At 44.3% G+C, this 72,089-nt stretch overlaps 1 gene segment (V, D, J or C); it reads right to left on the reverse strand.

Annotated features, from left to right (window-relative positions):
* Window positions 1-42,914: 42,914 nt before the first annotated feature.
* Window positions 42,915-58,269, reverse strand: LOC309656273 (T cell receptor delta constant-like). The segment is given in 5 exons: window positions 56,544-58,269; window positions 50,095-50,373; window positions 49,421-49,492; window positions 48,943-49,056; window positions 42,915-47,995 (listed from the first exon to the last, which is right to left on the reverse strand).
* Between the last annotated feature and the right edge of the window lie 13,820 nt (window positions 58,270-72,089).

Below are 72,089 nucleotides of genomic sequence, written 5' to 3' on the forward strand. Positions count from 1 at the left end.
GACTCGACAAAATTTCACAAGTTTTTTACTCTCCATAGTGTATAAACAATGAAAGAGGTAATTGATATTTAAGCAGCAAAAACACTGGCAGCAACTTTCTGAGCTCTAGAGGGGAAAGAACTTGATATTTGGCTAAGCCGTGGAAGGACCAAGGACTGGCCTCTGTGAGAGCAGAAGGGCCCAGGACTTAGAGGCTACCCACGTGTTTAGAGCCTAAGAAACTTTTCCCACCCAACACCAAAACCACTTTCACTCAACGGGAGCCAATATCAGAAAATCACATGAACAGCACTTACTGGGGAGAACATGAAGTTGAGTCCCTCTTCCAAAGACAACTTTGTTAGAAGTTTGGTCACACTGTGATTGGGACCACAACAAAAACTCCTAGTGACTCTTCAGGAAAGCTACCCATCCCTCACTGGCTATCTCAGCTTCATAGGATATTTCCTTCCCTACTGTAATAAACAGGCCTCATTATCTCATCAGCCATCTCTCTCCGTGTCTCCTGGTTGTTTTGCTTGAATTTTTATGCTGCTTATTGCAAATGTGCAGAGAGGAAATTGGATGACCTCATTTGACACTGAGGGTGAATTATAAAAGCAACAATTCAACAAACTCCTGTGTGATAGCTAACACAATTCTGTCACAGCAGGCAAAAAGTGGCTGGGTGGACAGCCACAGAGCTAGAAATCTACTCTTCAGAGCCTAAAGAAAGATGGGGGCAGGAAGGGCCACGTAAGACACACATCTGAATTTCACCTGAGATAGAACTGCATCACAGAGGCTTCACCTCACCCTGGGCTCTGTTCTGGTGTGGCCGTATCACCAAACCCTGAAGATACCTTACTTTAGGCCAAGTACATGTTTGCTGCACTCATTACAGCCCTGCCCTACCTGGGGCTAGTAGGGGTCATACATTTCGGCCCAGAGGGATTCTAGGCTTGCAGGAAATGCTCTCCTTTCACAGTCCATGGATATGGTCTCTCACCACTAGGAGGTGGATACTGGATGGCATTACCACCAGTCCTGACTGGGTCCTTGTTTGACTCATAAAGAACTAAGCCCCACTGTTTCTTCCTCATTGTCTGCCTGACCCCCAAAATGTCTTTTTCACAGTCATTACAAAAGATTAGCATGGATTGGTCATATTTACAAGATCCAAAGCAAACTTATGGCATTCTCTAGCTTGTTTCCTTGTCTTTGGGCATTTCCCACAGCTAAACCATTCAAAAATAGGCTATTCTTTTTGAAAGCTCCTTGGTCAGTTGGTCAGTCCATAGTGTCAATCATAACCTAATGTAGGGTTTAATAACCTAGTCAGTCAACTTGACTGACAACTGAGGTCAGTCAACTGCCTCTTAATATTATTTTTTTGACTGACATTTGGATGGGTCCCTTTGTCCCCAAAATGCATTGTGGAGAAGCTGACATACTAGGTGTACCCCCAGGAATGCCAGGCTCTTGAATTCATTATTTCCCTCCTCCCCAATGAAGTATGTTCAAAAAGTTTTTACTCCCCATGGAGGAATTGATCATTAAACAAAAATTCTGTCATCATGCCTGCCATTTTATTTCACTCTGAATTCCATTTCGGGTGTTAATAAGCCATCTAGGATCATTAGTTAATCTCAATTTTTTTTTCTCCCATTGCATTTGAATAGTAAAGCTATGCTTTTAGTGAAATTTGACAGGTATCGGACTAGATGTGGACCTTTGTCAAAATGGGACAATGTTTGAGTTTTATATTGGGTCTTTTAGAATAAATACATATGCAGGCATGAGTGACAAAGAAGGTATCTTATGCACATGAACAGCATTTAAAATGAGATAGATTTTTAGTAGAATGGAAGACAAGTTCTGTGGGCAAAATCACAATAAACACAAATCATTGCAGAACATAGTTTAAGAGACACTGTGGCTGTAGATAACTCATGACTCCAGTATCTCTTCGGAAGAAGGGGAGCTGAGCTACCATATTAAAGGCAATTTGGGATGGTCTCATTCTGCGTCTGTTTATCATTATTGCTCTATTCTCAACAATCATGAATGTTTCATGCATTTACAAAAGTCATTTTTCAAAAGGTACATTTGTCTACATATTCAATTAAATCTCTACTAACTCCACAGGGTTTATTTGTTTGGTCAAATATAAATAGAACATGGCCACTTACTGGGCTTTACCAACACCTGGGTTCCAGTTCCAAAGATGATTCTGGCATTGTTATTCCCACAGCATTTCCTGCCTTTACTGAAACCCCTGGTAAAACCCCACTACACACATGGCATGGTGGTTGGTGGTGAGGGGGCAGTTGGACTCACCATGATTTTTTTTTTAATGTGTTTCTGGAAAATGGTCTTTTACGATAGGAAGAAGAACATTGGTTCTGCTACATAAAGCAAATCATTTTTATTTAGAAAGGCCAAACTTAGGAGCTTCTAAGACCCTTTTGCACTGTTAGGCTTAAATCTGCCAAGGCTGAATCAAATAATTTGTTAACAACTCTTGCTCTCATATGTGTGAGCTCAGCCCTAGACAGACGGGTCTGAAAGGATGATGCCTTCCTATATCCAAAGGGATGTTTTCCAGCTACAGAGCTGCCTGAACTCCTATCCAGGCTCCACCCAAATGCCTCGGTCCTGGCCCCTACTCACTGGCCAGGTTATTTCCAAGCTTTCTCACTGTGTAATAGTGTCTATGTGGTAGCCTAAGAAGATATTTCACCAGGGAAGAGAAACAAGAGGCAAATAGTCCTATCTTTTCCTAAAGAAGTGCCACCATGGACTCATATGGTGCTTCAGATGGACAGGAGCAGGGAGTTCTAATACACCATCTCCTACATTTGAAGAAAGTCCAGTCCTGAAATAAATGGAAGAAGTGAACATTTTCTTTAGAAGAAAGATTTTATCCTAAAGGCAAGGATGAGGGCCCACAAGAGCTCCTTTATCACAAAGCTGAGCATTGGCTGGGTTTTAATATACATTTTAACATACATTGAGAATCAAAGAAAAGAGAGAGGGGTGAGTATCCAAGACAGTGATACCAGGTCTTGGTTAAAAATAGAGCATAAGTGACAGGATTTTAAGCTTGGAGAGAGGAGAACTGATCTCATCCCCAACGTAACTGTGACCTGTTGCTTCTTCAGAGTTGAAGAGAGAGTTCAATGCTAGTTTTCTCTCCTCTTAGCCTGGGAGCAGTAAATGTCCAGAATAAACCAAAAGGATGTAGTACAGGGAAAACGAAAGGGAAAACGAATGGAGGACGTATAGGGAAGGTGTTATTGGATATATGGATCACCATATAAATATTGCTCTAACCCACCCTAAGCCTCGTCTTTGCCCTGCCCCAGCCCGGGTCAGTTTTGTCTGCCTTCTCAGCAATCTCCCCAACCATAGCTCTGAGGTCTCTTCTGGGAGAAAAATAAGGTGCTTGGACCAGCTGACACACAACTGTACAGACAGGTTAGCAGAGATTGTATCTACCTAGGTAAAGGTAGGACTGGAGCTGATAAATAGCCTGGGAATCAGGTTCACAGAGCAGAAAGCCTGTAACATTTAGATGGGAAGAATTTTTCTACAGTGGTTTTTCTTCCTGGGATTTACCTTAACACTAGCCCATTTCTCCTTCTCTGACTGTGCGGTGCCATCAGGAGAATGGGAAATTTGAGAGCCTGCCTAAATAAGGGATGACAGTGGGGTAAGAACTCTACCTTCATCCCTCCTTTTCACTGAAGAGTGGCTGTTACTTCCCACTTGCCAGGCACACAGAATCCCACTACTCACGTACTTGGCAGAAAGCAGTGGCCAGTCCCAAAGAGGAGCTCGCTGGCAGCACTCCCGTAATTCACAGAGCCCTTCAGAGCCTTACAATAACCCTTAGGAGGGGCATGGCAGGATGGGGAGTATGGGCTCAGTCTTCCCAGGCTAAGAGCGCCTTAGTCCCATTGCTGCGAAAGCAGACTTGCCAAGTATCCCTTTAGGCTCCATTCTTCCCTCACGTGCCCTGACACTGCCTTTTATTTTGTTAACATCTTTATTGGAGTATAATTACTTTACAATGGTGTGTTAGTTTCTGCTGTATAACAAAGTGAATCAGCTATACATATACATACATCCCCATATCTCTTCCCTCTTGCGTCTCCCTCCCACCCTCCCTATCCCACCCCTCTAGGTGGTCACAAAGCACTGAGCTGATCTCCCTGTGCTATGCGGCTGCTTCCCACTAGCTATCTGTTTTACGTTTGGTAGTGTATATATGTCCATGCCACTCTCTCACTTAGTCCCAGCTTACCCTTCCCCCTCCCCCTGTCCTCAAGTCCATTCTCTACATCTGTGGACACTGCCTTTTAAATTACCCCCTTGTGGGACTCATGCTGAAGCCCAGAACCCCAGGGTGTTCGCCAGCAAATGACCAGAAGCTTTGCAGGTATCTGCTCCCCACGCAGGACAGCGACCAGAGACGAGGATGTCGGGAAAACTGCCCGCACTGCTTTTCATCCCTTGGTCTTTGACTGTGGCCCTTTCTGTTTTCTCTGGATTTCTCTTTTGATGAAATGAGACTGGTTATATCCTTGGGAAAGAATTCCAACCATATTAGAGGGAATTAGATACTCCTTAACAACCCAGCTCTGCTCTCTTGGAGGACTAGTGAAGCATTATTCATTCTGGAAGCAACTAGATCAAACAAGAGAGTTGGTGGCTGCCATTGCTTCTCCCTGGGAATGAAAACCCTACTTGGGTCGAGTGCATTGTCTCCAGCAGGCTGGATTGTTCTTAAGAATATAATTTGCATGCTATGCCTCGTGTATTAACCTCTGTCTCCTCTCCCTTACGGTCGGTCACATCTCTGAGACTTACCTGGCTTTATAATTAGCTTGGTCCCAGAGCCCCAGATCAAATGATAGTTGCCATCCGCACAGAGACAAAAACCTTAACCAAAACCTTCACTGTCCTTCTGGGGAGCCTATTAGAGATAAATCCCAGATACAAAGTCCAGAGCCAAGCACATAAAACAACGTAGGACTATTGACTATTGAAGATTATTTGCTCATTTAATTACATTTGATTCCCTCTCCCATTATAGATTCCAGACACAGATGATGAAATCGAATGACTAAACATCCAAAGTCAATCTCGGTCTCTCTGCATATAAGGGAAGCAAAATTCATAAACAGTTTTCAAATGGGAGAAGCTGAACTTGCTTCACCTTCCCTGATGTTTTAAATAAAAATGCAAAAGAGAGAAACAGGGACTTCCCTGGTGGTGCAGTGGTTAAGAATCTGCCTGCCATTGTAGGGGTTCGAGCCCTGGCCCGGGACGAAGAGTAGCCCCCACTCAACACAACTAGAGAATGCCCGCGCGCAGCAACGAAGACCCAATGCAGCCAAAAATAAATAAATAAATAAATAAATAAATAAATAAATAAACTTAACAAAAGAGAGAAACAGATCATTTTTTTGGAGTTATAATGCATCTGATTTTCTAGTGTCTTGTTTTCACTGCAGATAAGATTCTAGTCAGAACCATGGCGTTCATATATAGATTATACTGATTTGGTTTATAGAATGTTCTCTCTGTGGGAAATGGCATCCTGAGGGAATAAGGACCAGGCAGCCAGAGGTGGGGAAGGCCCCCTACAGAGTGCAGTGCTGGGAAGGGTGGCCCAAAGTACCATGAGGATGAACCAAAGCGAGTTGGCTGTTTATACAAAACACTTTTGCAAAATCACTCCTTGGTTTCTAGGACTTACTTGGAAAGACTTGTAATCTGCTTCCAGCCCCAAAGATCAGTTTGTCTGTGTTGGAGAACACAGTGATACTGAGGCCTACAAAAACCCCCTGAGCCCAGCAGGGCGCTCTGCCTTCACATCTGGCCCCTCTGCTCTTTCCCTATCTCTGGCACCAAATAACTACCAATGGCAAAGCAGATTTGGGCAGACAGATTTGTAAGGCTCTGAAGGGCTCTGTGAATTACGGGAGTGCTGCCAGCGAGCTCCTCTTTGGGACTGGCCACTGCTTTCTGCCAAGTACGTGAGTAGTGGGATTCTGTGTGCCTGGCAAGTGGGAAGTAACAGCCACTCTTCAGTGAAAAGGAGGGATGAAGGTAGAGTTCTTACCCCACCGTCATCCCTTATTTAGGCAGACAGTTTTTGTTTTGGTTAAGTTCCATCCCCAGTGAATTCCTATGGCCTGTGCTTATTATGTTTTCAATTCACAAAGGTGACAGCTCGAGATAATTCACCATAAGAAAATGGGGAATCTCAAGCTCTAATCCCAGTTCTGATTTTGGGGGTTTGACTTCAATTATTTAACTTGTCTGTGCTTCAGCTTTTCTGTCTGTGAAATTGTGTGTGATGATGTGTGACCCTGTTTACCTTCTTAGAGAATGTTGTGAAGACAAAAGGGCTGGCGGTAGAGCAGTGGGTTACACACAGCAATGCATTTTGAATAATGTGGAGAAAATTGCTTGTTTAAGCCAAGATATTTTTAACACGAATAGAAGGGAATAAGTTAGCTAAAGTGTACTGTCAAAATAACTAACCAAAAGCTTTCTTAGGAAAAGCTGAAGGAGAATATATCTGTCTTGTGTGTTTTCCTTCAAGAAAGTTAGTGGACACAACCATTTAATCTGCCAGAGGAGACAGGCCTGGAAAAGGTCAGCTGAACTCTGAAGTTTAACTGCGGGGGGATAAGAAGAAATGACTGTCCTCCCATAGCAGCGAACGAGCATAGATTAGGTTCCCACAACGTGCTAACTTCCCTTTGCTGTTAGCAGTATTAATTGAAATCAGTCAAAGTTATATCTGAAAATGAATCTGATCGTCTTAATGGTCAAACCGGCAGGGCAGCTGGATCCAGAAATCGTATCCCATCAGTGACTAGCTGGGAAACGGGGGTGGGGGGAGAACTCCTCTATATGATTGACAGACATTCCCACCCACAGAAATGAGAAAAGATGCACTTACGTGGTGTAACAATCACTTGAGTGCCGGAGCCAGAACGCTGTACGCCCCCGAAGCCTGACTGTCCACAACAGCTGATTCCACTACAGAAACCCGCCCCCTCTTCAGAACCACACAGGTCGAGTCAAGGTGGAAGCTACAGTTTCCCAAGTAGGAGGGGACTCACACACATGCATCATGAAGGCCGTAGTGGTCCTCATTCTGGGGCGACCTTCCTCCAGAAGCTCCTCCTCATCCCGGGCCCACCTCCACCTCTTGCAGGGGGTGGGGGGCCCTGCCCTTAGGGAGGATTCTCTCAGGTACCTGAGCCTTTGGAGGATCACTCAAGGGGGCTAAGAAACTCCTCAGAAATACAACTGATGGCCCAAAAGGCAGGCGGCCTCTTTAGTGTGTGGTAGGGTTGGTGCTGGGTATGGGCATGAGGGTCAGGGGTCACAGGAGACAGAAAGGAGTTAGAGGAGTGGGAGATGGAAGGAACAGCCCTAGAGCAGAAGGGTCTGAAAACAGAAGCAAGAAGGGTGGACACATAAGAGCTGCTGTGCTCTGCTTTGTGAGACCCCAGGAGCTCTGGGGAAAGACATGTTCCCGCCTCTGTCAGTTGCCCTGACCCATTTAGCACTGTTTTACCCCGTGTAACAATCTCTCACATGCAGCTGAGAAGGCCCACACTACAAACGGAGAGCCCCTCCCTGTCTCATTTCTGTCTTGCAGAACCATCTGAACAAATGTTCTACACGAGGGGGCCGGGACAGGAGCCACAAAAAAGATACTCCGACTCGGTTTCTCTCTTTCTAATTAGGCTGTCAATCTGTTTAGCTAGTAAGTCCTATGAAGTGTCTTAATCTCTTCCAAGGAAAGGAGTCATATAAATGCAAAGTAGCAGCAGCAGTAAGTCAGATGGCTTGCTGGGTCTCTTTTCTTTGTGCGCAGAGATGTTGTTGAATAGAGGGAAAACTTGCTGTGTGGAGAGAAGACAGACGGGGGGAAAAACACAACAGCATCTGTTTTTATCAGGCTGAGTCTCTACAGCACAAAGTAAAACACATCTGGCAGTTATTTAGGTAATGTGACAGTCAATTCAGGTCATTTTGAGTGCAAAAAAGGCTTCTCAAGGAAGTGCCTAAATATGTGGATCAGCTACTGACATTAACCAAATTAACTAGACAATTGTGCTGTGTAGACACAAGCTAATAAATGTGCCCTGAGATGGTTCTTCTGAAAGGGTCACATTTTATGAACTTAACATTAAAACTGGTCCAATATTTATACACACTCTCTTCATTTTGGCACCGCAATTGACTTTTCCCATTTTTTCTTACAACAGGCCTTACATTTAGAGCTGCAAAGGTAAGGGTGACCTTCTCCCTGGAGTGTCTTATCAGGTTAATACACGGAAGCTCATTTAGAAATTCAATAGGTGTCTGAGATGTGAGAGCTGGTCATTATAGATTAAGGGCTTTTTCTCAAGTGGCAAAAGACTTACAGGGAATGACAGTGAGTCTTGTTCCCATCCCAAAGACAAGCTGGTTTGCCCCAGAATCTGACACAGTGTTTCTGCCCAGTACAAAACCCCTTTACTCTGGGACATTTTCTTCCTCTTCTTCCTCCGTGAAGCTCACCCAGGGGATACCATACATGTTTTGACCCTTTTGACTCCTACTTGGTGATAGCCTTTTACCAACCATCCTGTGGAAAAATGCTGTTTTCCATGTTTCTTAACAAAAAAAAATCCAAGTCACCAACAGTCTCCCGTCTTTCCTCCCCATTTTTTTTCAAACAAAACCTTGTCATTTCTGTGTTACCCATTTTCCCCTTGAAAGACAGTTCTTAGAGAATTCTAGCCGCTACCAGGGTGATTCTCACTGTAGTATGCCATTATGTAAAATCACCATTTTTTTTTTTCTTTGGTGCATCTCTCACACTAGAGGTTTTTATGTCTCCCATAAAATTATATTCTCTCAGTCTTAGCCTAGAAATTCCAGACCTAACTCACCTCAAATCCTGCCCCCTTTTTTTGCCACTAGCTGAAACCAAATGGGTTAGAAAAGAACGTAGCCAGGCTTTTCCCACTTTCTCCTTACTACTGTAAAAGAAAAATAAAACCTAAAAATAAGAGTCTTTGGTTAGAAGTTGAAAAGGCAGAGATGATTAACCAAAGAATGAATTTAGTGGGTAACTCTGGCTCGTTCGAGAACATTCAGACCTACCTGGTTTTACTTGTAACATTGTCCCCTGCCCAAAGATGAGTCTTCCTGTGTTGCCAGAGCCACACTGTAATACTCCACTTTACAAAAACTTTAAAAGGAGATAGTTTTTTTCCTTCCTTCCCTCCAGCAACCTGAGCTAGTAATAATAACTAATATTTATTGAAGACTTACTAGGTATCGCCACTATGCAAGGTCCTTGATAGGTATTAACTCTTTTAATCTCATAACAATGCAGTGAGCTAGGTACTGCTATTATTCCCATTTAACAGATGAGAAAAATGAGGCATGAAGAGATTAGGTAACCTGCCCGAGGTCACACATCTGGTAAGTAGCAGAGTTAGGGTTTGCCCAGGCAGTTTGATTCCAAAATTCACCTATAGTGGCTATACCTTTCATTAGCCTTAAAAACATTCTGGGTTCCCCTTTAAAGTGTGCATCCCAGTAACACTGATAAAATAGTTAGCTCATCCATCCTAATAAATGTGCCTTGAGCCAGTTCTTCTGAAAGGCTTACATTTCATAACCTTAACATTAAAACTGGTTCAATATTTATACCCAGTCTCTTTATTTTGGCACTGCAGTTGACATTTCCCATTTTTTCTTGCAACACATGACTTCCATTTAGAGCTGCAAAGGGAAGCGTGACTTTCTCCCTGGAGAGTCTTTATCGGGTTAACACACAGAAGCTCATTTAGAAATTCATTAACACCTATATCAAAGATGTCTTTCCCAAAGCCCCTGGACTCCATTGTATAACACCCCTTCCTCTCCCCACAGCTCCAGCCTGGAGCTCCAGAACTTCCCTGGGAGCTAGCCCCTGCCAAAGCCACAGCAAACACTGCTAGGAACAAGTCTGGTTGTACAAAGCACAATTCTGAACAGGGTAGGTGGTCCCTAAGATGCTCCTGAAGAGTCTTGGAGAGAAGAACTTTTCAGGAGAGGCCAGAATTAGGATGAAACCAACTCCTTCCCTGTTACTTCTAGCAAATCCACCATAAGGCTGTAGGCCAAAGAGAACTGAGAGATGCAGAAATTATATGGTAAGTTTGAGTCATTCTGGATAATCCATGGTGAGGAGATGTCCTCCAGGGAGGTCACTGGGAGGGCCCTAAGTCCCAGGAGTTCCCAGCAGCACTTGAGTTATCTTTGGCTGGGAGGAAACAGGATTCACCAATGGCCCATAGTGAGGTCAGTACAGTATGGACTAAGTAGGTCTAACTTTCAGTGCTCTCTGATGGCTCTTTTTGGAAAGGGCCACCTGTTTGCTCTGTAAGAAAACAGTCTAACAGTGCAACTGCCTTCTTACCAGGCACATCTGGACCCCTCTCTCTAGTTATCTTGGTTGAGAGGTGGGCAAGGGCTCAGCTTGGGTGGACAGGAGAAAAACACTATTCATTACTGCACATTTAAAACATGAGGGCTAAAGAAGGAGACAGTTTCTGAGATACTTCCAGCTGCATAGACAGGTTTGAGAGAGTTAATTTGAAGACTCACTTGGATTTACTGCCACACTTGTCCCCAATCCCCAAATCAGCTTACGGTTGTTGCCAATATTACACAGTCATAGAAAGCTTTACAGAAACCGACCAGGCCAATGTGTACCAGGAAATCCCTTTCAATCCCCAAATCCAGCCGGCGTGCTTCTCCAGCTGGGACCCTGGCCAAAGAATCAACGGGGAAGACTGTTTATTATTGTGGTCAATTCACAGCATGGTTAGGACACAAAGGCTTTTCTGAGGTTAAATAGTTCATCCCCCAACCTCGAGACCGAGCTGTCCCCTCATCAGGCCAGCAGGGCATGGCAGAATCCTGACAAAGTCGCTGGAGAAGGTTCTCTCACTCCAGTGCTCAGCCATCCCCGTGTTCAACACAGAATTTCAGACCCAAATTGTTAAGACAAAAAGGACAAGGAATCTGTTATTCTCCAGCTTATTTGTTCCTGTGCCAGATGATTACATACGTGCCCGTTTTCACATGTACATATGGTATATATATACACTGTATAATCATTAGGATTAATGATTAGAATTAACTTAAAAAAAATTGGGTGGAAAAAACAGCCCCCAGGTGAAGTTCAGTGCTATGGCTTCCTTTAGAAATCAGAGCAATCATTACGGATTCAGCAGAGATACTCACGGGGTTTGACCATTAACCTTGTTCCCCCTCCAAATTGTGACCGTGTTGCCTGCATTATTAGTCACACAGTGATCTTCAGCTCAGTGAAAACCTCCTAGAAACCGAACGAAGTTTTCCCTAAAGATCTTCTGGAAGAAGCGATACCGTGAGCACAGAGAATATTAAGTAATTGTCAGAGTAATAACCTGGCACAGAATCCTAGCTCCAGCCTGGATTTCAGGACTGTTTCCACATTGGATGAATGGAGGATATTCTTTCTAAATATTCTAAAGAAGGAGTTTTCCCGCATAAGCCCAGCATACTGACTGCCAAAAATCCTAGCTATCCTCTGGTGTTTTACACAATAATTCTCCAGGGGTTCTGAAGATCATGTACCTCATTTGGACAAAGTAGGAACAGTTTTTGTCCACGGCATCAAAGCCAAAGGAGTCAGAGATATTGTCATCGCAATGGGAGAGACTGAGGGCAGCTGCAGCTGCCTACCTGGCAGGAGGGGTCAGCATACTGGTCCACCCTTTCAGGGCGCTGGAGCCAGACACCTCTGACCGAGGTCCAGGTTGTGGAGCATCTAAGGGGATTTCCACTTTTTCTCATCCCACAGAACCAGAGACAGTCACAGGCGCTGGTCAGCCCTGGAGTTCACCCTTGACTCCAGCTCCAGATCTTTTCATCCCCAACTTAGACGGTCACCAGGAAAAGGGCTTTCACTACTTTCTATCTGTGTCCTAGTGGGGACTTTTCCATTCTCACTGCCCCTTTCCCGGGAGACAGCACAACTCAAGGACTAACCTGAAATCATTCTCTTACAGGTAGCTTCTCCCATCCTGTCAAGGTGATCCTTTTGAACCACTCTTAATTTTTTTTTTTTTTTTGGCTTAAAACAATAAGCATTTATTAGACCATGAGCCTGCAGTTCAGTGATTTAAGCTGGGCTTAGCTGGGCAGTTCTGTTCATTTTGGCTGGACTTATTCTCGGGTCTGGGAATCAACCAGCTATAAACTGATGTAGGCTGGCTATGGGAAAACTGGTGCAACTGACTCTGCTCCAGTGCCCTTAAATGTCTGGGTTGAGCATTTTCTCTTAGTGAGGACAGAGATGCAAGGGCACGGTTGAAAGCTTGCAAGTACTTCTCAGGCCTCTGTGAACCTCTCTTAATTTTGAGGTAGCTTGAGGAAAATCTGAGAAGGAAACTCCATAGGCACCACTGCTGAGTGTACAGCATGGTCTCCTCCCTCTTCCCCACCCTCTGGCCATCTGGGGGACCAGGGGCTTAACAACCAATACTTCGGAACGGACCACTCCGGAAGGAAAACAAGAAATGTACAGGGAATTTGGCAGCCCATAAATTTCCTACTTGGATTTAGTCAGTGTTGTTCTCCTCCAAGAATGTCTTCCCTCCTTCCCACACCCATTACAGAAGCATCTCCTTCCTTCCTACTTTGCTATTTGCCTGCTGGATCTCTTACCCAAGCCTCCTTCATTTTTAAGAAGAGATATAGTTTCTCAAGTTGTCCCTATGAAATTAAGTCTGGTGACACTTGTGCTGGCTAAGAAACAATTTGTTTCATGTATGCCAGTCTATTTTCAGTGGTGGGTCTATGGTGTCTGATTTATGGACACCAGGTATAGGTGTGGGCATGTGTAAGCATTCAGGGGAAGTAGGGGTCCAGTTTGCCTGGAGCAGAGCATTTGAGAAAGGGAATAGCTGGAAACAGATTTGGAGAACAGAAAGGACCAAGGTTTTAGAGAGCCTTAAGTGACAGGCTAAGAAGTGGATAGGATGCTTTCTCAAAACATGAATGCCCAGGTGAAGCGTTGACTTGGATGAGGGAGCAAGGCATAAAGAGGGGTAGGAAAAAGCGAGTGAAAAATGTGGAATGAGGGTACAGTTTTAAAAGAATTCCCGTGTTGGGCTTCCCTGGTGGCGCAGTGGTTGAGAGTCTGCCTGCCAATGCAGGGGACACGGGTTCGAGCCCTGGTCTGGGAAGATCCCACATGCCGCTGAGCAACTGGGCCCGTGAGCCACAATTACTGCGCCTGCGCGTCTGGAGCCTGTGCTCCACAACAAGAGAGGCTGCGATAGTGAGAGGCCCGCGCACCGCGATGAAGAGTGGCCCCCCCCCCCCGCCGCAACTAGAGAAAGCCCTCGCACAGAAACGAAGACCCAACACAGCCAAAAATAAATAAATAAATAAATAAATAATTAAAAAAAAAAAAGAATTCCCGTGTTTAGAGGAGTCTCTCAAAGTCTTTAGCTAATAAATATTTTCTAATAATTAATATAATTCTTATGAAATTGGTGGTAAGTTCATCCCAGCGAGCCTCCAAGCTCTCCTTTGTCCTGCCTGTCCAGAGTAGATGGACCCAGAATGGCCACTTCAGACAGCCATAATTTTTGCTTCCATAGCCAGTATTTCCCTTATTTTACCTTCCTTTGTGTCTCAGACACAAAAAACATGTAAAATGTCTGTCTTGCCTGTAATACTCACTTGCTAAAACCTGCAGGCTAGTGCCTGCTCCAAAGACGTATCTGTAGTTCCCTGAGTCACAGTGCTATGTGGCTCTACGTAAACCAACATAGGGTTACCATGTCTTGGTGTAGCTTTGCTGTCAATTAGCAGGATATCGTAGGCACTTTCTCCATGGGAAGGTTTTGACCTCGTGTTTTTCTGAAAGGGGTTTACTTGGGATAATATCTCAGTTCGTACTGAAAGTCTTTTTGCTTTGATTAGGTCTGGGCTTGCAAAACTTCCTCAATCTCATGCTATGTTTATCTTAAGTGTGTTTATTAAGTAAAGAGGTTGTTTTAACAAACACGTCAGGATTTAAACATCTAAATGATGGTTGAACCCTTCAAAGTACTCCCTTTAGGACTCTCTCTGAGAGTCAGTTTATCGGCCACACATACACAATAAGGACATTATTTTATAGTCATGCCTCAATTTTGGAACCAAAATAGTACCAGTAATTAATTTGAGTCCCTCCTTTATTTATAACTCATGGCTCTGAAAGCCTTTTGATTCTTAATAAAAGTGAAATCCACCTTCAGAAGATAAAGCCATCATGGCTGCTACAAAAAAGAATGTTCTGGGCCCTTTGAGGGCAGATTCAAAAGAGGAGGTGAGCAATGGACAGCGGGGGGTGCGGTGAGGGGACTAAAGCGTGTGTTACTTCAGGCTGAGTGGTTTGACTGGGCCACTCATTTAAATGTATAAACTCTGTTTGTTAACAAATCAGCCCCATTACCTATTGTCACACCCGGTTCAGGCACAGAGGGTGGTGGACAAAATACGACTGAAATGTCAGATGGCAGGCATTTCTGCAAATAGTGTGCCTGCATGGGAAGCACCCCAGTTTCTGTCATTCTAACAGAAAAAACCAAAACCAAAACCCCCAAACACTGAACTCTGCAAGGGTGGAGATAGCTTGTAAATTTTCAGTATTTCTTTCTGTAATCCATCTCTCTTCCCCTCTCCCTGAGAGCTTCACAACTCAGATAAACATTCTGCTTTATCACAGGAAATCCAGTGGCAGTGGGGAGGCTTCCAAGGTACGGGGCTTCTCTGTCCCTCCCACAGGGTTGACTCGGCCAGCCTGGGTGAAGGGGAGAAGTCCATGCAGGGAACCACTTTGTCCTACTTTGGGTGAAGAGGGGGGCTTCCACTGATATGACCCATGGAGGGCTGTCCTCTCTCCAGAGAAAGTTTGATTGTTCAACTATTCTCCCAGCAGAGGAAAGCCACGCGGAGCTTGTGGCTCCTGCTGCCCACCCCTCACCCAAGCCCTCGGTCCACCTGCCAGATTTTCCAGTTCTACCAGGTGACACGGCATAAGCACAACTGGGTCCTCAGCACTTATCTGTTAAGGACACGCTTCCGTGGCTGCGTGCTGCTGCTTTGGTAGCCTCCCTTTTCATTGGTTTGTTTCTCTCTCTATCACCAAGCTTTTCTGCCTCTCATCTCTGCCTCTTTCCCAAAGCCTCAACGTGCTTTGTGGACCTTCAAGAAACACTGCCTACAGTATTAATACAGTGTATCAAACTGCCCATGGAACTGATAACCAAATCCAGCCACCAGGGAAACATGTATTCATATCTTGCTCACACATCTGACAGAGTTAACAACTGCGTGCTAAACGAAGCAATTAAATTCAGCCGTGTTTCAACACGTCCCTTTGGGTTTCTCTCCAGAAAGGATAATGAGTTAACCACAAGGACTCATGGGTATGGCCAGCAGCGAGGTGAGTTTGCCAGAGGTGAATGCATACCCAGCGTTCTACAGTGCATTTTCCCCAAACAAAAAACCCCTCTCAGTAGCCACTCTGCCTCTCTTCCTCACGGGCTCCTCCATTAAATCTAATGTCTAAACACCTATCACCCAGCAGTCACACGGACCGTGGGTCACCCAGGGCCCTGTTCCGTGAGACCGTTGCTGAGAAGGTCACCCACTCACCACAGTGAGGTAGGTGATCACTCCTGAGAAGTGCCATCCTGGGGAGGGGGCCCTGTTACATGTTACGGAGCCCAGAGTCTCCCTATGTCCAGCAGAGGCCAGTGCCCATCTGGCTGAGGACAGCCAAGGGCCTAGATCAGGGCAACTCTGGAGGCTCATGGGTGAAGGGTGGGTAGACTCCACAGAGAAATGGGGTTGGTCAATTTCTTCTCATTCACTCTGGGTTGTGCTTTAGCTGCACTCACTGATTAACCTCTGAAATCCGCCAGTACTTACTTGGTTTAACAGGGAGTGTAGTGCCTTTTCCAAAGGTGAGCTTTCCTTGGCTGCCTCCATAATTCACAGTCATATGGGGCCTTACAGTAATCAGTGGGTGGGAAGGATTGAGGCGGAGAAAGAACGAGTGAGACCACTTTTTCCTCTAGTGGAAGTCTCACCACTTTGCAGCCTCAGCTCCCAGCTCCTTGGCAGGGGGAAGGACATTTGTCTAAAAATAGCAGCTGGCTGTGCAGATAGATCTGAGCTTGATCTTAAACCACCAGTTTTGCTCCCAGAATACTGGGTTCTGATGGCCGACTCATGCCTGAGACACATGGGACAATTGCAAGGTCAGGCAGAGACGTGCCATCTAGCACAGGTGGTCAACAGGGGGTCAGAGAGTGGCTATTCTGGGGACTAGGGGCCACGCCACTTTCATAGTTCTTACAAAGAATAACAACAATAAAACCCAATGAAAACCCCAGCAAAGGAGCTGATTGTGCCCCTCTTGGAGAGGAGGGGGTCTTCTTGAGGAAAACCTGATTTCTGAGTTGTTAGATCTTTTTACTTGGTCTTATCACAGAATATGGGTTTTGCATATTATCATTAGCGTTTTTATATATCTGGAGCCAATGAGGGTTGACAGTGAAAATTTCTACTTCTTCATGACCTAATTCTTAGGATGGCCAGAATTCATCAACGAACACACTTCCAACCGGCTCAGGTACAAAGAAACTAGGTGCATCTACCCTCTTGGGAGAGGCAGTATCTTAATCCCACTAAACTGCACAGAACAGCACTTCCACTCAGGTCAGCCTTGGCGATTGACCCGCTCCCATCACTTACTTGGTTTTACTGTCAGTCTGGTCCCTGCACCAAAGTGTAGGTCATTGTCATTATTACCACAGCAGTACACCCTCTAACAAAAACCTCCTGGGGAAAGCTTGCAGCCAGGCTCCCAGAGTGGCAGGCGGAAGGGGGAGAGCCACCAACAGAGACCACAACACAACCGTCCCATTCTCCTCTCCTACAGGAGTGGGGCCATTTGTCATGCTTCTAGGCTGTACAAGTGGGCACTTTTCAGTGCACTGAGCGCAGCTAATCCAGATTCCAAATTGGCACTCTGAGACATAGAATCAGCTTGCAAACAGGTTCGCAAATTATGTGTAAACCCATGCCACAAACAAATCATGCCCAAACACACGGTTTGTCTTCAGGGACCACTGTTTATAAGGTACTGCCTGGTGGCATGCTCCAGATTGTCGATAATTTGCATCTTAGTTATGGGTTCAAAATACTCAAACTACTCATCTATGTAATTTCACGTTAATTATCATGTAGTTATTTTGTAATTGGTAAATAATGAAACATGGCAGTGCGTTGGGGCAGAGGGTTGACATCTCATTATGTTTTCAGAGGATCGAGTATTTGTTTTACTCCACCCAACGATTCCTCTCAGAAGTTGAGTGTGTAGAATGTTAAGCAACTTTCCTTATAGTTACTCAAAAACAGTCATTAGAAGGTCACTCTAGCCCATTTCCTCCCATTTGTACACATCACCCCTGAAAATTTATCAGGAAAAGCAGGGCTCTCTACTCTGTATTTGAGAACGCTTTTCATTCTATTGCCCAGAGTGACAAAATCCTGATGATAAATTCCCAAACTTGCTGCTCCAAAGAAAACAGAGTAATGAAGACTGAAGAAGCTTGAAGCAGGGAGAATTTTGTTTTCACAGGTGGAAAGGAAAGCCTCAGTAGTAGAAATAAAAATAACACAGATACTGATTGAATGCAGGTACCCTCAGTGCGACCCCCTCCCACTGGAATGAAGGCAGGACTACTTCCAGCTAGGATGTCCCCCCCAAGAGCACTCCTGTTTTAAAGGACACACAGTTGTTACCCCATGGTTCCTGTTACCTACCAAGGGTGACCTGAAGCCTCGTTCCAGTCCCGAAGATGAGTTTCCTGCCACTGCCCGTGGATACACTGTGAGACGCTCCATGACAGAAACCTGCCACTAGAGTTCCTATCTGCTCTCCACCCTGCACTCCCTTACTCAGAGTTTCCCCGTGGATGGGCAGCCTGGGGAAGCCCTCAGGGATCCATTCCCATCTCCTAAACTCTGCAGCATTAACCCCTATGAGGGCAGCAGGGCTCTGGCCAGATAATACCCGCCTGTGGCCCTCTTTGACCTCACCTGATCATGGGGTGCTGGCTAGTTGATGAAGGCTGAGGGGTTGTCAAGTTCAACTCTCCAGACATTGGGAATTGAGCTCTTTGTTCTTTCCCTTTCTGGGTTTTATGTTAATGAATCTCTCTTGTCAGAACTTGATGAGTGATTGGGACTCAGAAAATCAAATGATTAATAACTGTTCTAACTTAAGATCCCTAAGTCAGGCAGAGAAGAGGACATGAAGACGGAAAAGGAGAAACAATCAAACCTCTATCCACACAGCCATGTCCACAACACCCATGAAAGTCATTTTCATCGCAAAGGTGCTAACAAAACGGTCCCTATATGTTCATGCCTCAGTCCTAAGCGGTATCCTTTGTCTGCCAGAGCCCAGAATCTCCAGTAATGGCCTTGGAGTCAAATACACTCACAAAAGCACCCAGGAGACCTCCAGAATATCATCTCCCGCACGTACATGGCTCAAAACCTTCTGGGTGCTTAGGACCGTGCTGGTACGGCAGTGGTACCAGAGGCCATCAGCAGGGTTTGGAAATGTCCCCATGGAGTCTGCATTTAGATCCCCATCTCCCGGGTGGAAGCACTTACAGGGCTGGATGATGAGCTCGGTCCCTTTTCCAAAAGTGAGTCTGTTAATACCTCCTCCCGTATTCACACCTTGAGTCAACCCTTTACAGAAATCCCTCTGCCGGAGAGCCATGCCCTGAACCTCCAGAACCTCTATCTACAGCTACTCTGAAGCCACGGACAGCTTGTAGCCCTGGCTGGACCTGCTGGTCATTTCCTCCTCTCCCTTGTTGCTGTTGTAAAAGCTCAAAACACACATAACTGAGGTCAGGGCCCCGGCGATGAGGGCAGGGAATGCCAGCACATGGTTATCAACTGCATCACTGCTGACTCCTTCATGAGAGCCGGCAAGGTCACAAATGCTCCCCTGTCACGTAGAAGATGGGGAGGATGGAGGCCCTTAGTCACACACATTTAAAGGGGCTATGGTTTGTATATCTGGCATCTAAAACGGGACAATTCAAACGTTAGGCTGGAACAAGTAATAGGCAGAGACATAAATGTTTCACTTTCCTCTCAGACTTACTGGGCCTCACTGCTAAATGCGTCCCAGTCCCAAAAGTCAGCTTGTCTCCGCTGCCACTCTTCTCACTGTTGTCAACAGCTTTACAGAAACAGCGCAGACATCTGTCACGAGTGTCACCTCACCAACCTGTCTGCCTGGCTTTCTCCTTCCTAACACTGATCCCGAAATGCTCTACAAACCAAGCAGCGTGCGTCTTCCCTCACACCTCTCCAAGTCACAGGCTCAGGATAAATCCCTCAGCTCAAAGCTACAGGCTAAGGTTTCCATTTTGCAAGTCTAGACACCCAAACAGCAAGCAGTGTGGTCCCACAGAGACGCTGACATTTAAAAAAAAAATTTAAGTTCGATTTTAAAGCTGTAGGTCACACCAGTTAATTGGTGTGTTTCACTCTCTCAAAGGCAATGCGTGGGAACTCTTAAGTGAATCACATTAATAAAGTGTTTGTGTTGCTCCTGAAATTTCAGTTTTTATCTCTTTAGAATCAAATCCTTCTAAGCTAGAGTCTATTTGATTTGCCATGAAACACAGGTTGGGATTCGGGTAGGCCAAAGTGTGTTCTATACTCACGAGGCTTGACTGTCAAAGTGGTTCCTGAGCCAAAGATCTGTGTGTTTCCAGAATTCACACAGCATCAAACTCCTCTACAAAAAGAGCTTGTGGGCGTGGTTGTGTGGTGGCATGGGGGTGAGTGACTCGGTCCTGGAAACAGAGGACTGTTCCTCTTTGCATGTAGGACTTGCTGGTATTTGGCCAAGAAACCAGAGACATTGGAATTATCACAGAAACTTCCCAGTGTGAAAAGGTCGATTGTGTATGGAATTTGGCTTGTGTTTGCTCTTTGCTTCTTGGACTAGAATAAATGCTACAACTCTTCTCTAGAAGGAACACTCCAAAGGTTCAGTGTATCTTTTCTTTCAGTGCTTTTCTAGCCCCCTAGCCAGAATTTTCTTTCATCCCATTAATCCCAATCAGACTCACCTGCTCCAAACATATCTACCCTGCTGTGATGTCCTTCAATTTCAAAACTCATAGCAATCACCAACCAGTAGAAATTTCTGGAAGCATTGCTTGGAGATGAACTCTTTACAGCTGGCTTCCACATACAGTTTTTGAGTATTTGGGGCTCTGAGCTGGTTTAGAGCCACTCTGACTGTCCCCTGCTGGGTAAAGCATTCTTTTACTGAGTTGCTCTTGGTGGCACAGAGGAGACTGGCATTTTCACTGGGTGTGTTATGTTTTCACCTGGGGACAGTCCCCTGAACACTTCTGGCTACTATGGAGTCTGTGGCAGGGAGCAGACTGACCATTACTAGGCCCCCACAGCTCAGCTCTGTCACTGTCTTGCTTTGTAACTCTATGACGCCCTCAGAGCTCCCTGTCCCTAGACAGAGTGGGGAGAGTACCATTTCCTTATCTTCTCCAGACAGAGAAGAAAAAGGCTTTGATGCCTAAAGGTGCTTTATCCAGCCTAGCTGGGAGGTGCTTTATAATGTAATTTTTACTACAAGAGTCTGAGCCATCCAAGCCCTCAATACTCATGCCTTTAATTTCTAACGCAGAAAGGAGAGAAAAAGATTCCTCTAGGTAACTGAATGGTTAAGACAGTGGAGAAATCCAGACTTGGAAAAGTTCCATCTGTCCAGTTCTTGCTCTTCCAGTGTTAGTGAGGTTGTCTTTTGTTACAAAGTGAACATGTTCAGATTTTCCACAGCTTATAATGTCAGATGCAAGAAATTTATTTGCCCCATGCTTTTCATGTTACTCTACTCTGTGTATATATACCCAACATCTATCTCATTCTTTCTTTCTTTCTGTCTGCCTCTCTCTTATCTATCTATCTATCATCTATCTATCTATCATCTATCTATCTATCTATCTATCTATCTATCTATCTATCTATCATCATCTATCTATCATCTCAGACATAGCTTTTTTTTTTAGCAGTTAATTCTGTGCCTTATCCACACTGTAATTTACTAAATGCAGATGTGCTGTCACACTGATAAATTCCACTGGGGAACGCCCCCCCCACCCCGAGTTTTCCAAGTTTAAGCCTTCCCCTTGGGATCAGGGCTCAGCGTCCCATTGCTCTGCCCCACCCAGAGCATCAGCTCTTAGCACCTTTCAAAATACCTTTGCCATCTGCAATGAGAGACACACACTGGACTAACTTTGTAAAACTATACTCTCTGGCATTCTGTCTGCCTGCCTCTCTGGGTCTTGTGGTTTTCTTGTCTTTTTGATAGCCGGCGTTTCAACCATTTCTTCCAAATGCTTGCAGTACTCAAAGTTCAAATTATCATACAAGATAAAAGTGAAGATGCAGTTTTTCTATCTAAATCCTCTTCACATGTCATATTAGCACATCATGGCAGCGGCAAAAACAGAATTGTGAACATATTTTCCAGTTTTGAATTAAATATTCAAGACTGGAGTTTCCCCAGAAAACTCAAATATTTGGCTGACACCCATCTCTACCAGTTATGAAAAAGGACAGATGGAAATTCTCCTAAGCCTGCACAGTCTAGTATGACCTCCAGAATCTTACATAGGCCATCTGGAAATTAAAGAATAACTGATTTGCTGACCAAGGATGAGGTACTTACTTGGTGTAATGGTGAGTCTAGTTCCTTTCCCGAAGGTTAATTTGTTTCCGTAGTTAGACACACAGCGTTCTAAGTCATTACAAAAACCATGGCTCCAATCCCTCCAAGCCCTACTGTGCCCTCCCCCCCCCCCCATTTCTTGTGAAGCCCCTCCTCCTAATGCTTCACCATCAAAGCCACCAGTGATCCCTTCATACCATTTCCTGCTGGACCCACTGAGAGAAAGTGGGAAAAAAGCTATAATTAGGAGAGGCTTGACATGTGAGATCTGCTTTGATTTTTCTGTCAAATTTTTCTTCAGAGAGAGGACTAGACATCCTCTTTCTCTCTGCAGGTGCTGTCAGTGAATCCCTTGGGTCTAAACACAGGATGAGTCTGGACAGCCCTGCCATCTTTCTCATCCTCTTATATACCACTCCATAGTTCAGCTTCCTCTGAAGTTGCCTCTTTTCCCTTCTCTAGCCTTCTGGCCCATTCTCTCTCAGTTGAGGCTTGCCCCTCATTCTCTGCTCCTGTGGCCTGTGCCACAAAGGGCCACGCCTCTCTGGTCAGTGCCGGTGTGAGGGGCGAGCTGGAGGGGATGGCATGGCTGCAGATGGCACTGCTTGACCCCCTCCTCTCAGGGGTTTCCAGGCAGGGAAGTAAAGACCTGTCATGGCATAAATCATTCTCGGGGTGGAGGGGAGAGGCTCTTTGCTCGATTCCAGATAAAATTCTACCTATTTTAGAGAAACAGAGTAGCAGACTTTTGACGATTTCTTTCTGGAATTTAAAGAGTTTGCTCAACACAAAGGTGATGGAGAATTTTCTTTGACTTACTGTCAAAGAAATGACTGTCAAACTTGTCCCTCTCCCAAAATAGAAGTTCTGGTTGCCGGTGTTCCACTGTGATAGGAAGCTCAGCAACAAGCAGGCAGAAGACAGAGCCGCTGCTGACACCTGGGGCCCCACCTGAGGGACAGACAGACAGACAGACTGTCTCCTTCCCTGTGCAGGTGCAGGGGCAAGGGCATTAGTGGAAAGGAGCTTTAGGGCTTAGAGCAGCTGTGACCACGAGCGGCTGGAGGGACCGAGTCCCCCTGAGAGGGGACCAAGGGGAAGGCTAACATGCATTGTGTGCGGCTCGCTGTCTAATTAAAGGTGTGGGCCCATTTGTTTTATGCATGGACATTTAAAAAAATTCTTTTCCTCTGAAGATTTAATTTCTCTCCTGATGATCACATGATTCTGAAATGCATTTTCACTAGGTCTCTTCATTACATCTTTTAACTCTGGGAAGGCTTTTCTTTCTTTGTGAAATTTCTGGAACAATTCCTTTTCTTGGGATTAACCCAGTATGAGGCTTGCTCCTTTCCCACCTGCCTCATTTCCCTAACACCCCGTTAGGCAGTGTCCATTGTTCACCCCCCCACCCCAACCTTGTCCCCCATGAGCAGTGAGTGGGTGGGAGGGAGAACACAGGTTGGCGACTTGTTTTTCAAATTGCCATGTTCAGACCCCAAGCTCTCTATGCTACCTTTTAAGCACTAAACCTACATTTACCATTCTTTGGCCTTCTTTTCTGATCACAATGAATACATCTTGATTCCCTCAGCTTTGTGTCTTCAACTGCCACGCCACCTGCACAGCCATTTGAGCCCCATGCCTGTGACAGTGAGCCCTGCCACACGCCACAGGCAGAGTCACGGGCGGACTTACTTGGAACGACTGATAAGCTTGTCCCCTGCCCAAATGTCAGCTTGTTGTAGTTGTCACACAGCCACCCGGCCCTTTGCTATAACTGACAGGGGACTCTTAGCGATCTCAGACCCCAGTCTTTTTTGATGCCACTTCAAAAGGCATCTCAGGTACATGTGGGACAGGATCTGAGAGTGTTGGGCCACAGTTAGGTCGGAGTGATGTCACCCTTCTCTAGGTCAGGGGTCCCCAACCCCCGGTACTGGGCCATGGCCTCTTAGGAACCTGGCCGCACAGCAGGAGGTGAGCGGCGGGCGAGCGAAGCTTCATCTGCAGCTCCCCATTGCTCCCCATCGCTCTCATTACCTCCTGAACCATCGCCCCTCCCCAACACCCCCACCGAGGTCCATGGAAAAATTGTCTTCCACGAGACTGGTCCCTGGTGCCAGAAAGGTTGGGGACCGCTGCTCTAGGGGATGGTAGGAAACTTGCTAGGAACACGTGCTTCTCCACCTTGGGGTCACTGCAACTTCTGACATGCTGAGGGTTTTAAAAGCATCATTGAGTTCCCTTGCCTCCTTCTCCCTTCTCTGCTATCCCCCCATCCATACAATGTCCCCATCTGCATCTCATTTCCATCATCTCCAGGCCCCAGTTTGGTGACATCAGGTCCTCAGGCACCATTGATCCGCCTTCTCTGAGACAGCATATGTTCGCCGGCTGCCGTGATTAAAGGGCTGGAAATGCCAGCATCTCAGAGGCTGAGATCTGGGCTCCCTACTCTTTATCACCGGTCAATATGTTATCCTCATTTGTCTGGCTAATGAAGAGCTGACTTTTCTAAGTGGATGCTGTTTTGCTGAAATGGCAACTGCCAAAGAGCTAACAATAAAAGCAGAGCTCTGCAGGTGGTGTTGGCCTTTCAGACCCCTTTGGCATATTTCAGTCAAAGGGTTCCCAGGCTCAAATGTCCACATCTCAGCTTTGGCTCCCACAGTATTGGGCTTGGAGAAATTCAACAAAAACTGGGCAATATTGGTCCAACCTACCCCTTGTTCATTAGACCCAGGCTATTCTTGGAAGCATCTTGCACATTCAAGATGATCATAACAAGCCAACATTCAGCTTTATAGCAGTACTTCTAGCTCCACACCCACCTGATACGAATTGACGCTGTTCTTCAGTGGAGCAGACAGAGGCCACGATATCAGAAGACTGCCCGCCAGCCCCCTCCTCACACGCAAAGTAGGGACTATGCTGTCTGCCTGATCTACGCAAGGACAGACCTGGACTCTCATCCCTTTGGCATGGGAGGACTCTGCCATCAATTGAGAGCCTAGGAAAACAGTGCCTGCAATACAATCGGAGTGATGTCACCCTTCTCTTTGACACCTTCCTCACCATCTCAGTCTTATCACGCTGCTGTTAAAGACATATTCCTACATTTTAATATTTTAATGTTTCCCCCTCCTTGTCTGTCATTCCTTCCATTTATGTTTCTGAGCACTCACGGGGCTCCAGCCTCCTTGATCCATTTCCATTTGACTCCATTTGCATCCTTGCAAGAAAAGGACAAAAGTCCTAAAATGCAAGAATACCTGGGGGACACTGTGAGTTTGGGTCTTTCCAGCTTCTTGGCTTCACGGTTAGGCAAGTCCCCTTTCTAACTATCAGCTTCTCAGAGCTGCCTCGCTTCTCCCTGCAGCGGGGAGTTTTACAACGACTGACAGAAGGAACTTTAAGAATCTTAGAAAAACAGTCAGTTTCCCTCTCTTCCGGGTGGGGTGCAGCAGCAAACACACCAAAGCCAAATCTTTCTATCTGCTCTAATTATCAGCAAGGATACAAGTCACCATGAGGAGAAAGGTATTAAGCCTTGTATCTGAAACTCTTTGGAATTAATTGTAATCCCTTGGCTGGTGGTTTCAGTGATAGGAATGGACACAGTGGATGTGTATTTTTTTCCATCCCTTTTTTTGGGTCTCCTCTCTTTTTGTAGTTTTTGCATCTAGAGAAGCCATAGGAAACATGCAGGGAACATAGAGGGATTTGAAATAAGACCTCAGATTCCCTCTCAGTTTTCATTTTTTCCCTCTCCGCTTTCATTTGAAACCCATTCTGAACTGAACGCCACGGACTTATTCAACCTCTGCTCTCAATTATCCCTCTCCACTCTGGATGATACCAGTGGAAACGGCCTCAGCTGCACCAAGAAGAATTTAAGGTTGATGTAAGGAAGAACTTTCTGACTGGGAATGGTATAGAATGGGTTACGCAGGGGAGTGTGTTGGAAAGGGTGGCACCCTCCCCTGCCACCAGAGTTGGGCATTATCTCCAGAGGCGTTTCTGAAAACTGCAAAGATTCTTTCCTATCTTTCCAGGGACAAGGTTGGCTTTACTCAACAGCAGGGGGATAGACCCAATGGCTCAAGGTCCAAAAAGGAATCTATGAATATTGAGATTAAAGAAGAGACAGGACCCTGGAGGCTACTGGTTAACTTCAAGCCAGATCTGGTTCCAAGGCAACACACATTTCTCTCAAAACTAACACCAGGGGTGAAATCCCAGAATTTCCAGTATGCTGCTGTGTCCTGTTACACTTACTTGGATGGACAGTCAAAGTGGTTCCTTGTCCAAATGTCAGCTTTCCATAGCCAGCACCACCACCAGTGGTAACACTGCAATGGAAGCCTTTGCAAGAACCCCGGGGGGCACCCCCGAGGCTCACAGACAACTTCCTCTTTAATTCTGGGGAGAAGAGACTCACCCAAAGGGGTCTGAATGTGGGAGAGCTTCTTCCCACCGTAGGTCAGAGAACCATTTCCACGTCTGGTCCTGGGACATTGACCTCCTGCATCCCCCCCAAGGGCCTGTTTCCCATCTCTTTCCATTTCCTCCGGTTTTCATCCTGAGGCTGACTGATTTCTCATGTTCAGCATTTCTCTTTCTAAAGGTCTCATTTCCATTCTACAGCATCATTTTCAGGACAATTTCTCTGATCAGTTTGCAAGACATGTCCTCCCCTTCCTTCGAGGTGTCACGCATTTCTGATGACAATGAATTGATTACAAGGAGACGTGAGGAGAGTATTCAGCTTTCGGGAGGCTGACTAGAATTTGATGAGGTTTAGGTTCCAGCCCCAGGAAACACCAACTCCTGAGTTTCCCTTCATGTCCCAGCATAAGGAATGAAAACGATGGGCACATTTGACTGAGCTTTCTGGTCAGCCTTGAACATGAATGACTCACTACTGTGAGTAGTATCTCACAGAAAGTTTACATTCGAGCTTTGTTACAGTGATTACCTATCCTGGGGGCTGTTTTGAGTTTAGCAAAGAAAGGCCGTTATTCTGGGAGGCCCTTCAAGCATAGGCAAATTGGGTCAGCTGGTCAACCTAGAGTCTCACCCAAGGTGTCCTGACCTCACAGAGCTGCCCAGCGGCCATAGTGGTGGTTAGTTGAAGCCTCTGTTAGAGGCAAGCTCTGGCATGTTTACTTGGAGTTGCTGTAAATTTCATCCTTTGACCAAACACAGCTTCCATTGCTGACCGTCACACCCATAGGAAGCCCAGGGGTCTCCCTGGCTGTGTCTGGTGGCTGCCACAGATGTTGCGAGAAGCCAAATACAGGCAGTCTCATTATTTGACACCACTGTGATCAAACCCTATCTCCAAAGAAGATAAAAAACCAAATATTTTAGCTCCTTACCTTCACTCAACTTTTAAACTCTTCAACTGGTTTGACTGAATTTGTGCTACTCTCACTAGTCAAGCAACCACTTATTAACAGTGTCAACATGAAACATGAAAAGGTGAGGAAACTAGGCTATTATTTAGTAAAGAAGAAGTGACGTCTGCTTTAAGGACAGTGGTCAGAGATTCAAACGACACTTCCCATCTCTTCCCTTCCCAACATCACAGTATACAGAGCTCCCCACACCCTACTTCAGCCACTGAAACATCAGGATGTAAGCAAAATTAGATGCCTGCCATCAGCTAAAGCTCTCAAACAGACGGCACCAAAGTGTTGCTGTGGCAATAACCTCTGTGCTCTGCTGATTGAAAGAGAACACAATTTAATCATCGGTCCCTTGGACTCCAGCCTTGCCTTGGTAGACCTTGCAGAAGAAGAGTCCATTGTATGGAAAATCTGGCCTACAGTTACTGTCAGGAGCTCACCCTGGAAAGATGCTCGCCCTGCACAGATATTTTCTTTGCATGGTCAGGCTGGCCTCTTCTACATTTTACTGTGTAGGGGCTACAGCTCTCAGTCCCCTAAGAGGCCCACCAAGTGCTGAGAGGGGCTCCCGGCTTCTCCAGCATTCTGGAAAACCCACCACAGAGTTCTCCCTAGTGTGTTTCCAGCGAGACAATGAAGATAACACCTCCTGTCTGGTCCCCTGTCTCAGCTGCCCACTCCCAAAAAGGTGATGTCCTTGAGTCTCCCAGGAGGTTCATACGAATCCCCTTGAAGTTTTAATTAGCTAGGACCTCAGAGACTACTGAATGCATGGGATTCCACAATATCAAGCATTATTCACTATTTCTGTTGTTGCAGACATGTGCTGGTTTTGTCCCTGCTGAACAAGACACTTCTGCATGTGACAACTTCCCGGCTAACCACACTGCACGTTCTTTAGGCAGGACCTAGCCCAGAGCATTCCAAGCCAGCTGCTACCAGGGCTGCAATAACTCCTTCAACACTGCATGCACTGCATCACTTAGTCATTTACACCCTCGTGATTCAGCTTTTCAAGAGCTTCGACTGGGCTGTATTTTTCAGCATGCCTCTCCCAGTGCTGCGTCCTCTGCTAATCACAGAAAGTAGATCTGAATAAATGAAACTCAGCAACCAGGGTGCTTAGCTTATGTCAAAAGGAGACTGGGGGGCTTTCAACAGGTTTTTCCCATTTACCCAAATTTTATAACAAGTCCGTCTTCCCGGGGTTAGTTTATAAGCACCACCTTCAGAAGCCCACCAGAAACACAGAATCTCAAGAAATGACAATAGAAACTGCAGTTCCTTACTGTTATATATAGCACTTAAAACTTTTCCAAGTACTTAAGACACATTATTACCCTTATGAAAGGGTGGATATATATGTGAAGGAGAGAATAAAATGCAGTATTTTCACGATTCAGAGGACAAATGAATTTTTTCCCCTTTCTTTGGATGAGCTAAGTAAAATGGCGACTCAATCAATGATTTTGGTAATGGAGGGAACAGTGGGGTTAAACGCTCTGAGTTAACTGGACAGTTCCGCCCGTGGAGACCTCAGTTACTGGACTGGGGATGGAGAATAGAACCTTTAAGAGAGACAAAGTGAGGGTAAAAGAAGAAAAGAAATCTGTCTGCAGAATTTCCAGCATTCATTAATGAAATCTCAGGGTCCCACTATTTCAGGAGATAAATTTAGGGGAGTTTTAGTATCTACATCAGGAAGATTTATATTTGGTCTACTGAATTTGCATAGTCAAAATATGCCAATTTCCTCTCTATCTTTTTGGCAAACATTTCCTGGCTTTAGCTGAATCCCTCAGCCTCCTGTATTCAATTTTTCTCTCTGTACCAATAATCTCATTTAAGATGGATGATAGGAACGTTTATGGCTGAAGGTAATTTAGCCTTTGTACAACGGAGTTCTAATCTCTCTGATGGGGATCATATCCTCCCAATGCAAGCATTAGATTTGGAAACTAACCTGGGATGTTTTGGGGACACAAGTAATTTAAATCAGAAGAAAGAAATGTTTTGAATCCCTCCCACTCCCCACCAGGCCCTTCAGACTTACTTGGATTCACAATTAAGAGAGTTCCTTTTCCAAATGTCAGTTTATAGCTGCTACTTCCACTAGTCTCACAGTCAGGGGAGGCTTTACAAAAACGTGAACAGGAGCTGCTCTTGGCAGAAGGGCCCTGGGGGTCAATATGGTCTCCATCCCACAACCCTGCACTAAACTACAGGTTATTTGACAACATGCCCAGAAGGCAGCTGCTGCAGGTGGGAGCTGGGCTTCCAGAGGACAATGGAGCCCTGATAAATATATACTTCATTTATTACAAATTTTAAAATTGCTTTTCTTTTTCTTAGTTGCCACCTTAGTTTGGGTAAACTATCTCTTTTTCTTTTTCCCTCGTTGTCTACCCCTGGTTGGCACTCACACAGTTTCCATTTTACTGTACTTCAGGGCTAACTGTTTCTCTGTTTTTTCATAAAATTGCTCGCATCAACACATTAGATTCTGGTTTACTGGAAACCGATTGCAGAAGGGGGAGTGAGGGAGTTTTACAGGGCCATATTCAAGGTAGGAGTTTGAGGGCTTTTTGGTCTTTCCCAATCTTCTTCCCTATGATGGACCAGGCAAAACAAGTATGTGCCCGTCCAGGAGAGGCTTTGGGACGTGGTCTAGAAAGGATAAAGCTGTTGGGAGCCCCATGTGGCTTCATTCTTTCATACTCACTGGGGTTGATGGTCAGGCTGGTTCCTTGCCCGAATACCAGCTTCTGGCTGGCACTCCCCAGAGGTGCACCTCAGCAAAGAGCTTTACACAAACTGCACACACGGAAGGCCCCTCTCTCCCACTTGAACAGGAACCTGATCTACTCTCAGCGCCCGAGCCTGCTGGGGGCAATGGCCCGAATCTCACAAATCAGGGAGGTTTAGGACAGTGTCTATTTGGGGCTGCCTTCTTCCTCCTTGACAAAGTCCCCTTTAGCAGTTACAGGCATGTACCATATTTTTATTCTCTTCGTCAGTCAAATATTTAACACCTTTATTTCCACTTCACAGAATTTTAACTTTTTTTTTTTTTTAAATATCCTTCAGCTTTTACAGAGCTCTCCCTAAAAACAGCTGGATTAAAAGAATCTTTCAAATCAGAATACACAAGGTCCCCTGAGTGAAGTTAAGCTGGCTTCCTCCTTGAAATTGGTGGTTTGAATCCTAGGGTCTGGGACCCTAGTCATCTGGGACTTAATCCATTGGCTAAGACAGGAAAGGTTAGAAGTCAAGGCAGAAAATCCAGGGGAAATCCTGTCCTGTGACCCCTTCTTCTCTGCACACTTATTTGGACTTATTTTTGGACTTATTCCACCCCCCTCCCCCAAGACATTGCCAGCACTTGTCTCCCACAGGGAGCCCTCCTCAGAATCAGTTCTAGAGGACACCCCCCCATGCACCCTGAAGTCTGAAAGCAGACATGGTTTCTTTCTTCTGCTCAGGGAAATTTGATTGAAAAATAATTTCCAATTTTGCAAAGAGGAAAGGATTAGGAGAAAATCTGTTTGCTTCTGTTCTCCTCCTCCTCCCCCCTCCTCTTCAATAGTTTTAAACTATTCATAGAAACAGCCCCTTTAGGGTTAGAGAAATGTGGTAAGTTTCTAATCTCTTCATCTTTTTTTCTTGCTGTCTATTTACTGCAGTCCTATATTTACAATCTAAATTTACATTTCATTTCCATTTGCTGAAGCTTCTAATGCACTTTTTCTATGACTTCCAGAACACCATGTGTAATGATAAACTCTATTGAAATGAACCAATTCAGAAGGAGTTTTTAGGGCTGGAGGCTGACATTTCTCTCTTCCCAAGACAGGTCTGGGGGTGAGCAAGTCATTATTACTCTTCCAGGCAAGCCCAAGATAAGGGCAGTGCAGCCAACTGAGCAACTAGGCTTGCGGGGTTGACGTGCTTATGTCTAAATAACTATCTGCTGAGCGTTGCTCCTTGGGATTAATTTGAGTTTTCTTTTAAATCTAGTTCCCAAATGTCAGCTTCCCATCTTTGTAGCTCTTAGAATCTCTCTGACAGGCAAAGCTTAAGGTAAATCTCATAGATGTTTTTTGAATCTCAACCAATATTTCATCTCTGTACACATCACAAATAAAGGCACCAAAAGAAGGATGAATATAACACCTCTGGGAGAAAATTTATAACAGTTTTCTGGGAGAGATGAGAATTATAAATAAAAATGGAATAGCATGTGCCTTTTCTGATCATCATTGCTAGTGTCTGGAGGACTGTAAATATCCAACCCAGTTTGGAAACACGGTAGCTGACTGGCTTGCTCTTTGAACTCTAGTTAGCAACTGGACACACAGGTCAGCGTGGAAACATTTTTTTTTTTTTAATCTCATGCTATTTTAGGCATAAGGGACTTCAGGAAGGTCATCTGGAGCTAACATAATACTCACTAGGACATCCTGATTCTAGCCTTTCTAATGTGGATACTAATTTGGCCATGAAAGTAGAAGTTTTACTTTGAGGTATCCATTGGGTAGTTGGTATCTCTTATGAATTGTAAACAAAAGTTAAACCCCAGACAGCTGTCTGGAGTGAGCTTCTGTTGTAGTAAATAGAGACTCCCTCATGGAGCAACATTTCAGCTACATTCAAGTGAATTAATCGATTTGTTTTGAGAGTGGTAGGTAGCACTGAAAATCTCCCTCTGGTTATTGCAAGCCGGAGAGAAGGGTTGCTATTATATAAGATTAGGGAATCCTTCCCTGACACTTCCCAGTGTAGTTGCCCCTTTTCACTGAGGGGCACAGAAACGAGTGGGTATCCAAAGGGGCTTCTCTGATGAGCTCAGCCAAGGCAAGGCTGAAAAAGTCCCAGTTAGAAGCGTAGTGATTAACAGCATCCTGGGGCCTGTTTTCAGCAGTTCATGATCTTTCTGACTATTTTGAATATTTGCTTTCAATCTTACCCTTTCCCTAAATATCAGCTTGTGATCAGCGTCAGGACCAGAAAATCTTACATGGCTTTACTCAACTTGGTGTGGCTCCAAGAATTTGAGAATTATGGGGATTAGACAATTTTCCCCCCTAATTGCACCAACATGGAGGCCTTGGGAAGACAAGTAGCTCACCCGAGAGTGGTCATCCAGTCGTTTATATCAATAAGCTGTATCTCACTGTCTTCCTTTGGGTCTGGTTGCTATGTTGCTATGTACTTTAGTCTAATAGATCCTTTCTTCCTAACTGCTTTCTGCCCCGACACATTAAAACTTTAGTTCAGATTCCATTTGTCAGACACACATCTCCAACAACAACAAAAACCAGCTTTTAACATTTCCAAGGGCTTAAAGGTGTTGAAGAAACAGCCCTGAAGGGGCTCCATCAGAGGCTGCCCTCATTATCATGTTCGCCAGAGAGACCTGTGGCCCCAAGTCCCCAAAGATACTAATCACTGGATGAGTAATTCAGTGACCTTTCACTGAATTGTTAAGAGTGGTGGCTTATGTTTAGAAACAAGCCGTCTTCTTTAAAACATACCTGGTCTAACACTCAGGTCGTTCCTCTTCCGAATGTCAGCTTATTAGTGGCTGTGGTACCACACGAAGACACGAGACTCTGAAAATACTTAGCTGCCCAAGCTCCCCTTACTACCTACTTAAATGTTTATCTATCATCCAAGAATCCCCTTGATAAAAGCGCTTTTTATAATGAGGGTCTGGTGGTAAAGTTTATGGACCTTCTGCGGCCCTCCGTCTTCCTTGCACTATTGTCACTTAGTTGGAAATGTACCAACATTCCCTCACAGCATGCCTGCTCTGGTAAAACAGGAGTAGGAACTGCCTCCCTCATTTAACAGAGGGAGACACGAGAGGCTCAGAGAGTTCATTGATTTTCTCTTAGTCCCATGGAAAATTCTACCAGTTCTAATACGAAATTAAACTTTCTATCAGTCTGACTCCTTAGTTTAAGGCTGCAGTAGCACTGTCACTGTGGTTTATTAGATAAAATAGCACGTGAGGGTAAACAGCAGAGTCCCACGGGAGGTAGGTACCCATCAACGGCTGTTTCAATTGGAATCCACCAATGGGGCTGCCACGGTTTGGACTTGTGTTATAAAAGAAAATGGAAAATTTAGGAATCAGGGTTCCAGAGAGAAATTTGGAAGCATTAGTTATTCAGACTTACATGGGCTTACTGTCAATTTCATTCCCTTTCCAAAGAAGAGTCTTTCAGATCCGCCCAGAGTTACACCCCTCACAGACTGCTTTGCAAATACTGCCAAGGCCCTTCCACCAGGTGCTGGGAACCCCGGCTCCTCCCGCTCTCCCAGAGGAAGCACAAAGGCAGAAACACAATGTTGTGCAATTACACAGTTGTACGGTCATTCCTGTAAAGGGGGTGGGGAGGACCATGGAAACAGTTTAATCCATCTTTACCTAACATTAGATTAACTTCATTAATTGACTGATTAGCTTAGTTGGTAGGCAGTTGCAGTTAATTGAAATAGCTCAGGCTTTGGGGTCAGACAGACTTGGGTTTGAAACCCAGGGCGAGTTCCTTAACTTGCTGCCCCTCACTTCCCCATCTGTAAAGTGGGGAGAACGACGCCGCGTTGTGATGCTGTTATACAGACTAGGATGTGTAGGTAGGTTGCAGTGGTCCTGCCGCTCAATCTCTGGCTTGCTTAGCTGAGAGCACACCTCTCTAGGGATCATTTTAGCAACTCTAGAGACCAAAGTGTCAGTGATTTCCCGCCCAAACATAATCCCCCCAACTGGTAAACATTTCGCTCTGGAAGCTGAGTCTCAAGAATTAAATTCCAGGCCCTCTGTCTCACTGAGTCAATCTGAAGAAGTTACTCAACCTCTCTCTGTGCTTCTATAAAAATATAAAATATAAAAATTAAAAAAGTTCTCTTCTATAAAATGAGGATAATAATAGCACTTAACCCACATAGCTGGTATAAGGATTGACTGTAGTACTGGATCGAAAGCATGCAGCACATTGCCTAGCACATAGTAAGCAATTAATAAATCATCAATATTTTCCTCCCCAGAAGCCAAACACATTGACGATGTTCCTCTTTTCACAATGACCTAAAGATCCTAAAGCCCGTGGGCACTTCTCTTCCTCTAACTGGTAAACCAGCAGAGCTGTGAGGGCAACAGAAGAACCACCAAGCAGTTTGATGAGGAGGGTAAGTGATTTTGTGAGAATTTAGCAAAAGCTGTATCCAGCCGCAACTTCATGGTTGGACCATTTTGGGAGATGTGGAGAGGGTATCTTTTAGCCAGGCAGCATTTAAATATGAGCGGAGATGGGCCAGGAAGCCACATCCCCATCAGTCACTGTAAAAAGGATCTCATATCATTTTCAAGAAGAGGGTTCAGTGCTGTCCTCCACTTACCAAGATACACTGTGAGCTGAGTCCCTTTCCCAAATGTCATCTTAGAGCCACTGGTTTGCTGAACACAATGCTGAGGGGCTTTGCAAAAACCTATGGGGTTAATTTAAGGAACCCAGCTTTGCAGAGCTTCCCAAGAACTAAAAATTTCCTTCAGCCTCCAAGCTTTCAAGACAGGATAAGTGATGGTGTCTCTCTTTGTGGTAGCCCAGAGCTTCAGTGCTGAGAGGTATGTCCAGAGATGATTGCCACTTTAAGACACAAGAAGGCTCAGCAAGCCGATTCTGTATACACATTCTGTGGTCCAAAGTAATTGCATAGCTGATGCAATCTATCATAGAATATAAAATCCCACTGGGAGAGAAATTAGCTCTGCGGAATTTATAGGTAGTGTTTGATGGTCACAGTCAATTGTCTGAAGACAAGACCAGCATTTTCATTTTGGCTTTTTGCATCTCTGCCTCAGTCTGCAGATGGCTGCACCTTTCCCCTCATATCGAGCTTAGCTATTCTGACTTTAGCCACCTTTCCCCCCCAAACAGGCATGCGATGATGTTATCTCCCTTTAGAACTCGGTGGTTCTGTTTTGAGCTCGCTAAGTCTTGGATAAAGAATGTTTGGGGTTCAAATGAAGTTGCTTAGTCAAGAACCATGATGTTTTCTTTCCCTTGGGTCTGGCCTGGCCCAGAGCTATGAGCGGTCTTGGCTTTGCCCTGGACCAGGCTCAGCTGTGAGACCATGAGCAAGTTCACAAACCTCTCTGAGTTTCACTGTCCTCATTTGCAAAATTAAAGAAGTGAGTTTGGTGGTCTTTAAGGACTTTCTGAGCTGTTAGTCTTTGATTTGATTCTCTGGACCTAATCTATCCAAAAATGCTGAGCAAATGGACTTTTTTCCCTCAGGGTGTCTAGTCTTCCTCCCCATTTCCTAAACAAAATAAAACAAATAAGCAGAGAATAGAAAAGTAGGTCTCTACTTATTATACAGGGAAATAAAGTTTTCCAAACCTGGTATCTGCCTTAACATTAGATCTTTTTAGATGTTTGAAGTCAAAATTTTGGAACCAAATCCTCAGGGGGAAGTGTTCTTTCTTTGGAGCTTCCAGATAATTCAAAAACCAAACCAAATAAACTGACACCTTTGGTTTAAAGCTAGTACTTACTAAGTTTCACTCTCACTTGAGTCCCGGTTCCGAACGTAAATTTCCTGTTTCCTTCTTTCCCACAGGAGCTGAAGCCTTTACATAAACTACAGGCTCTTGCTTACCCACAGGAAAAGTGATCTGATATTTACAGTCTTTTCCCAACGGATAAGGGAATTCATCATCTAGCCAAGGGTGTCAGCTCTCTGGTTGCTAGATGTTAGATGCCGAGGGGGTTTTGTTAACACTACGTCTGAAATGGAGGTACTCACCCAGGCTTACAATTAACTGAGTCCCCTTCCCAAAAGTGGGTTTCTCAGCGCTCTTCACACAGTGCCTGGGCCCTTTACCAAAAGTCCCTCTTAGTGCTGGGCTGTGACTTCCCCTTCTCAGATGCAGTCTGTCTCTAGTGTGATTAGGGGCACAGTAGGGGGCCAGCTTCATGAGCAAGGTCACTTCGGGTTGCCCTTCTCTTACGAATGCAGCCCAGGACTCAGGCCGTGAGCAGAGCAGGACCAACCATGTTGGGGGGGGGTGGTGTCCAAAGTTCTTTTCTGGCTTCCTGGGCAGCTGAGACCCCTGTATCCTGAATATCTCGCAGGCAATTTCTTACTGCCCACCCTGTTGTACAGATCTATAAAAACCATAACTGGCTGGTGGTTCATCGTTAGTTTTGACCTACAAAAGGAAAGGAGACCCCCGTGGGCATCAAGTATAGGAGGGATGCCAGGCCCCCTTTTTCATTACGGGAAAGACAAAAAGTACCACTTCTTCCTGTGTTGACGGCAAGCCTAATTTCAGAAATGTGTGATTGATTCTTGAAAAGCTTTCCCCCCACAGACTTAATAGATCAAGAAAACTTACAGTTGAGAAGAGAAACCTGCCCTACAAAATAATGAAATATGTGCTAAAGCCAATCATAAAATAACGTTTTTGATTATCTTGTGTATTAGATTATCCATGCTGTTGTGTACATTTCTTTCTCCCCTGAAGCTAAGCTACTTACTCAGGGCCACAGTTAACTGTGTCTGGGTCTCAAAGGTAAATCTGCTGTCGTTGTTCATCCGTTGACAAAACCCCTCCTGCCTTAGGGCAATGATACCATCTCCTCAGAAGCTGGCCCAGATGATCCCTGGGAAAAACTGTGGGCACTTAATAAATATTTGTTAAATTGAATTGAATTGTAGTAAACATTAATCTTTTGTTCCTATTCCTTAAAGAACCCTTGAATATCTCTCTGACAATTTTCAGATGAAAAAAAATTAATTCTGCCAGATATTACTTACTGAGTTTCAAGATTCCTGTAGTCTTGGCTCCAAATGTCAGTTTCCTATTAACCCAATTCCCACAGGAGTGAACACTTTTACAAAAAACAGAAGCGTCAGCATGGTTGAAAGGGATGGGGCATCAACTTCGTTCTCCTTCCTCACTAGTCGGAGGCAGCTCTCTGCCTGCCACAGGTGCCCTATCTTTCCTGGGAAAGGTCTGCCCTCCTTCCCTCTGTCAGGGCAGAGGTAGGAGGGGGCAGAGTAGATTTCAGGGAGGAAGATGATAAATAAGATATCGAAATGTTATCACACTCTGCACACTCTGCAGAGACTTCTTCTTTTTTTTTTTTGCCAAATTAATGTTTTTTTTTGTTTTGTTCTGTTTTGTTTTTCTCCCCAAAGGCTGTTTTCAGCACTTTCTCTCTCCCAGATGCAATAATAACTGGATTCCAAGTTGGCATCTGGGCACGAACCTCCAGGCTCTGATGAGTCACACATATTTCATCAAGAAATGATGCTACGTCCCAGTGAAGAAGTGTGCTTTGCTTTTCCCCCTTGCTGGGCAATGAGGAGTTCAAGCAACATGCAGAGGGGAATATAAACCCATAACTCTCTCAGGATAGATCTGCAGCTTCATACATTAGCATCCTAGAATGCAAGACCTGGAAGGGAACTTAGCAGCTGCCGGAGCCAATGTCCTCAGTTTAAGGATGAAGAAGCCCAGGCCCTGAGGGGTAACGTTGCTCAAGCCCATGCCAGTAGATAGAGGCAGAGCGGAGGCTAGAACTCAGAACACCTGAGTCCCAATCCTGCCTTCTTCCTTCCTGTGTCTCAGGAGAACAGGGGTCTTCCCTGGGTAGCCTCCATCCGTAGTGCCTCTCCTGGCCAGCCCAGGTATGATGATCTCTGTTAAACAGTGAATAAGCCACACAAGGGAGATACTTGGTTTCGGCGCAGGGTGTAAAATTTTAAAGAGCAGTATGGAACATCTTAATTCATTTAAAAAATTTTATTTCTTAGGCTGCAGGCCACAGCAATTGATAGTGGGGCAAATGGCCCGTGAGGTCTCAGGGAAGCCAAGGGAAAGATAGAGATTTAGAAATTTGTCCTTTACCAAAAGGATAACCCAACAGAGAGTTGGCTCTGATTAGTCTTTCTCTGCGGGACTCATTACAGGACTGACCTCTAGAGCAGGGGTCTTGGCACACACAGAGTGGTGTGGTGTTACCTCCTGCTCCTGCTTCTGGGGCAGATATTGCTAATAGACACATCACTCCTCTCCTCTGAGTCTGGATGTGGCCTCAGTTCTTTTTCTTAATTGAAGTATAGTTGATTTACAATATTATGTTAGTTTCAGGTGTACAGCAAAGTGATTCAGTTCTATATATAAATATATTTCTGATTTTTTCATTATAGGTTATTACAAGATTTTGAATATATTTCCCTCTGCTATACAGTAAATCCTTGTTGTTCATCTATTTTACATATAGTTCACAATCCTTCTTAAAACTGTGCTCCAGATAGCTACTACCAACTGCTAGCCCTTGGTAATTGAGATATAACCTGTTTGCCCTCGTGCCTGGGGAATAATTGGAGAGAAGATCCTGCCGATGGCTTGAGAAATCTGGTTGGCAAGGGTCAGGCCAGGTCCCACACAGCCCCATCATGAAAGGTATCACTGACCTGGCTGGACCAAGACTGTTCCTTCCATAGGCTGCTCCAGAGGTGGCAACAGTAAAACCATGGAGTATCTCTTTGTCCTCACAGCTTGCTTTCAAACGCAGGCTTTGGGAAACAAACCGAGGTAGCGTTCTTCATGCTTACTCTTGCCTAAAGAGCCTTCAGCAAGATTTTTCCCCCAAACAGAGGTCCTGGGGGTGGAAGACATCTACTGGACCTTGGTCCCTCCCTGGCATGCTTCTTCTTACCCATCGACCCAGGTCTGTCCCGGGGCTCCTGGAACGGAATGTGGCACAGGAAGAAAGTGATGCAGAAACCCTTTCTCTAGACGACTCACTCCCGTTGTCACACATTCAGATGTTTCTAAGCTTCTCCTTTTAATCACATTTCTGTTCTTTCATAAAAAAGAGATATGTTTGTCCATATCCATCCAAAGATATTTCCCTGTGTCCTTCACTGTTGCAGTAGGCTTTTGCTTGACAGGGAAATGCCCATCAACCCTTGTGGGGTGCTATCTCATGTCCTCGAAGACAGTGCTCTGAGTGACTGGGGAGGATGGGTCCTTTGGGCCAACAGAGCAACACCTGCCAGTGTCAGGCTTGAAAGGGGATCGGGGGACAGAAGCAGCAACTTTGACTTAAGTTCTGAACAAAGAATATTTTCCTCCCCTGACCTATTTTCTGCCAACCTCTAGTATGACCCATTTATGGAGATGGGCTAATTAGAACAGCAGAGGGCGCTGTAAGGTCAGAAACAAAGCTGCCCACCTCAGAAGAAACTGGGAGAAAAGTCCGTTTTTTTAAAAAAATTATTTATTTATTTATTTTTGGCTGCGTTGGGTCTTCGTTGCCACACGCGGGCTTTCTCTAGTTGCGTCGAGCGGGGGCTACTCTTTGTTGCGGTGCGCGGGCTTCTCATTGCAGTGGCTTCTCTTGTTGCAGAGCACAGGGTCTAGGCACGTGGGCTTCAGTAGTTGTGGCACACGGGCTCAGTAGTTGTGGTGCACGGGCTTAATTGCTCCACGGCATGTGGGATCTTTCCGGACCAGGGCTCGAACCCATGTGCCCTGCATTGGTAGGCAGATTCTTAACCTCTGCACCACCAGGGAAGCCCAAAAGTCCCTTTTTTTGAGTGATAGTAGTGATCAAGGTCCAAGCCTGGGACAAGAGTGGCTTGTTTACCAAATCCCTGGGACCCCGCCAGGTCTGAAGGCCTCTGCTGAGTGGTGGTTTCGGGCTAATGAAAGTCAGTCCAGGGCGCTCACTGACTGCGGGAACTGCTCAGATAGGTTTAAGGGAGATGGGGTAGGGAAGTTCAAGGACAATACGTCTGTAATAGGTCATTAAATCTTGAGTCTCTCTTAGCCCTAAACTTTGGCGGTCACTCTCTTGTACATTGTGGTCTCCCATGAACAAGCCTGTTGAAACCTTTGGAAGACATAGGACAGTGGGCTAGCAGGCTCATTTCCCATGTTCCCAGTGCTCTTAGGGGTTTGGGATGAGTGCAGCTGGCTCAGGTCTTGGGGGAGTGCAGAGCTCTATGACACGCTTACAGCAATGACAGCAAATGAAAGATGTGAGTCACTTTTTTTTTTGCCATCGATTGGTACAACATTTTTTTTTTTTTTTTTTGCCAGATTTCACAACTTTATTTTTTAGATTTACTCAGCATCTTATTTCTGAACGTCTTTGATGAGACTCAAGCTCTCAGGAAATTTATTCATCAGTCTATTTCATAAAAATGACAATAGCAACAGCAATGCCTAGCGTTCTTAGATCACTTGCTGGGTGTATTGCATGTGTTATTTTATTTAATTATCCAACAGTCCTGTGAAAAAGGTATTATTATTATCAACTTCATTTTACAGATGGAGAAAGTGAGGCTTGGAGGGGTTAGGTCGTGTTCGGGGTCACACAGCAAGTACACGCTGGAGCTGATAGGAACCCAAGCAGTCTGGATCCGGAACCCCACTCCTTAACCATGACACTGCACTGCTGTTCTGAGAAGTGCCCTTCCTGAAGGGATGCCTTTCAAGGAACGTTGGAAGGACACCATGGTGGGGAGTTTCATGATGTGCCACCCAAGGAGGTCTCCATGTGAAGGATTAGGGAGAGGGCTTGTCCCTCTGAGTGAGGGTTTTGAAGCCCTTTGCTCTGTTCTCGGGTATGGGCAGATGTAACTGAGGTTGGGCCATCAGAAGAGGAGCAGCAGTTTAATGTGTTAACTGTTATACTGCCTGGATCAGGAAGGGGACACTCAGCTCTCATGAATAGCATGCCTGGCAACACCTTTAGAACAGGGACAGACTCCCAAAGACTGACTGGGGGCTGCTAGAGCCCGTGAACGTCTGAGAGCGGGAAGTTCTGAAGTGGCCTTCTCCCCAGCCGAGGGGCTGGTGCCTTTGAGAGGGGACACCTGCCTGTAGGGGGCAGTGCAGGCCTGGCAGCAGCTGATCAGACAGAGCAGCCCCGTTGCTGACCCTGCCTCTTCCACAGCGGGGGGCCTGGGGCTGCTCACGCTGGGGCTGCAGACTTCCTGGTGTGCACTTTTGCTAATCTTCACGACAAGGGCTGCCGGATAAAATGCAAAATGTCCAGTGAAATTTGAATTTCAGATAAACAACGAATACCTTTTTAGAGTAAATATATCCCAAATGTGGCAAGTCCCAATGATTACTAAAAAGTTTTTTTGTTTTTCATTTGAAATGCAAACTTAACTGGGTGTCCTGTATTTTTATTCGCTAAATCTGGCAACCTTACTATTTACAATAGGCAAGACATGGAAGCAACCTAAATATATATATATATAAAATGGAATACTACTCAATCATAAAAAAGAATGAAATAATGCCATTTGCAGCAACATGGATAGACCTAGAGATTATCATACTAAGTGAAGCAAGTCAGAAAAAGACAAATATCATGTGATATCACTTAAATGTGGAATCTAAAAAATGACAAAAATAAACTTATTTATGAAACAGAAACAGATTCACAGACATAAAAAACAAATTTATGGTTACCAAAGGGGAAAGGGGTTGGGGGAGGGATAAATTAGGAGTTGGAGTTAGCAGATACAAACTACTATATATAAAATAGATAAACAACAAGGTCCTACTGTATAGCACAGGGAACTATATTCAGTACACTGTAATAATGCATAATGGAAAAGAATATGAAAATGAATATATATATTTATAAAAAACTGAATCACTATGTTGCACACCAGAAACTAACACACACTGTAAATCAACTATACTTCGATAAAAAAAATTAAAAAAATATTCGGCAAACTTATCCATGCCATTGGTGAGTTTTTAAGTGGACAAAGTTATATTCCCTTGTTCACAAATATTTGTTGATTGTCAATTACGTGGCAGACACAGTCCTAGGGGCTGGGACAGATCAGTGAAAAGATAAACAAGGCCCTGCCTTCATGGAGCTTACATGATGGTGTATGTGTATGCATATATGGGGTGAGAAGGGAAAGACAAATAATAAACGTGTAGAAACCTGATGATGACAAATAGTGATGTGAGGGAAAATAAGAGGTGAAATCGAGGGTGACTCTGGGTACCCAGGTGAATGACTAATTTACTTGCCAGGGAAAGCCTCTTTGAGCTGAGATTTGTGGAAACCTGGAAGCAGAGTTTCAGGGACCTAGAAGAGGGAGACAGGTAGAGGAGCAGAAGGAAGGCCACAGCTGCTGAAGCAGAGTGACAGAGGCAGGAGAGGACGTGCAGGGAGATTGCACAGAGGGCAGAGATCCCACCATGTGCAGTGGGTCACAGGCCCAGGAAGGGAGGCCCTGCTGGCATCATCAGATTTACATTTTATAAAGACCTGCAGAGGAGATGGTCCAGGGGCCAGAGCAGAAGCAAGGGGACCTGACAAGGGGCGTTATTGCCGTGGCCCTGACAAGAGATGGTGGTGTTGGTGGGAGGCGGTGGGAGTGGCGGTGGAGAGAAGTGGATGCACTGGAGACACACTTCATGGTGCAACTGACAGGCCTTCCTGATGAATTGGAGGTGGGGGACCAGGGAAACAAAGGAACTCCGGAAGTACTCCTAGAAACACTCCTAGGTTTGGGGGAGCAAGTTGGTCTTCTATTTTTTTAAAAAAATTTTATTTATTTATTTATTTATTTATTTATTTATGGCTGTGTTGGGTCTTCGTTTCTGTGCGAGGGCTTTCTCGACTTGTGGGAAGCGGGGACCACTCTTCATCGTGGTGCGCGGGCCTCTCACTATCGCGGCCTCTCTTGTTTCGGAGCACAGGCTCCAGACGCGCAAGCTCAGTAATTGTGGCTCATGGGCCTAGTTGCTCCGCGGCATGTGGGATCTTCCCAGACCAGGGCTCGAACCCGTGTCCCCTGCACTGGCAGGCAGATTCTCAACCACTGCGCCACCAGGGAAGCCCGATCTTCTATTTTTTAGGGCAGTGCTTCCCAGCAGTTGTCATGTCTTGGCTTACCCAGAAGACAATATTTGTATTGAAATGTGGCCGGGAGGGGCTGGCCTCCGGGGCTCCAGCCACCCCAGGTCCCAGTGTCCACTGTGAGCACTGTCTCAGCGAGCCTGTAACCCGCTCATGGCAGTTCACCCACTGGGAAGGTCTGCTTCCGGGGGGAGAAGTTTCCAGCTGGAGCCAAGTGTGTGCTGCAGAGGGAGAGATGGAAATCAAGCTGTGGGAAGTGCAGGGAGAGCTCTCAGGACCACAGCACTCCCTCAAGCATGAGAAATAGAAGAGTTCAATATTTTGCAATAACTGTCAGTGGAGTGCAACATTTAAAAATTGTATAAAAATAAAAAATACAAAAAAAATAACAACAACAACAAAAATAAGAGAGTTCTAGAATTCAGGGCTAGGGCAGATTTTAGAAATGACCTCATCCAGCCCTCTCCTTTTTCTTTTTACACAAATATGTAAGGCTAGGTTAAGGTCCTCATTCATTTATTCCATGTATAGAGTACTTCAGGTGTGTGCAGCTGTGCTAGTGCTGTGTGACAGTGCAACTCAAAGTGCGATCCTGGACTGGTACCCGGTCTGTGACCAGAGGATGCGGAAATGGAGGATAAGCCACTTTTAGGGCAATTTGATACTGAAGTACGTGATCATTGGACTTGCAGTCTCTCTTTCTTTTTTAAAAACTAATTCATTTTCATTGTGTTTTACAAAAGGATTAGTTCAGGATGGATTGAGGACCACAAAAACAATAACAACAACTTTTCCTGGGTTAGAAGCACGCGCCCCAGAGAGTTACAGCTAATTCAGTCACGTGACCATCAGGGCTGCCCTGCTCCCCTCACTTCCCTCCCATCTCCTTCCCTTCAGAAGCACTGAGACAGTCTCAGAGATTTAAGGAGCCCAGTTTTCTTCTATATCCTCCTCCCTGATATGAAAAGAAGATGATTCTTCTTGTGGGCTTCAGCCTTTTGTTTTTCTGTAAGTACACTCATTGTCATGTCCTGCTCGTTCTATCGCCCGTTTCCCTTTTTCTTACTTTCCAAGGCTTGGGCTCTTTCTCATTCACACTGGATTTTCCAGTTATTTTCTGCCTTTAATTTTCATCTCTGTGTCTTTCCCCTGCCTCTGCCCATTGAGTTCCCTCCGGATGGGCCTGTGCTGGACCCAGTGCCTGCGGAGTGTAAGACTTCACTGTTTTCTTCTTTTATTCTCTTCACAGACAAGGACGTGCTGTGTAACCAAGTGACCCAGATTTCCCAGGAGCAGACAGTGGCGAGTGGCAGTGAGGTGACACTGCAATGCATTTTCCAAACCTCATACTCAGATCCAGACTTATACTGGTACCAAATAAGACCAGATCGTTCCTTCCAGTTTGTCCTATACAGGGGTAACACTACATCCTATGATGCGGATTTTGCTCGGGGTAGATTTTCCGTTCAGTACAGCCTGACCAACAAAACCTTCCACTTGGTGATCTCCTCAGTGAGGACTGAAGACAGTGCCACTTACTACTGTGCCTTGGGTTCCCACAGTGATGCAGGTGTCCAGGAAGTCTGCACACAAACCCCTGGGCACAGCCTGGCAGAGCTGCCTCTCCGGACAGCTCATGTCCTTGGACACAGCATCCTTCTTCCCTGTCATTCTGTGGTCCAGTCTGGCCTTTAGAGGTACCCTAACGTGTCTGCCAAATAAGAAAAGGCCTGGTCACATCCAGGGGAGCACCGTGGCTTCCAATGGAGCAGACATCTCCCCACTTCTGACACAGAGGGCCCTGGCTGCCCGAGTGCCCATGGTGGGGAAGGGAGACTGCACGTCTGAGAGACTCCGGTGCCCAGGTCGTGCCTGATACAGAGCAGGGCTTGACAAGGATGTGCTGCATGCGCCAGGAGCATACCAGGACGGGGCTGGTGAAGGGCCAACTTAAGGAGAGCCTTTTGGAAGTGTCTTTATTTTGGTCTCCATCATTCATCCATTGCTGTGAATTGGCCTGTTTCCTTTTAAGACTCAAATTGGACACAAAGTTACTTACTTTAAAAAATTTCCCTGGTTTACCTTTCATTTGCATCTTCTAGTGCAGCCACCTTATTTCTCCTGGATTCTCTTTGGCACCTCCATTTTACTTACTGTGTTTGGAGAACATTTTTCTTTCACTGAAGAGCACTGAGATATTCCCAGAAAGCTGTCTGTGAAAACCAGAATCCCAGCTTCAAAGTCCCTGAGTTTGGAGCTCAGTGGTATCCCCAGGGGAGAGAATTACCTCCAGGGGAAACCAACAATGTGATGTCAAAAATAGATATACCTTCTGCCCTGGGAATCCATCCCTCCTTCCTCTACTTCTACGGGTGTCTCTTCCTTAAAACAACAATTAGAGTTATTAGATGCAATCTTAGAAATAGTAGAAGCCTTAGACATTATTTTATAGGAAAAGCACTGAAGCCCAGAGAAGTGAGGGACATTTGGAAGGTCGCTGATCTGGTTAATGACAGAGCCAGGGGTGTGGGGCTGCACTTCTGGGGGCTCCCTCGCAGCTGCACCCTAGGAGGCTGTATCAGGAGGTGGCTTGGGCAGCAGTATATCTGGGCTTCAACACAGGCAGGTGGAGAGCGCTCGCTATAGAGAGGGATGGAAAAGACATGCGTGAGGGAGCCAAAGGATCAGGCCAAATGACTCAGCCTCCGGGGCTTTTGTTCTGCCACCTACTGAGCGTGTGTGCTAATCTCCTGGAGACTCCTTCGGGGTCACATGAGATTCTACACGTGAAAGCTCTGGAAGACTATAACCCACGATAGCATGGTCTCCACACCAGAAGGCAGCCGCAATCCCCTCTGGCTCCTGCCTTAAATCTTTTCAGGAGCATCCTTTTGGTGGAAGAAATTCATGGTCCTATAAAATACTAGGATGCCTTTCGCGGATGATCAAAGTAGGCCAGAGGGTGGCTCATTCATATCCTATGTGCAGGGCTATCCTGAAGTTCAGCCTAGCTGAACTTCAAAACAAGCCCTCTTCCCTGTCTCAGGGATGTGCTGTGCTCTTGTAGAAGGAACTCGGGGCTGGCACTCCTGATAACTTTGTTCTGCTCCCAGAAATATCGCTGCCTCTCTGAATGACTTTGAACAGGGTACATACCTTTTCTGGGGGACATATTTTTTTCCATGTGAAAAATGAGGATGTGTTGTTTTGTTCTTAGCAACTTCAGAGAAACATTCTAAGAGTGGCCCAGGGTAACAGATGGGAATGTTTTGGAAACAGGCATTCTTGATGCACATGAGGTGAAGACGTGTGCAATCTTTTAATAGCTTTCCCCTGGATGGATCTGGCTTATCCACCTAGATTGTCCTAAACTCATTGACTCAGAATGCCACTGCCTCCTTTCTTTGGTTTGGGTTGTGAGGACGTGACATGGGAGTCTGCAGATGGCAAAGGCGGGGGAGTTGTGGATGAACGTTGCTTTTTCACTTGTAACCTCATGAGCCCCCGCCTGACAGCCCACATAGGTGCTGAGGAACCCACAGCGCTCGGTTGCTAGACCTTTGCTACCTGGGTTCGTGCACCCAGAAAAAGCTGGCCTTGCTGAGGTGGGAGGAGCAGAGCTCAGAGGCCACACCAGGGCCACTGCTGTTGTTGGAGTAGCAGGAAACCCAGGGGTGGGTCCCCGAGGCAGGAACCTGCAGGCTGGGGGCCCAGGAAGCTGCGGTGTGACCTATAAACTCACTTTGGTTTTTGTCTGACTACCAGTGAATTCACAGCTCCCCTTACCCCCTGCGATGGTCCGCAATGAGGAAAGCCAGAAGCAAGGCACACACAATGCACTTTAATACATGCAACAGAGACAAAGAAGAATGGCAGAAAACCATCAATACAAAAGCTCCAATGCCTTCAAACTTCCTGGGCACAAATGGGCAGGCAGGGGGGCATGAAGACACTGTTCTTACAGGGGAAATCTTGGGGACTCATTCCTGTCCCTCCCTCCCAGAACACTTGCACAATGAGTTGCTTGAAAGCAAGACCCACGTCTTACTTATTTTTGCACCCTCAGTACAGTGCCTAGAACTTGGAGTAATTCACGTTCGTTAAATCAATTAATAGAGAGAAACACATTTCCTCTGCATTTTACTCTGATCTCTGCTAATAACTCTGAGAGTATTTAGATGAGATTTGAGAAACCCCATTGCCTGGGCAGAGAGTGTTAGGGAGTCAAATGTAGTTTTGTTTGTCAAATACTAGGAAAAGCAGAAAGTGCCTTTGTGGATGAGAACGCTAGTTTGGGGCAAACCTAGTGCTGGGTTGAGCAGAGCCTTTTATGTTTAGGTAGAAGCCCAGGATCTATTTTCCTCTTGGAGAATGGAGCTAGGAACCCGATGGCTCCCACTTTCTACTTCTGGAGGCAAAGAAAGTCAAAGGAACAAAACACCATTTTCAAAGTGTGTCAGTTGTAGGAAAAAAAATGTGTCCTATATACCTTCATATCTCTGTATCCTTTTATAAAGCAGCATGTAAAACAGTTGGGACCATAAGCCCCCACTCCCCAGGACTTCTGTCTTTCATCAGGCTGAAGGATAAGCTGGGTTTGTTGCCTTTAAAGGAAAACTGGTTTGGGTAACAGCCATTTAAGCAAGGCTGGGACGGGTCAACTTAAACCACCAGGAAGTTGAAAGCCTAGGAGATAGCACCTCTGTAGGCTTTTGGTTTCTTTCAGGGCGTGTAGCCTTCTCATGCCAGTCAGCCTGCAAGTGAAGGAAAATTGTCAGAGTTATAGAATCATAGACTGTCAGTGCTGGAAGGAATCACAGCAGTCATGCAGTCTGGGGATGGCCAGTACTTGCTGTGGTTGTACCGTTGCAGACATCACTAATCTATCCTGGCACATTTCCCTTCTACACATGGTGATAGTTCAGCTAGTCACTATCAGTTTATCAATGTTGGCACAGGTCATAAAACCCATCTGCTCTCCTTTAGTTATTCTCCGCTCCTTTGTTTTACAGATGTGATAACCCAGGCCCAGAGAGGTGCAGCAACCTGGCCTAGGTAACAAAGTGAGTTAGTGACATAGGCAAACCTAAGCCCCGGGTCAAATTTCATGTCTAGGATAACCAGAAGAGGGAATGCAAGTAACAGGCAAGTAATTCACATCTCATCCTCAACTTTGCATGCATCCCGAGTGGTTAGTTGTGAGCTGTTCACTAAGGATGGGAGCATAGGTTCATCCCAGAGATAGGCTGGTCTACACATCGAGTCCTATGATTAACGATCGAGAGCTGACATCCCCTTTGTCTGGGCAAAGATAGGTGCTGCTCCCCCTGAATATTCTTCAAGTGAAGCTTTACTGATGGCCTTGCAAAAAGCCCATGGTCCCTCAGCCATATAAACAAAATTAGCAGTAAAGAAAAAGATTTCTCCTGTTTGGGTCCAATTTTTTTAGCTCCTGAGTTGGAGGTGAGGATTATCGGCTGGTATTATATTATATTACATGGATTTTGAGTCTGGCTTGAAATAAAAGGCTAACAGGAGATGGGGTGTTATGCTGAGTATCTGAAAAGGTCCACCTTAGGAAATCATGATATGTCTCTATGTGTTTTTCCTTTCTCAATGCTTCTTACCATTCCTAAACTCCTTTCCTCCATGTGCAACATAGTTTGGGTGGAGGTAGGAATAAGAAGCAGCTAGTTCTTACCTTAAAAGAAAAATAACTTGGCAGTCAAGAGAAAATTGATGGCAACACTCTTGGCAAACAGCATTCGGAGCCCCAGCACTGCAAGAGACATCATGTTCACCTTCTCGGCTTGAACTGCAATTGAATGAGAATGAAGATGGTGGCTTCAGCAAGAGACTAAATTTCCTTCCAGAAATTGGACGCACAGCACCGAAACCAGCCTGCCCTGAATCACCATCATTCTTCCTGGTCTGAAGCCCAGCTTGGTGCCAGACAGCCTTCAGAGAACTAAGGCTGCTATTCACATCCAGCAAGGCAAGCTTTGGAAAAACCCATGCTTGCAGCCAGGCAAACTCTGCTTAGAGAGTCAGAGGGAGTCAGCTGGGCTCAGGTATGATTTTTGTTTTCTTTTGAAATAGAATGATTTTGGGCCCCATCTGACAATGACAGAATTTGCTTTAACCTCAATTGTGAAGTTGGCCCTTTGGTTTCAACTAACCTTGGGGCTCATAGCAGGTCTCTGGAGTTTGAGCTTGCTTGATGTTTTCAGTTTCCTTTGGTTTTGAATTTTCTGGAACAAACAGCAGTGGTCAGGGTTATAATGATAACCGAGAGGGTCAAAGTATTTCAGGTTTTAAAACCGGATTTCAGGTTTTACTTACGTAGACTTTAAGTAAGTAAACTAAGGACCAGAGAAGTGACTTGGTTAAGGTCCTATAGCTATTTGCACAGTCAACATACTTCCTGTCCTGAGACTTTTTTCCATTGTACCATGAGGCCCACATCCAGGTATGCCTCTAATTTGTAAGAACAACTAGAATAATTAACACCATGATAAGCTGGGCTGCCCTTTGTTATGGCATTCACACTAGATTAGACCTCACATGAATTTTCAACCCTAGAGTCTTTAGTATGAAGGAAACAGGGGTTGGTGAAGAGGAGAGATGGGGATGAAATAAGATGGGCTTTATCTTAGTTTCCAGTGCGGAGATGCAGAGAGTTTAATTCCTAGTCAATGATGGGAATTAGCCTAAGTCTTGAGTCTGAGCCTAAGTCTTGTTTCCAGCATGACGCGATATTGAGAGATCTGTCAAGAGTTTACATCTCTAACTTCTCTTTCCCTTGACTTTTCTTCCCCACAATCGCAGCCCCTTGAGGCCAGATAGGACCTACCTGAAGTATTTTTCTTCGGTTCGAAGTCAGTAGAGCGCCAGGTTTGTTTGTTATGTTGAACTGAACATGTCACTGAATCTGGATCTCCATACTGACCAAGCTTGACGGCACTGTACCTCCCACCGGGAGAGATGACGATAGCAGGGTCATATTCTCTTATTATCTTGGATGATTCCAGACTTATAGTTACGTCTTTGGGGTAGAACTCTTTCACCAGACAAGCGACATTTGTCCCGTTTTTCATGACAAAAACAGATGGGTTGGCAACGGCCTGAATTTCTGCAAATATAATCAATTTATTTTGTGAGATGATTATCCATGTGTGGGAGTTAAACCATGATGTTTTCCTCAATTCCTCTGGGGCTAAACACTACAATCCAGACTTTCCTGCATCCTGTTAGTGACCTGAGCTTGTTAGCACCTCTATGAAAGGATGGCCAAGAGAAGTAGACATGAAAGACAGCAGTTTGACTGCTAGTTAGGAGCTCCTAAGAGATATGGCTAGGAGCAGAGATAGAAAATGACAAATACAAAGAAGTGTCTGGGTCTTTTGAGTTTCAAATATTTATGTTTTATTAAACAGTCCTCTGGACAATCCAGTTAGGCTGAAAATCTCTCTGAATCAGTTGGTTTATTTTAAATGCATGAGCCCTTGGAATGAGATGAGGGCAAGGTCTGAGAAGGACTATATAACTGGTTCCGACACTCTGCGGATGGAGGTGTTTGTATCACTTCAGGGTGTCATCCCCATTTTTTGGACTGGAAGGGATCTGCTAAAGTTAAGTGGTCCATCTCTCTGCTTTCAGGTGAATTCTTATTCTTTTGTAAGGGACCACCCTACAGTTTCTTTTGAGTCTTTAATCAGAGAATTACAGCTATCATTCGCAGAAGTCCTTAGGATCATAAAACCAGTTTAAGCCCATTTCTTCTTGTTTTGTTCTAAGTGGAGCTGTGGAACACTGTTTAACAATAACTGGGTCTCCTCCTGGCCTTCTCTCCTTTCATGCGTCATCTTGGACAATCATCTATCTGCTACTCTGTATATGCATCTTTTTCTTTCCTTAAAACCAGAGGGGGGTTGGGGATTTTTCAAAGGGCTCTCCTGGAACGTGGAAGGAGAAAACCTTCATTGTTTTGTTTCATGGCATAGCTGAAGCCACTGATAACAGACACCGATAACCCCAGCAGTAACGGCTTGGAAACCACACGTTCTGCTCAGTCACCTCCCTCCAGAACTGTGGCATTTCTCGCTTATGATACTGACTTTGGTGAGATGGATTCCAGTTGATTTTCAAGGGAGCTTGAAAATAAGATATAGAGAAAGGAATCTAATCCACTAAAAAGCAAAACCAAAATAACCCTATCTCCTTCATTACTTAAGGGTGTGACCCAGTCGTGGTCTGATTTAGTTGGATAATTAAGCCTTGCTTGGGATTTAAAAACCTAATTTCAAAGGCAGTTGCTAATGATCACTTTGGGCTGCAGAGACCTGGCTTGAATAATTTGAATAATGTGATATAACCAACAAGACAGATGTCTGAAGAAGGTCATACACTCAGGATATTGAGCTCTGAATCTGTTACTCAGCATTTCAGATAGAGCATAATGCATTGGTTTGGTAAAACATTTTTCTCAGATCCCCTTTCTCAATTAATGTCTATCCGTTCAAAACAATTGTTTGAAAGTAAAGTGTTTAACCCATTCTTTGGTATCATGGTAACCAAAGAAAAGGCCATCTGACTGAATTGAACCTTTTTTAAAAAATGGGGTGCATACAATATAGTTGCCATATGTAACCTAGTCTATTTTAAATTAGACCTAAATCAAAATTTGAAGTTGTATAAAATTTGCACTACATTGTAGTCTAAACTTTAAAGATGTAATCGCTTATCTTTTGAGAATTTCCAGGCTTTCTCCTTGGTCCACAAGTGTAATTACATTTCAGCATGTATTGCAAAGTGCTATTTGTTTGGGCAATTGTTATTTTGTTTTCAGACTTTCTCTTTTTATGAGTACCTATCTAATGCTAAGGTTATGTGCTGGTAAACAATACAAAAAGAAGTGTATACCTTTCCTGAACAGTTTTTCTTAATTTATAAACTTAGAAGTCATCTATGTTCTAGATTCTCATAGAGTGTCTTACTGGTTCCCTAAGCATCGCAACATGGATAACAAATGTCACTCACAGTTTCAAAGATCTCTGCCAACATGGGATTTGACTTGAACACAAATCAGGTAAGTTTGCTCTACTTGATTACTCTGACCAGGGTGACCATCTCTCTCCTAAATCTTCCAGCTGCAGGACATTTTACAGGTGGCAACAAGGCATTCACACTAGTCAGCTTAGCTAAAGGGATGCCTAAGGATGAAGCAACCACCTTGGAGAATTTGGGCCTCTGCCCCTCTGGCACCTGATGCTCCAACTATTAGTATAATTCTTCTAGATTTCTTTGTGCTTTCTGGGCTGCTCTGAAGATTTCAGAAATAAGTTTTTTTTTTTTTTTTTTAAGTAAAACTAGTTACAGAGCTACTTCAGCTACTCAGCCTAGTGTCTTTACTGTGGCCCACTCCATCTGTACTACTCCATCTCCTAGTTATACTTTTTCACGTAATGCAAACTGGATGGCAACCCTAGTCCCAGGAGTCAATTTCTCCCTAGAAATGTATGGAAAAAAAATCAACTCACGGGGCTCCACGAAGAGTTTGGTGCCAGCTCCAAAAAACATCTGTCGGGTGTCCCAGGAGCACATTGCGACGCTGCCTCACAGGTAACCAGCCTGGGGCTGGCCCTGGGGCCTGGGCTAGAACATCTGTATCCTGCCTCCCCAGCCTGGGTCCCAGCCTCGAGACCCCACCACTCAGAGTGCTACAAAGCTGCCCTTGATTAGATCAGGGGTCGAACTCATAGAGTCTCAGTTCCCTTGGAAGCTAATAATAGTTTAACTGCTGGGTAAGGAGGTGAGCTTGAAACCCCCAGCCAAGAAGCACTGGGACAGGGGACAGGGCTGAGACAGAGCAAGAGAAGAGGGTGACAGGTGACCAATAGCTGCCTTCAGGATGGAAAATTTAACATTCCGTTTATTGGGAGGGCTCTCCAAGAAGAACACATTAGCTTGGGAGTAGGGATGGGGCACTGAATATTGACATTTCTTGTAATGAATGTTAGGCTGAGGAGGGTTTAGACACAGATCTTGTTCTCATATTCTGGTTCCCTTCTCTTGGGTCACAATCCACCTTTTTGATTAGAAACCTAACTTCTTCCCCATCACTCAGACTGAGTCTCACAATAACAACAAACCTACTTTCTAATTCCCTGAGTCCATGGAAAGGCTTTCTAAGGACCTGAGGGTTGAACAAGAAATTGGTAGCTGACAGGGGATCCCAGTGGTGCTATGTGTCATGGATACAGGTCAGAGAAGCCAGCGCTTGCTTTGGATTGTTTATTTTTGTTTTATAATTTCTCTTGAGTCTGGATCCAGATACAAGCCTCAGGAGGACAGAGTAATCATGTGAAATAGAACTTAAGGATGATTACTCTGTCTTATCACCAAAATATCAAGAGTCTAGGGCTAGAGTTAGGCAAAGGGAAGGATGGTTGTATAGGGCCATTATAGGTTGTCAAAACTTTAAGAATTGGGGGTTTGATTTGAAATTCTCAGTCCCCCTACCTGAGCTTCATATGATCATATTACACTCGATCACTGCAGGAAGAGAAAACCAGAGAAGCAATTGGAGAGCTCAGGTCAGCATCTCGACAGAGGGGCTAAGCATCAGTTTCATCTCTGAAGACTCCCAAAGGCACAGCCTCAGAGATTTGATTCTAGCACTGCAGATAACTCTGAATCTCAAGTGGAAATGATTTAAAGGGAAAATGAAACACAACACTTTTTGCTCAGATGCAATTTGCCCAACATCAATCAGACTGCAATCAGTTACAACGTGATTCTGTTTCTTTCCTTCTTTTCATTGCTCTAGTCTCTCTCCCTTCAAAGATAAGAAAACTCACCAAATTCCACTATTTCCCTGGAAGCAAGAGGCAATCAAGTATGCCTGTAAGTTTATATTACCCTCTGAGAGGCAGAGACCCCGTTGACATTACCAGTCCCTTTCAGGACTGTCAGATCGCCTCCCCACATTCATGTATATTTCCCCACTTTTTATTTCCTCTGAAATAAACAAAATCAGAATCTAACCAATGCCCCATTGGTTTTGGCATTTTGGAAAGCATCTGAAAGACTGTTGTTCTCTGGACTGGTCCCGGTGACTGATTGTTGGCAGCTACCCAGACTACCTGAATATGACCCCTGGATTTCCAAACACTGGAACAGACTGCCAGGGGACAGTATCTCTAGGAAAGCACCACTACTTCGCTATTGTCTTGAAGTTGGGGGCTGTGTTTCTACTTTGGATGTAGGCTCCTGAACCTTTACAGAATCCTCAGATTCAGGGCTAACAAGGGAGGTGAGCACATTATGGTTCTCGGCAGAGCCAGACGAGGATGGGACCTTGGAGAACATTTAGTGTGAGCCAGGTACGATGATTTAATGCAAGTTCTCAGCAAAAAAGAGACAAGGGCAGATTGGCTTTTATCATCTGAGGCAGAGAAGACTATTTTGATCTAACTCCTTCTTTAATAATGTTTTTCTTCTTTCTAACCCTCCCTCTTCCTACGCTGTGACCGTGACTCTTTTTCCTCATTAACAGTGGAAAGATTCTCCTTATCTAGAACTTGCCTTTTCCCTGGTCCCAGTCCCTGACCAGAGGGCCAGAAGCCTGACCAAGGGCTTTATTTAAGCAGTTGTAGAAGACTTATCAATACTAATCCTCAGAACAGAGCTTCCAAGCATACGTAGAATATTTTCTTAAGAGAAACCTAGTGAATTTGTCCTCCAATTTTACCTGGCTCTTTGTAACAACAATGGATTTCCCATTTAGAACCTCCTAACTTCTCAAGAAGTTGCGTTTATTCAGGACTATGCCACAACTCCAAGGGAATATACACACTGAATAAAATGCATAACTTACTCGGTTCCACGATGAATTGAGTCCCGTTTCCAAAGGTGAGTTGTGCTGTCAGCCCACCATTTCAGACATCATGACCAAAAACCTTACTCCCTATTTTCCCCCTGCCTAGTGCACCTGTTTGGAAGGAGGTGGGTTAGCTAGAGACATAGAACTTTGCAAGGGTTTCTGAGATCTAAGCATTTCACGTTGGCAGCTTCTTTGATGTGTGTTATCTTCTGAGTGTTGACATTGAGGGACGTCCCTACGTTTACTGCTATTATCTCCTCAAACCTGTCATCTCTTACCCCTAGATCTTGCTTCAGGATCACATTTTCACAGGGAAAAAGGAATTAACTGTCAAATGGCTATTGTCAGCAGAAACATAACTGTAAGGTTCAAGTCAATCAGAAAGGACTATGCCTCAGTTAGAGGTGGAAGGACACGATAGCTGGACCAAGAGCCACTGATGAAAAAGACTTGGAGTCTATTAAAAGGATGCTAATACGCATAGATGACCACCATTTCTATAAGTACTTTACTACTTACAAATGGCTTGTGCTTACACTACCTCAAAAAACACTACTGTAACAAACTCCATGAGATGATATTATTAGATCTATCTTACAGATGGAGTCGCTGGAGCTAAGCGTGGTTAAGATAGTGGCTGAGCTGGGCCTGACTCTCAGGTCTCCAGACCTCCAGATTCCATTCACTGAACCAGCGTAATAGATGACAGGACTGAAAGGAGCCTCAGCTGTCACTTGTCAAGACCCCTGAAGTCACACAAAGTCTAAGTAATGGACACATAGGGAGAGTTTTGATTCCTTTTTCAGCGTCTTTTTTCATTAAATCCCAGAATTCCCACTGGGTCATAAGACATTCACATCATTGGACTTCCTTGCTTTTCCTACTATATTGTCCCTTAGAATTGGCCTGGATGATAATCAGGATTTTAGTGTGCTAAAGCTGGAAGACACCTGGGAAATCATTTGAACCAGCTAGAGGGAAACTCGAGTTCAGTGAAGTCACAGAGCTCGTCAAAGAGGATTGGAACTCAGTCTTTGACCTCTTGGTCTAACATGCTCACCACTGCACCTCATATTTACTAGATGTGCTGTAGTGCAGGTCTGGTCATTGCCCAGATCTGTACATGGTGAATGCATGGGTGTTAAGTAAGCTGGTTTGCTAAGGCTAGTCAGGTAGAGGGAAGGCCACAAAAACTCTCCTGGACGGAGAGTGGACCAAGAAGACTACTGCAGCACGTACCCACCCTGGATTGTATCAGAAACTCAGTCCCTGCCCCTCAAACCATCCCTTGCTAAATTACCTGCTGGAGGGATTTTCAACAACCTAAGAAGTGTTTCCCAAGCTGATGAGTTGGGAAAATATTTAACAAAGATAATTGCCAAACATAGTGACCAAAAGAAAAACAGCGAGTCACTTACTTGGTTCAACGTTCAGATAGGTTCCTTTGCCAAATATCAGTGGATCATACACAGCTGATGAACCCAGTCTAAAAACTGCCTTTCTTTTTTCTTACCACAACCCTGGCCCCAGTTGCCAGCTCACGTGATAGTCATTGGATGGGATTTTCTGTCTCATCTGCTTAACCTCTTTTCTCCTCAGTCTTGGGGGCTAACCTTCAGGACAAAGCAGGAGGCGGTTCCTGGGTCAAATAGAAATCTAGGCTTTTGCCATGTGTCACAATCTGAATTTGTGCTCTGAATGACAGAGGTTGGAAAAGAGTTTCTTAGATCAGGAGCAAAGAAAGGTAGACTGCTGATCATAGAGTGGGTGATTGTCAACCCTTGGCTACACTTAGGTGGGGCAAGATCTAGTGAGTGACGTGCCCCACTCAGAACCTTTTTGGAGAACTCCATTTCATATCCAGTCAGAGCTTTGCATCATTGACAGGCACTGTGCAGCAGCCAGACTTAGTATAAAATAGAACTAGAGGTTTTGGAACATTTTAATAACATGTTCATGAACTTCAAATTTGAGCAAGCTTTAATGGCATACTTACACTTAGAAGGGACAGTTAGATTAGCCTCTGCCATATGTAAAAATCAGTGTCTGTGTGATTGCTTGTATGTCACTCACAAAGTCCAGGGAGAAAAAGTGCATTTTCAGATCAGTTTACAGCCCATACAGGATTGCATATCATACTTTGAGAATCACTAAAATAGAGAGTGCTTCTCAGTTGTGGTGAAGTAGGGAGATGTCAGAAAACCTGAAATCGAGTTCAACTCAGTTTCTTACTTACTAAGTGTGTAATCTTGGCCAAGTTCCTTAAGGTCACTGAGCTTCGTTGCCTCCTTTATAAAACGAGGATACTGCCTTCTGTATTGGGAGGTTGTAAGATTAAATGAAAGGGTGTATATATAAAGCATTCTGTAAATGCTCGGTGTAAGTAGAATGCTTATTAGTGTTAGACTCAGAATAAAAAGTGTTACTTTAAGCAGGAGCATGTAATTTCACTAAGCTCAGAGCTCCCTGGGACAGGGATGTAGGGAGAGGTTGCTGAGGGAGGAGAGAATCCGGTTTCTTTGGTGTTTGGGATAAAAGTGCCCACTTCTTAAAGCTGAGGGTGAGGACTGGAATCCAGGTTTCTGTCTCCCTTGGTCTCTTCCCAAGGTTAAGTGTGACTGCCATTCCCTTCTCTAACCTTCCCTCTAGAATCCAAAAGCCCAAGTCCTTACTTAGGACTTAGAAGCCATCCTTTCCCCATTACCAACCTGACCTCTTTCACAAATTCTCTCCAGGTCACTCACTCTCCTCCAGCCACCCAGGCCTCCTTGGCGTCCTTCACACACCCCAGGCAGTGCTTGTGTTCCCTCTGCCTGGAAATGCTCTTCCTCCAGAAACCTGCATGGCTCCCTCTGTAACCCCCTCGGGTCTCTGCTCAAATGTCCCCTTTCCAATGAGGCCTTCTGTGACCCCTCTGTTAAAAATTGCACACTGCCCCCTCCCACTAATACTCTTCATTCCCCTTCCCTGCTTTATTTTCCTTCACAGGGCTTATTACCACCTAAACTACTATATATATATATTTTTTGAATTTTTGAATTTTATTTTATTTCTTTTTTTATACAGCAGGTTCTTGTTAGTTATCCATTTTATACATATTAGGGTATACATGTCAATACCAATCTCCCAATTCATCACATCTGCCCCACCACCACTTTCCCCACTTGGTGTCCTTACGTTTGTTCTCTAAATCTGTGTCTCTATTTCTGCCCTGCAAACCGGTTCATCTGTACCATTTTTCTAGGTTCCACATATATGAGTTAATATACGATATTTGTTTTTCTCTTTCTGACTTACCTCACTCTGTATGACAGTCTCTAGATCCATTCATGTCTCTACAAATGACCCAATTTCGTTCCTTTTTATGGCTGAGTAATATTGCATTGTATATATGTACCACATCTTCTTTATCCATTCGTCTGTCGATGGGCATTCAGGTTGCTTCCATGTCCTGGCTATTGTAAATAGTGCTGCAATGAACATTGGGGTGCATGTGTCTTTTTGAATTATAGTTTTCTCTGGGTATATGCCCAGGAGTGGGATTGCTGGGTCATATGGTAATTCTATTTTTAGTGTTTTAAGGAACCTCCATACTGTTCTCCATAGTGGCTGTATCAATTTACATTGCCACCAACAGGGCAAGAGGGTTCCCTTTTCTCCACACCCTCTCCAGCACTTGTTGTTTGTAGATTTTCTGATGATGCCCATTCTAACTGGTGAGGTGATACCTCATTGTAGCTAAACTATTATATATTTTATATAGTGAGGTTACCATCTGTCTTACAGTGGTAGTTACACTACACTGTAAGCTCCAATAAGGCATGGGTTTCTGTCTGTTTTATTCATGCTGATTCCCCAGCACCTGGAAGAGTGCCTGGCATATAGTGGCAGTGACTTGTCACAGGTTGCAGAGCTGAGATCAAGCTTGGCTCTGGAGGTGCCTAGTTTGCTTACATTTCTATTTCCTTTTGCCTTAAACCACCATTGACTTGTCCTCTCATTCCCTTCTCATTCATTCATTCATTCATTTGTTCATTTGTTTGTTCATTCATTCAACCAACATTTACTTAGTGCCTTCAATGTATTCATGGAAACGGTAAGGCACAGCTCAGAGCCCTTGCCTTCATGGGACAAGGGAGATGGCCGATAAGTGAGCATTCAAAGTTTCAGGTGGAGGTGAGGGCTATACAAAATGAAGCAGGGTAAGGGGACTGTTGAAGACAGGGGTGGTTGAGGAAGGCCTCATTAGACGTGACATTTGAGTAAAGACCTGGAGAAGGTGAGGGAGAAAGCTAGGGGAGTCTCAGGGAGAAAATGGTTCCAGGCAGAGGGAACGGCAGGTCAAGGCTCTGTTCTGGGAGAGGCTCGTCATGAGTGAGAGGGAAGGAATGCCAAAGATGGGAATGGGAAAGCTATCTCTTGGTGTTTTAGAAACGTGTTGATGATCCCAGGATTTTTTCTTGGGGGAAAGGGTGATGCTCTGATCATTGTCTGAACCTTTCTGAGTTTAGGGACCCTTGAGCCCTAGGGGTGTAAATTCAGGGGTGGCCCTTGCCTGAAGAATGCCCCTTTGGGTAATTGGTTTTGGTTTTGGGGCAGGAGCCCTGTTTTGGTGAAGGACTGTGGTGGGGATGGAAGGGAAACAGCCTAACTGTTGCTTAAGACTCTGCAGGCAGCTTGGAAAGGAGCTCATTAGAAGCCTGAGGGGGAGGCTGGGACAGGCAAGAAAAACCTCCACATGTGCCCCAATCGAACTTCAGTCCTGATAGAAGAGCAGAGTTCTTAAGTGCACAGGTTTTGGAATCAGACAGATGATACAAATTTTGACTTTGCTAAGCTGTGTGATCTTGGGGAATCCCTCCTGACCTGTAAAAATGCAAGTAATGGTACCTAATTTTGCATGATCATGCGAGAACCAAGTAGAATGACATTCATTTATAAAGTGCCTAGTCCAGTGGCCCAATACATAGTAGGCACTCAGAAAGTAGTAGTTGATATGATGATGATATATGTATGTTGTATAATAATATATATGACTCTTAAGTCCATCCAGTGGCCCTCTGGCAGGAAGATGTTCCTGATGACTGTGGCCCTTTCTAAGCTCCTGTCATTGTCATGGTCAGTAGCACACATTTACACTGTGGTACTTTATTCCTTGCTGTTTTATCCTGTTCTCTTGTTCTGTTTTATGAAGTTAAGTGGCAACCCCAGGTTTTCTCCATCTGGAGGGCTAAAAGCTGTGGTGGATCGGGGCTGTGGGTCTGTGTAGACCTGTTAGTTTGGTGCTGCCTGGGAGCCCTGCAAGTAAGAACTTGAAAGAAGCACCTTTCCTCAGGTGCATCAAAAGAAAGAGCATCAAAAGAAAGTAGGCTTCTGAGAAGATAAAGGGTCTGAGTTTGCAGTGATGCCTCTTTATCTAATATTTGTTGCCTAAAAAGAAGGTGCCATACAAAGATATTCCGGATCCTGCCCTCTCTGTGTGCCCCTCATCTTTTTATTTCAAAGGACAATGGAAGTCACCAGCTCAGTGTTTCCTAAACTTCAATTAATCACATCTCTTTTTGGGTTATTTTGGGTCACATCCATCAGTCATAAGATTTGCTTAATAATTTTCTTTAAATTTACTCACACTTTAACTTAAAATACAATTAAGAGGAAACTTTAAATCACATGGGTTTGACAACCTAGTTGTACCATGCTGATACCATTAAAAGACAGTGCAATTGAAATGAAAAGGAAGTCTATCTATGTACCATCTAAAGCCACATACTATGCATTCTACACTTAGGGCAACGGTGGCTCAAGTAAGTCAGTAAACAGAAGAACTTAATTCATTAGGAAGAACTTGGCGAGCAAAGGGAGATAAGGGAACTCAGTCACTAACTTTGTCAGGAATGTGGATAAGCTATTATTTTAGTGAGAAAATTTAAAGCCAATGAGGTGTAACGGCAAGAACTTCCATTATTTGAATTTTCAAAATCTTACTTTGATTTTTAAAAAAATATGAATTTTTCTGCACTGACTCTGCTAGCCGGCTTCAGATCTCTATCGTTTTCTGAATGCAAAGCCCCTGCCCCACTTCTCCCTTTAGTGTGTGAGGTCTGGGAATGCCCAGCCTGCACTCCTCCTTTTGCCTTCCTTTGCCCTCAGTTCTATGCCTCCTTCACTTCATACACCCAGGACTGTCTTGTCCCTAATCATTCTCTGAGAGGGGTCCACTCCATCACATTTTCACCCCACCTCTCTAAAGTCTTCATTTACTTTAGAAAACACAAGCTGAACGCCAAGGCATCAGGCCAGGACGTGCTGTTATTTTCCAGCAGCCAGCTCAGCAGATTTCGGACCCCATTGCTAGACTTCCCTAGGATCTTTGAAATGGTGTGTTTTGTGTTTGTTTATTACATTTTCTCGCTTAATATTAATCTCCACTATCTAACTGGAAGCTGCTGCCCAATGGAGACTGATGTCCTTTTTTTTAGCAAGACACAGTTGAATTCAAATGTCACTTAAAAGACCCAAGAAGATGCCTTCGGTGTCGAGCACCGTCCTTTGACAACGAGAGCATCGATTCCTTTATAACAGTTAATTAGTGAGTGGCACCGCATCCCCTTAGTGAGGAAGATGGACGCCATGAGTCCTTAGGGAGCTATGCCTGGCTGTGTCCTCTAGGCTTTAAAGAAAGCATTGCACATTCACTTTCTTCTGCTTGGGATCTGGTCTCAATGGGAACCAGAATGTTCCAGCTTCCTCACTAGTCACCTAACTTCCATTTGCAGCTCAAACAATTAGAAACAGATTTCTGGAACTGGTTCCTTTTTTCTGAAGAAAAAACAGAACAACACCAACGCCTACTTACCCTGGCCTAACCCTCTGTGCCCAGGAGGCTGACTCAGTTCTGAGCTCTCCCAAGAGCAAGTGTTTGGCCTAAAGAAGGTCAGAATTCTTTATATCTGGAGCCACCTTGATAGAATCCTCCAGACTCAGCTCAACCTTGTCCCTGGTCAGTTCTGACTCGTCTAGGGGAGCTGAGCCAGTGACTCTGTCGTCTCTACAGCCTGACCCAAAGCCCATGCGTTGGGCAGAAACTCCTCAGTTTCCCTGAGCTATGTGGGGGTCTTTCACAGCCCCCAAATCTATTTTTTTTTTTTATAGACAATCCCCTCACATTTCCTATGGAGGGGATTAACAGTAGTTCACATCTTCCCCAAACTCCTCCTTGACACAATATTAATGCTACTACTACCCATCTCACATTCCGTGATATTTCTGCCTCCTTAGATAGAGGATTAACCTCAAAAAACAGATAAATGAATTACTTACTTGGTTCCACAATCAGGCGAGTCCCTTTTCCAAAGATGGACCTGTCTCTCTCATGCAGCGCTTGAGGGCTTTCCAAAAGCCTCAGCAGTGCTCCCACCTTTCTTCTTCCGGTCATCTTGAGGATGGGAGGATCTTAAGGGTTTGGTTCTTTGAAAGATGGCACTTGATGCTCATCCAATTGGGTCGTGATGATATAGTCAATTGCAGATTCGCAATTGCTTTTGGGTTTGCTTTTGGGAGGTTGTAGTCTGAGAGTAGGTAGGAGCACACACTGCTGTGGTGAACATTTCCAGTATAGGACACTTCATGAAGTTCTTGGAATGGTTGCTTTCTGTTATTTTAGACTTTTCTCACTTCCTAGATGCACGCCTAACTCTCAGTCTTAGAAAACAGGTGTTGCCAAGGGGATCGGTCTTGGATCCATGACTATTCCAGAGTCAAGGCATTCACAGACACCTGGGCTGCTTTAAGTCAGATAACATGTGGCATACCAATGGTGACAGGGCAACATGAAGCACCAATCGTGTACTGGGGATTTATAGTATATTCAGTGTTAGAATGAGCAACTACTACTGGTGATGGCCTAAAAACAAATCCCTCTCTTTAGATTCATCTTCCCAAACTGCACAGCAAAGTCCTCAGGCAAACCTCTCTAGGAATTTTGACTCAGAAATTCCGTAAGATTCCTTTTTGCAACAGGAACCAAGACAAGGATAGTTTTTGAGAATCACCTTTTTGGATTCCTCAAATACGGTTGAAATGCCAGTTTCACTCAAGAGAAAACAGCAGTGAGAGAGAGAGGCCAGCAACTGGGGGTCACCTCTCCTGGTTCGGACAACTTTCTGGCATCCCTTTTGGGTCACTGAGCAAGGAAGGACCCCTACTTGCTGTGTTAGTCTCCGGGGCATGGTAGCCAGGCTATGGATTTCCCAGGGAAATGTCACTTTGACCCCTGCAGTTTTTGTACAGGTCTCTGTGGGTTTTGTATCACTGTGCGTGTCCCACCCACAATGCTACAGAGCTTTATAAAAACCTCCCTTTGGTTTTGCCCAATGTGGTCTCTGAGAACTACGGGGCCGGATGTTTTCTCCAAGTCATGCTCCAGCAAGATCAAAGGGATTTGGCTTAGGTCAGGGGAGGCTGGCCTGGGTGCTTCTGTCTGAGACTCTTTTGAACCCTTGGCTAGATCTGTCCTGGAGTTTGTGACTAGAACAGGTCAAATCATGATGTCTACTCCCACTGTGCTTTCTGGCCAGCCTACTCTCAGATGGTTTCCCACAGAGGAGTTTGCCAGACCTGAATGTCTCAAGTGGATTCTACAAGTTGTGGTTGGCAGAAAATGTTTGTGGGCAATGTAATTTCTCCTGTCACCTGCTAAGCTCCTGAATCACCTCTGTCTACCCCACTTTGCACATGGAGGGTGTTGTATAATGACAAAGGGCTTTCACATAAACTTAGAATTTTATCCTCTCCATTGACTCTCTGGTTGTTAAATTGAAAGTCAGTAGCCCATATGCTGGTTTATGTGACTTGGAAAAGGTGACCTACTGGGCAAATGCAGTGGCAGCTCCTAGGGTTCTAGTTGGCAAACAGAGGTTACCTTTGTGAGCTTTATGAAAGGCTTCCCTTTCTCCAGCTGATGCAGCCTCCTACCAGGCCCTTGGCTCGGCCCGCAGAGCTCAAGCTGAATTTTAGCCCCACTCGTCTGTCCCCTTGGCCGAGAGCTGATTATTATAGATGCTAAGCCTTAGGGGGACCCCAACTAAGGGGTTACTTGCTAAAATTTATGGTAGCTCTCCATTATGCTCAGGATAAGATGGTTTGGAATACAGGCTTTTGCTTGCTTTCCTAGGCCTACATCTTGTACTTTTCCATTTGCTCCCTTAAACTCAGTTGCCTTGAACTACTTGCTTCCTGAAAGCGCCATGTTCTTTTATATCTCTTTACTTTGCCCTGTGATTGCTTTTGCTTGAAATGTCCTTTCCTTCTTCAGTTCCCAATTTGGTCCCTAACCCTGCTCCTTAGATCTTATTGATTTCCTGATCTGAGCTTAGCTGTTGACATCTCTGGGAAGTTCTAAATGACTGCCAAAGACTGTACCGGGTTAGATGCACCCCTTTCCCTGAATCTTCTTGCATCCAGTGCTTATCCCTATCATTGCTCTCAAAACCCCTTTCCTTTGTTTTCATTAGGTACAGACCCTCGAGAGAAGGGATTTGTCTTGTTTACCTCTGTCCTCTGTGCCAGCACAGTGCCTCACTGAGTGAGTTCTCAGAAAGTGTCTTCTGCAACTATTTTAAGGATGCGGTATCTCATATTCTGAGAGGATAAGCTGGGAAGTGACAGGTCCATGGCTAGAACCCACATCTTCCCAATTCCCAGTCCCTTGCTGTCTCTGGCCCTGGGTGCCCTATGGAATACTACCTCGCATTTGTTTAGGAGAGCATGGCATCATTAGTTGTAAATAATTGGATTTTTAACATTAGCCTGAGTTAAGCATCATTGGGAACATAAATTTGTTGTGATTTTCTCCACACCATGAAATATACTCCAAAGGCAAAGAGAAATGAGTTTCATGTTGTCTACATATTTGGAGTATTCAAATCACATATCTGGAGTATTCCAATCAATATGTTGTCTACATATTTGGAGTAATGAAGGGTCAACTGTGCCTCTAGAGAAGCATCCTAGGATGTCACAGCTGCGAGAGCCCTCAAGGATCATATATTTGCTCCCCGATATGTTCAGATGAAAGGGTCTAGAAAGATCCAGAGAGGTTTTGGAACTGGCCAAGGCACCCAACTTCAAAAGAACATACAAGAAATCAAGTATCCCAATTCTTAGTTCAGGAATATTTTTTTGTACACTTGGCAGATACCAAGTCTTCTTTGTTCCTTTATTCTGACATTTGTAATTTGAAAGTCTGGGTATCCTCTCAGTCCTCCAGCTGATCTCCTTCCCTGGAGTGGCCTTAGAATGGAAACCTTGGAAGCCTGGCATTTTCTTTCTTTATGTGGCTTTTCATTGTTGTAGGATATGCTCTTCTGTGGGAAAGGGGAGAGGCAGGCACAGGATGGGTTTATCCTGAAGTTCCCCTCTTCCTGGAAGGAGGCTAGGTCATTTTCAGTGCCAGATAAGTGCATTCCCAGAAGGGATCAGAGGACAGGAACGGTGTGTGGGGACTGAGTTTACCATGGTGTTGTCCAATCCTGGGTGGGATCAGGCTTCCTGCTGGGACATTCAGAGCACTTGGGAAAATTTATGGGATGCCAGGCCAAGAAAAGAAATAGGGATTGGACAAGGGCATCCTAGAGCTTTTAATTTTGTGATTGTGGACTTTGAACTGGCTTTATTTATCTTCACTGCTTGCTCCTGATATTGACATGTACTCTTGGAAGGTTATAGACAAACGGCAGTGGATTCAAAGCTGATTCCAAGCTGTTGAAAAGACTTCAAACCACATACAGGGAGGAACAGCTAGAAAACTTTGGAGAATATAGACCAAAGGAAGGGAGGTGTTTGATCCTAGTCTTCAGATAACCATCAGGGTAGAGCTGGCTTATTAGAGGACAACTGGATTCACATGTATACTTATGCCTTCTATCTATTGCAGTATATTAGTTTGGTTGCAATATATGAGCAAAACTTGGCCTTATACATACAAACATGTAGTACAAAAAGGTAGGTTAGTAGCAGTATGAAATCTGAAACCGTGTTAATGGACTTACCATATTCTTTTCCATTAAAATCCTTTGGTCTAGCTTGCATTTTGGATGGAACTTTCACCCATGCATGGTTTTGTAACTTTATCCATTGGTCTTCTGAGAAATAATTGGTTCTCTGTGTTAGGCAACTTGCGTGTGTTATCACATTGCATTATACAATATCTAATATATCATAGTAGTTAATATGATCACCAATATCTTTAAATCAGAACAGTATTTAAATACTGGAGAGCCATACAGCTCATGGTAGCAGATACAAGTTTCCCAAATTCTAATTTTTGCCTGAAAGCTTAAATTTTTATCATTAGCAACAATGGTCCATTGTTTTTCTTGATGTGCAGGCTCAGTTCATTCATTTTCAAGAAAATGCCTGACAATTACCCAAATTTGATTAACCATGGTTTCTCTGCCAGTCATTCTGTTCAGCAAAATGGTGTTTCATGGAAAAAGTGGCTAGTTCAGCCTGTAACTCAAATGATTGCACAAATATTTTCCCTTGAGATAATATAATAATTTGGAATGCAACAGAAGTGCTTTATGTGTACTTCCACTTTTGTCACACAGAATACTAAAAAGACATATACTCAAGAGTGGAGATTTAATAAAATTAATAGTTTTACTGCTTTTTCAATGTTATGGACTGAACTGTGTCCTCCCCAAATCCATATGTTGACGTCCTTATCCCCAGTACCTCAAAATGTATCCTTTTTTTGGAGATAGAGCCTTTAAAGATAAGGTGAAATGGGGCCATTTGGACTGGATTACAGTGGACCCTAATCCAGTCTAACTGGTGTCCTTATGAGAAGAAGAAGTTTGGGCACACAAAGAGAAGAGACACAAAGGATTTGCATGCACAGAGGAAAGTCCATATGGGGACACAGAGAGAAGGTGGTCATCTCCAAGCCAAGGAAGGAGGAATATGGAGAAACCGACTCTGTGGGCACGTTGATCCTGGATTTCTAGCTTCAGAACTGTAAGAAAATAAGTTTCTGTTGCTTAAGCCACCTGGTCTGTGTTATTTTGTTATGGCAGCCTTAGCCAACTAATATAGTCAATAACATTTTTAGGTGAAACTGGCTTTTTTTTCCCCCTTGCAAATATAGAAATGAAGGATATATTAACCACTAATACAGAATTGCGGCCTCTGCCTTGATTCATGATGAGGGACCAGGAGCTTTATCCACCATTGCTTTTACACCATCAGGGCAATGTCAACACAAAGAAAAAGGCAAATATTCTTTTGATATTATTATGGAACTAGTTCTGACATCACAGACTCCCTGAAAATGTCTTTGTGTCCTTAGTGGGCCATGGACCATCCTTTGAAAACCACTGTCCTAATCTATGTGGTTTGTGCTGCCAAAGCTGCAATGGCAGCAGTCAATCCAGGCTTTCTCTACTGCTTGACCACTCTCTTCTTGTCTGCTAGTGATTAGCAGATCAATTATACCATATGCTTTGACTGATGGATGAATAAGTGGTCAGAAGCCATTGTGAGCAGTAATTTTCCAATTCCTTAAAAAAGATGAAATTGTCCTAAATACTTTGGTGGACTCTCTAGAGTCAAAGACCATGGACCTGTATGTCCTCTGCCTGGGGTTTGTTCTCCTTGGTGGTACTCGGTGTCTCAGATGCTGGATCCATGAAGATGGTGCTTTGGGGACAGTGGGAGGGCTCAGGGAAGGCCCAGAGTCTGACTGTATTATGTTCAGTATCCAAACTATATTTCTGCAGCAAAACTTCAACCTTTCCATTAAAAATAATATTTCATGTTTAAGTGACAGGTAGTTAGGACGGTGACTTGAATTTTTGGCAAAATCCTAAAGGGGAGGAATAGATCGACTTGGCTTTCATAGTTAATGGATCAAGCAATATACTTAGCAACTGGACTGGAATTTAAAAAGGCCAGGCTTTTGAACTGAGACCCATATAAAGCCCCAAGCATGGATAAATCTTGTCAAGTTCCCCTCAGTGAGGAGGCCCCCAACACACTTTGGCTTTTGTCAAAACCTTCTCTTACCTTCTCCGTGATGCTCATCCCGCTGAAGGAGAAGTGAGCTTGCCAATCCGCTGACTGGAGTCTTTGGTACGTCTGTAGAAGTCTGGCTCTGCCCCACCTCCACACAAGTGGAAGACTGGATTTTGAGCTATTATCATTATCTCAGATCTTGAAAGGCAGTGATTTTAAGATATACCACTTATGCCTCTCCAGTTCAAGATTGTTCTTGAATAAGAACAATCCAAAACGTGGAACATCATCACTTGCAGTTTTCTCATTAATTTTACGTATGTAGACAGTGACAGAGTCCATTGTTGTCTTAGAAATATGTCATATGAACACACAGTTTTAATTTCTTTAAATATCCGCAGATTCATGGTTTCTTTGAGCTGAGCAGTATTCTTCAAGAAATCATGCTGATTTTCAAGAAACATATTGTATTTCACTTTTTCACTGCTTAAACTTGCTGTAGACCTCTTGGCCACTTAGAAATGAAAACATTAAAAATATTTTTTTTATAAAGCTTTTGAAATATTAGGAAAAAAGTGGTGACTACAATCAATATCTTGGATTCATCATTTAGATTTAACAGTCTTTAATGTTTGTCATATTTGCTGTTTATTTTGTTCAAGTATTTAAAATAAATTATAAACATCATGACAATTCCTTTCCAAAGACTTCAGCATGTATTTTTAAAAAGAAAAATATTTTTCTACATAAGCCTAATACTACTTCCCATCTAACAAAGTTAACAATTCTCTAAAATCTTTTAATATTCAGTCCATGGTCAAATTTCCTAATTATTCCCCAAATGTCTTTTTCAGACGGTTTTTAAAAACAAAAGTCTAGTCAAATACTATGCAATTAATTCGGTTGCTACATATTTTAAACTTCTTTAATCTGTAGTAGTTCTCCTTCCACTACTTTCCCTCCACTGTACTTGTGTTTTCTTTTCATCACATTGATTATTGAAGGGACCGGTCCTGTTGTCCTGTAGAATGGTCACCTTCTTTGTCTAGTTGTTTCTTTGTGGAATCCTTCAACTTCTTCTGGCTCCTTTGCCTCCTGATAGAACTAAAGGTTTGATTAGGCTTATTTATTTGTTTATTTTTGGTAGAAATACTGTGTAGGGGAAGATGTGTCCTGCGTACAGCATCATGTCAGGATAGACATAATGACTTGATGAGGCTAAGATCGATCACTAGGATAAGATGGTGACAGAAAAGTCTATCTTTTGTAAAGTTTCGTATACCCATTGCAACCAGCAAGTTATCTGAGACTTTGCAATGTTTTAACACTTTGTTTTTGGCTTGGAGTGTTTTTTCTGCATGATTTTTTAAATGTGAAGCCTGAAGTTAGTCACATTTCTTCTTTTATTTCTCAATGTCTATTGTTTATTTAACTACAAAGGTATCATAATTTGTTTGGTAAGATTTGTCTTTGCAGAATCCACCCTAGATGCACAAATATTTTCATATCACTCTTTTTAAAAATATTAGTTAGTTAATTAATTAATTAAATTTATTTTTTGGCTGCGTTGGGTCTTTGCTGCACGTGGGCTTTCCCTAGTTGCGGCGAGCGGGGGTCACTCTTCGTTGCGGTGCTCGGGCTTCTCATTGCAGTGGCTTCTCTTGCTGCGGAGCACGGGTTCTAGGCGTGCGGGCTTCAGTAGTTGCAGCATGCGGGCTCAGTAGCTGTGGTGTGTGGGCTCAGTAGTTTTGGCTTGCGGGCTCTAGAGCGCAGGCTCAGTAGTTGTGGTGCACGGGCTTAGTTGCTCCGCGGCATGTGGGATCTTCCTAGACCAGGGCTTGCATCCGTGTCCTGGCAGGCGGACTGGCAGGCGGATTCTTAACCACAGTGTCAGCAGGGAAGTCCCTCATATCACTCTTAGAGCTGACATTTTAAAGGCATTCCAGGATAAATGCATATGTTCGTACACAAGCAAAGCTGACTCATTCATAAATGTTGAGTTTTTCAATGCTATGTTTGTAGGTAGCATAGAGTATTAGGAAGACCACTAGACTGAGAATCAACAACCAGATTCTCATCCAATCTGCCACTCTAAGAGCTTGGTCAAATCTATGAGCTTGGTTTTAGGATCTTGATCAAATCCTGACTCTCCATTTCTTTACATATAAAATGGGATTATAATGCCAATCCTCTTTACCTAAAGGGTCTGTCAAAAAAAAATGAAATAAAATACATGAAAATGTTTTGAAAACTTCAAAGTATGATAAACATTTAAAATAGTCTCATTATCATTTTGCTGAACTCAAGGAAATTTCTCACACATACACATATACTCATCCTCAACTTCATCAACTGATTCATCTGGTGTGTAGTTTTTGCAGATATTTGAATCTATTCTATAGTCCTCCCAAAGTTTACTGTTTCTAAAAGAATTTTTTTTTTATTTTACTTATTTATTTTATTTTTAATTTTGGCTGTGTTGGGTCTTCGTGTCTGTGCGAGGGCTTTCTCTAGTTGTGGCAAGCGGGGGCCACTCTTCATCGCGATGCGCGGGCCTCTTACTATCGCGGCCTCTCTTGTTGCGGAGCACAGGCTCAGTAATTGTGGCTCACGGGCGCAGTTGCTCGGCGGCATGTGGGATCCTCCCAGACCAGGGCTCGAACCCGTGTCCCCTGCATTAGCAGGCAGATTCTCAACCACTGCACCACCAGGGAAGCCCTAAAAGAATATTTTTAAAAAGAAGAAGAGTATTGGGCAGTAGAATTAAAAAAATGGCTTCATCCTTCATACACCTGTAACCACTTTCAAGGTCCTAGAAACATGCATTTAAAATTGATATTAAAAAATAACATAAATAACAGATGCCACACTCCAATAAGGGGGATTTGCAGCAATCTCTTTTCTCTTTGCACTTAGGAAATCTCATTGCTAGCATCCTCTTGTACACAGGGAATTCAGGTCCAATAAGACTGGATTTCCCACACCTTCTCTCTCATCTTCTAGAATCCTAGATCAGTGTGGGATGCAGTTCTCACACTGGTGTCCTACCAGTTTGCATGTTCCAGTGCAAGAGGTATAATGTTAACAATGTTTATGCTAATATTAATGATTTTTATACTTTAATTTCTATTGCTGTTATTAGGGGATGGCCTATTCAATATCTCATGAAAACTAGCATTTCATATATCTTCTTTTTTTAATTTAAAAATTTTTAAAAAACATCTTTATTGGAGTATAATTGGTTCACAATGGTGTGTTAGTTTCTGCTTTATAACAAAATGACTCAGCTACACATATACATATATCCCCATATCCCCTCCCTCTTGCATCTCCATCAATTAGGATGAAAAATTTTTATATCCATAAAAGAGAAAACAAAAGATTATGTAAGCTCTCCCCTCCCACACACATGTAGGATTGTGTTTTCTGCAACCCTTGTGGTTGGGTTGATAATGGGGGAAAGAGTTAGTTGATCTTAAATGTTTCATTATAATACTCCTTCTAGATATCCACCACCTTATTTTTTTTTAAACTTTTTATTGGAGTATAATTGCTTTACAATGTTATGTTAGTTTCTGCCGTATAACAAAGTGAATCAGCTATATGTATACATATATCCCCATATCCCCTCCCTCTTGAGCCTCCCTCCCACCCTCCCTATCCCACCCCTCTAGGTGGTCACAAATCACCAAGCTGATCTCCCTGTGCTATGTGGCTGCTTCCCACTAGCTATCTATTTTATATTTGGTAGTGTATATATGTCAATGCTACTCTCTCACTTCGCCCCAACTTACCCTTCCCCCTCCCCGTGTCCTCAAAACCATTCTCTACATCTGCGTCTTTATTCCTGTCCTGCCACTAGGTTCTTCAGAACCATTTTTTTTTAGATTCCATAGATATGTGTTAGCATACTGTATTTGTTTTTCTCTTTCTGACTTACTTCACTCTGT

Source organism: Balaenoptera physalus (genome assembly GCF_965194825.1).
Source record: "Balaenoptera physalus genome assembly, chromosome: 2".
Classification (NCBI taxonomy): Eukaryota; Metazoa; Chordata; class Mammalia; order Artiodactyla; family Balaenopteridae; genus Balaenoptera; species Balaenoptera physalus.